General features: G+C 35.6%; 1 long non-coding RNA gene across 1 annotated transcript; it reads left to right on the top strand.

The window, feature by feature from the left end:
- The first annotated feature begins 23879 nt into the window (after positions 1-23879).
- LOC107877832 lies at positions 23880-41842 on the top strand. Its single transcript, XR_007042709.1, has 3 exons — positions 23880-24112; positions 27482-27571; positions 40893-41842. It is a non-coding gene; the product is annotated as an uncharacterized LOC107877832 (long non-coding RNA).
- Positions 41843-67358: the final 25516 nt, after the last annotated feature.

Below are 67358 nucleotides of genomic sequence, written 5' to 3'. Positions count from 1 at the left end.
ATTGATCGAGCGCATCCGATGCATGTTCACTACGAAAGTTCAAAGGGAAACCCACTTATCCAGATGCAATCAGTCTTTGCTTGATGATCACATACTTGTCCATAAAATTTTATGAAAAAAGTAGTCATTCCCCATTCATTTGGGAGATTTTTGGGTTCAATATGTATGAAAAATGTGAATGGAAATGGAGGAAAAATGGTGGAGAGAAAAAGAGACACTAAAATGAAAAGTATACTCTTTTAAGGGAAAGTTCACTAATTCTCCCACATTGGTGGGAGAAGGAAACTTTGAAGTGTTTATAATAAGAAGCACTTACTCCATACGGATAGTGAGGCAAGAACAAAGTGGTGCCTTGCATCGTCGTCATCGTCACTCGCTCGGCTTCGGCATCGGCTTTAGCTTCGAATTCGAAAAATGATCAATCGATGAGATCTATTTTTTTGGTCAAAGTTTTTGACAGAAATTTAATTCGAAAATGCCAAAGAAAAAAATGCAAAAAATTATTTCTGTGTTTTGATCCTCCATTTATATGCATACATGCAGTAGCGGAAACACTATTTCGAAATACAGTGCAGAAGCAAATTGATGCTTCAAAAGGGATGCAACCCTTCAACGAAATGACACACAGATTCATGAAATGGTATGCCTATTCGGAAAAGATGCATTCTTTAGACGAAGAGACATGATTTTACAGAAAAGTCACACCTTTTAAGTGAACCATTGCCACCTTTCAGAAGAAGCACTTGATGGCTATAAAAACCTGCTTTCATCCACAGGTTTTGCTACGAAATTTTTTTTTTGAACATACAAACTCTTCTTGTCTACAAAAATATTCCGTGTGATCAATCAAACCGTTGAGTGAGTTCGAAGAGATTCCAATTGTTTGAGGTACTGCTACAATTGGTTTGTTTGGCCATTTTATCCTGGGAGGAAGATTCCATAACCTCAAGTAAAGTGAGGGTAATTATTCCTTAAGGACACTCCGTGAAGTCGGGGACTTGGACTGAAAATTCTGTTTCATCTGATTTTTGAAAGTTAACATACTTTTTGGATAGATTATTTATAATCTTGTTTTGAAGGTGTTAAGAAACTTCATAAGTGTTCTAATCTTAGACTTGAACTTGTGTTGAAGTTATTGTTGCGTGTATATACAGATTCTTGTACCCGAAAACATCGATAAATAACATCTTTTAAACTTGTCTTTGCGCCTAGTTATGAGTTCTACGAGAGTTGAGTTGTTTGTTCTTCTTAAGAAGGGAAGGTTTTAAAACATGCAAACTACATGAATTATTGGTTGTCCGACATAAATTTTTGTTATTTCTTAAAAAATTTAGACATATCAGCAGTTATTTGGCTATATCTTTGGTTTGAGATGTAAAGTCAAGGCATATTTGTATAGTATCTATAATCCTAAATCAATTTGAAACAGAGCTCTAAGTGTCTCTTAATGTTCAAATATGTATAACTAAATGTTTTCTTTTGAGTTCATTGTGACAATGCTTCAAGTATTTTGAACTTGGTAATGGTTTCTTGACTTTCCTACGCTCTCCTCTGTTGTTACAAGACCTCAGCATCCATTAATAAGGCATGAAAACTATTTTCAAAAAAAATAGGAAAGCACAGCAAGTTGACATATTTTCAAGTAAATTTAGGTGTTAAAAGTATGGATGTAAACTTTTTCCTATGTGCGATGAACAAAATAATTTTGGTGTTCATGAACTTATAATTTTCTATGATTTTGAAATCTGTAAGATGATCCTGAAGTTACAACTATCTCATTTTTTAAAGGGGTCAAAGCTTTACAAACGCTTGAGTGTCTATTGTGGGATTTTGGCATTCTTTTGCATGTACACTTGAATATGATATCCCCACGGCACTGTTTACGATAGCTGTTTACTTGAACATGACTTTTAACCTACAACTTAGCATTAAAACATGTTCTACAAGCCTTAAACTTTTGAAAGTATTTCTCTGTAGATTGAGTTCTCTGTTTTTTGTTAACTAGGGTGCTAGAAATAATTAGAGAGGCTTGACAACTCAATGTGAAGTTAGTTTTTAACTTGTTTGAATAGCTTTTTCTATGGCTAAGCATGTACCATTTTGTTTTCTTTTAATATAGGTAATTAGATTAAATAATGACACTAGTTTAGGCTCTCAAACTAAGGTAGACAAGCTGGAGCTTTTAACTCTCGAACGGTAATATTAGTTGCTCAAAGTTATTTCATTTGGATAGTTACAAATACAAGCCTGAAGCAACAAAAGTTTTCTGGTAGTCTTTAATTATCTATACTTTATTGTGTGCTTGCTAACTGTTTCGCATTCCCGTGAAGCAGTGTGAAATACACTCTGTGATGTTCGACATTTGTGGGTGTGTGTAGTTGTCCATCTATTTAGTTTTAACATCTGGTTGGCTGGCTGAAGGGGAGCCTTGGAGTAACTGGTAAAGTTGTTGCCATGTGACCAGGAGGTCACAGGTTCAAGCCTTGGAAACAGCCTCTGGCTGAAATGCAAGGTAAGACTGCGTACGATACATCCTTGTGGTGGGGCCCTTCCCCGAACACCGCGCATAACGGTAGCTTTAGTGCACCGAGCTGCCCTTTTTTTTACGTTGGCTGGCTATTGTAAGATTATCGTAATGTCGATTGCGATGTTTGCACATGGCCTGGCTATTTGATATGTTTCTTCTATGCTTGTCTATGTGATTACAAGACCTCACTAACTCTAGGTTCATGGAAAACGCCAAGCATACTTTAACCTTCAAAATATGTTTGTATGATTTTAAGGCTTACTATTTTTATTTGATCTTATAACTGAAAAATGGGGTTAGTCACTTTAGTTTTAGATGTGATTAAGTTAGCATGAGGTTTCAATGTTAAATTAAATTTCTAATTGAATTTTCTTATCAGGTTAAGTGTTGCTCCAACTTAAATAACCTAGTGTAGGTAACTAGCTTAAATAATGACATTAATTTTAAGTTTCTAGTTGGAGTTAACATTCTATGGCTATCAATTTATGCAAAAGAGTACAGATACATGTTTAATTACATAAAGGTTAACCCATACAGATCAGCAAGATAATTCTCAATTAAGTTGGACGATGAATTTGGTATTTGTTTATAAATGTGGTTGTTACACTTTTTGTTTTAAGAATTGGATTCAGTATTTTAAAAAAAAAAAAAACTTTCATCCTTTCTTTATTGTTAGGCTTAATGGAGTCAGGAAACTTTTGGTTTTTTTTGTATCTGCTCATTTTAACATGCCCTTTAAATGAGAAGTGTGGTTCCTCGACAAAGATACTCTTTTAACAACTGTATTCAAATTAGTCTAGTCTATCACTATTAACCATCACAAAGACATAAGCCGCGAAGAACTCAAATGACTATCTAGAACTTGGGCTTTAAAATTGCGCCCCCCCCCCCCCCAATCTACCACGTGTTTTTTGTCCCACGTAATTAGTTACTAATTGTTTTCTTTTGTTTTCTTTTGATGTGAATTCGGAAGCGCGTTTAGGGTCTCATGGCTTGACTCCATCTCTGTCCAAATTAGAGATGCGACAATAGACTATCACATGTTTCGTCTAGTAGTCTAGTGCCTCTTTTTCCTCCTCTAAGCTAATATCTACCTTTGGATATACATATTGTTATCTCTTACTAAAAATATTGCACATTATCATTTGAAATTTATGTTTGTTTTTGTGTATTTGAAATATTTAATTCTTTAAATGAATAGCAAATTTAATCGTTCCCTTTTACCTCTTAGATATTAAATTTGGCATTGTTGCTAGCTTTAGATGTTAAATGACTAAAATTTGATAGGTAAACATATCTCTTAAATTTTTATGGTCATTCTCTTTAATATGAAATAGTAGTCTACCCTTATAATCAAGTTAGTTCTTCACTAATTAGTAACATTGGATTAATAAAATACAAGTTTTGTTTTTGCATTAAACTGAGAAAATCAGTTTTTTACTAATTTAGAATATGGTAAATCAAATTTCATTTTTCATTAATTTCAAATATGGCAATTCGCAAGTCCTTTTTTATGTTTCTAATGACAATAAAATATTTTATTTATTTATTTTTATCTGTATTGTAATAAATAATAAATTCTCAAGCCATTATATATTTAAACAACTATATATTTTATCTATTCATTTAGGGTAGGGTAATTAACTTTTTTTTTATTAAAATTGGATTAAAGAAAAACACAAAAGGGTGATATTTTAGAATGATAAACGAATCTAAGCCTAATTGTGACACCATAAGTTTAGAAAATGTATACTTATTTTATTGTAGTTACGTTGTAGGATGGATTTAGTTCCCCAAGTGCCCAAAATTAGAATGTTCGGGTTCTTCCCTACGCTCTTTGAGATTTCTCCCAATAAACATGTGGTTAGAGCGTTAATTCTATTTTGGAACCCAGACCAAGTTGTCTTTGCATTCAAAGGCTTTGAACTCTCCCCTACATTAGAGGAGATCAATTATTTCTTTACTACTTGGGGTTAAAGAACATTGATAAACTCCGGTGCTTTAAAAATAATTGGGTTTCTTTGGATTATTTGTATGAGAGATATGGTTGTCAAGATAGTTATAAGTTGCTTAAGAAAGAATTCACTTGCTTTTTTACCCATTGGCGGGTTAGATGTCCGATTGAATTTGTCATTGCCTTGTTAGGGACTTTGGTATTTCTGCGAGAATATGTAAACATCAATACCTGCAAATGTTCTATGGCTCGAGCACTTCGTAAAGGAGTTGATGGCGCAGAAATCACCTTGTTTCCAATGATCTTGGCAAAAATATTTCGTGCACTTGGAATGTGTAAAAGAGGGGAAACAAATTTCTTTAAAGGTTGCAATCTTTTTCTGGAAATATGGAAAACAGAGCATTTCTACAAATGTGACAACATGACCAGTATAATGTTTAGTGCTTCACATGTGATCGATACATATGATAACAGGATGAGAAAAGTCATGTCCCCGACCGGCACTGATGATTGGTTTGAGTTTTTAGGCTCTCGTACCAGTGACCAAATCTAGTGGAAATACCAATTACTCTCATATTCCACGACTTAAATATGATGTAGAGGACTCTATTATATTGGGCTTATTGGGTTGAGAGGTCTACAACAATATGCTCTGGTGTGGGTTATTTGACTCTTTGGACAGACGCAAATCATCCCCGTCGGAGCAAATGTGAGTTTCTAAAGTCCTCTTTGGACCAGACTTTAGAGTCTCTAGAGCCAGTCAAATTCTACATGAGTAGAGTAATATTTTCATAATAGATGTGAGACACAGACCATCAGAGTGTATTACATAATATCAAGTATGGATTCAAGAATATTGTTGCAATATAGACCCCAGTCCAAAAGGTGAATAAGGTTTTGAGGATATTGGGACAACTATATGAATAAGGTATTCTAGTCTTGGAACCACAATGGTCACGCCTGAAATATGGTCTAAAATGGATAACATAATGCAGTATTTGGAAAATGCGAGAGCGGAGCCTAGCAATGTTGGAGCATATCTTCACTTCCTCCATAGACATAATTAGAAGCAAGGTCTAGGCCAAGTCTTAGGATTGTCTTTGTACTTTTCATGTATTTTAAGTTTATTTCTTTTCATTGTACCCAATTAGTATTTCAATGAAACTTGGCCTTTCTATTTCCAAACTTAAACTTGTCTCAAACTAATGGCTTAGATCAATTTATCATAATCTCAATTATTTGATGCTTAGGCCTACCTCTTGGAACAAAAAGGTCCCGTGCATAATAGGATGTGTTTTGATTATTGAAATTTTCTTTTATTATGTGCTTTGTTTGCAACATGATACATGTTTTTCTTTCTTTTCCAAAATTGTTGCTTAATCATGAGTTATTTATGAAAATTATTATCTTATACTGATATGTTTCTTTCTTTTGAAGGTTTTCATTTATTTTAATTTATTCCCCAAAGGCTGATTTGTGTTGACTACGAACTAACTGATCACCCATACTTCATGTGATCAAAAGCACGAACAAATGCCAACATGACTGATTTTAGTATACCTGATGGCTTAGGACTTGTCACCGTCCCAAGAGGTGAATCTGAGACTTCGGTGGAGAAGGGTGAAACCCTTCATGATGAACGTATAGCCTATATGATGCAATAAATGGCTGACATGCAAAGTTAAATTGATTGACTTCTGAACCTCACCGAACTATCCATTACCATGAATACTCCACTTTTCGATAATGTAACAAAATCACTATTCCATCTTTTTTTCCACCTATTTATTCTCTCGCCTCCCAACACTTTTCACCAAATTCTTCACTTTACTAAAACAACATTATTTCTACCAAATCTCTATTAACCACAAGAAAAGAAACCTCAATAAGTCAACTCACAACAAACAAACCCATTACCCGTCACTACTCTGTATGTTCCTCAAGCTCCACTTACTCAAACTTTATTTACCCAAGATCCACATACCTAAAAAATCTCACTTGCCCAAACTACCCCAGTCATCCAAAACCAACAAGAGGCTCCACATATACCGGTGGCATATGTTGCAATTCCTAACACACAATATGTGCCATAAGTATATGTAACTTGAGCTCAACCTTTCATTATTCCAATGCCAACCACGCAAGAAGTTGATCCTTATGAGGAGATGGAGATGGAGGAAAGGTAAAACATCCTGATTTTTGGATCTTAGAAAATTTCCTGGATTTCTGGTTTCTAAGTATGATACAACTTAGGGGAATGAGTCGTACACTAGGGTACGGATGGTAGGTTCCAATCATATACTGACCAGTTTTGGTTGGTGGGGTGGATTTAGTTTCTGAAATAGATACAAATTGGGTTATACGAGTCGTATTGGTGGATTTGAGTTGTTTGATTACCTCACTTAATCTTAGACTTAGTAACTTAAGTTGTTTGTTATCCATTATTTTATACCGAGGGCCAACATTTGACCAATGAAATTATTTCTCCATCGGATATTTGAGGCCATCCCATTACAAAAGATGAATTTTTATTTTCCAATTTTATCTATTTTACATTAAAATAAATACTTGGCCGATGAAATTATCTCTCCGTCGGATACTTGAGGCCACTCCATTACAAATGACGGACTTTATTTTCAAAAGATTACTATTTTGTATCAAAATAAATACTTGGCCGATGAAGAAATTATCCTTTGATTTTTGAGGCCTTCACAAATAAAAGGACGGATTTTACGTATACAAATACGTAACAAAAATAAATGTTTTCGGGCGATGACGAAATCTTTATAGTATTTCAAAACTTTATCTGAGCCCACTGTTTAATAAATATTATATTTTAAAATACGTATATGCACACATACTTTTTCAATTTATTTTTATTATTGTTTATTTGTTACTAACATTTTTATTACGAGTGTTTATACAGGTTATCGAGAATACTTGTCGGGAATGACATTCAAAGAAGAATTTAAATTGTGTGTTTATATTTTTTATATTTTTATACTTGTATAAATGTTAATCATAGTGAAATTTTATTTTTGGGATGTTGGGCAGGATATTCTTCATTTACATAATCTCATCGTTTAGGCAAAACTTAGGCCTTTAATATTTAGATAAAAGAATTAAGTTAATCAAGTAATTCACATATAATGTAGTCTTTTCTTCTCAAATAAATCTTTACTTTTCTCCGTAAATTTAATCAAATAAAAATATTACTTGTAAATACTTTTCCTTTTCATGGCACATCAAAATACATTTCTTTTCATATGTCACAAAATACTTTCTTTTTCACATGTAATTTATACATTTTTATACATATCTTTTACATGTTTCTTTTCATACATCTAAAATACTTTCTTTTTTTCACATGTAATTTATACATTTTTATATATATCTTTTACATATTTTTATAACAATAGATTTTATTTGTATATTTAATATACATATACTTTTACATAGTTTTACATTTGTATTTTTTCAAAAGAATTATTTTATAGTTAATACACATACACTTTTATATTATTTTAAATATTTATACCTCCTCCCTCATTGATAAGTTTAGTCTAGCCGGGTACAACATTTGTGGATCTTGAAGGTTGCCTAACCCCTTTCCTTCGGGATAATTTGAACCCTTACCTAGAGTCTCAATAGGTTTTCGCAGACTAAAACATTAATCATACATATTGACAAATAAATAGGTTTTCTTATTTTCCTTTAAAAATTAGGTAGCGGTTCTGTAAAAATTTTCAATTCTTTAGAGTCCAATAAGACATATTTTGTTTGACCTTCACGAAAATAGGGCATGACATTGGTTATTGGGGATTTAGATTTAGTTGTTCATCAAGTACAAGGAAAATGGAGTGTTAAAAATATGAAGCTGCTTCCATATCTAGAGTGTGTTAAAGAATTACACAAGAAGTTCATCAAGGTTGAATTTATACATGTCCCAAGAACTCAAAATGAGTTAGCAGATGCATTAGCAACCTTGTCCTCTATGATTCAACATCCTAATAAGATTTTATAGATCCTATCAAGGTGAATGAACAAGACTAGCTGACCTACTATTTTCATGTAGATGAGGATCCAGATGGAAAACCGTGGTACTACTACATTAATAGGTATCTCAAGGAATGAGAATATCCGAAAGGCATAACCAGTATTCAGAGGAGAACACTTAGGAGATTGGCAAATCACTTTTTCTTAAATAGAGAAATTTTTTTGAAGAAGTTTTTTGACAGGTTGAGGTGGTACGAATTAACATTAAATCTCGCAAAATATACATTTGGTGTCCTCGATGGAAAACTATTGGGTTTTATCATGACTAGGAAAGGTATAGAATTGGATCCTTCAAAAATAAAGGCTATCCAAGACTTGCCTTCTCCAAAAAGTCGAAAGGACGTGATGAGTTTCCTAGGTTGACTCAATTACATTAGTCAATTTATTGCACAATCTGGGATGATTTATGAATCAATATTAAAGTTGTTGAGAAAGAATGTTGCTAAAAAGTGGACAGAAGATTGCCAACAAGCTTTTGACAGAATCAAAGAGTATTTGTCTATTCCACCCGTGCTGGTGCCCCCAGAATCTCAAAAGCCATTGCTGCTATATTTGTATGTATCAAGCAATGCATTTGATTGTGTTTTAGAACAACACGATGAAATCGATAAAAAGGAGCAAGATATATATTACTTGAACATGAAATTCATTTCTTATGAAGCCTAGTATATATTATTGGAAAGTACCTGTTGTTCCTTGACTTGGGTTGCACAAAAGTTAAGGCATTACATGTGCATGTACACCACTTTTCTCATCTGTAGGATGGATACACTCAAGTATATCTTTCAGAAGCCCATGGCAAACCGAAAGCTAGCATAATGGCAAATTTTTTTGAGTGAATTTGACATTGTTTATGTTTCTCAAAAGGCAACCAAGGGGCAAGCTTTAGCTGACCATCTGAAAACCCTGTAGCTGAAGATTACAAGCCTCTTAAAACCTATTTCTCAAATGAAGAAGTCCTGGTTATTGGAGAATATATCTCAGATGAATATCCAGGTTGGAGAATATCCTTTGATGGGGCTGCAAACTTTAAAGGAGTTGGTATTGGTTTAGTGCTAATTTCAATGTCAGGTCAGCATTATCTGATCTCAGCAAAGCTTAAGTTTCCATGCACTGACCATATGGCAGAGTACGAGGCTATAGGGCTACTGATATGACCATGCAAGAACTGTTGGTTGTTGACACCCAATTTTTGCTCTCCGTGCCTAAAATTAACGTCTTAGGGCTTCTTGATCATTAAAGGGCACAAAATATAATTTTCACATCTTTTTTATAATTGTTGACAAATTATTGATAATCATCCTTACTTCAGGATTTTTATCAATTTGTTATCGTATTTTTACTTTTCATAATTTATTAATAATCCTCCTTATATTAGAATTTTTATCAATTCATTATCGTCTTTAATATTCTTTTAACAATCATTTGTACACGTACACGACATGACATCACATTTTTTCTTATCATTTTTCAAATTAATTATATTTTTTAATATTTTATATTTTTAATTACAAATCAATTTATGCATTCTTTTTTACAGTCTGCAAACGCTAAGTCGAATCAATTAATTTTACACAGTATAATAATTCAATGTCTTGTCGCATTCGACAACGACCATACAATAATGTCTTATCACATCCGCAGTGACTACACATAATTCCTTGTCACATTCGACAATGACTACATAATGATGTCTTGTCACTTCCCACAATGACTACACATAATGTCTTGTCACATCTGACTTTTACATTTCAAAGCCCCGCAGTCGAGAGGCTTTTACATTTTCATAGCCCCACCAGTCGAGTGGCTATTACCTTTCAAAGCCTCGAAGTCGAGAGGCTTTTACATTTTTATAGCCACGCCAGTCGAAAGGCTATTACCTTTTAAAGCCCCGCCAGTCGAGAGGCTTTTACATTTTCATAGCCCCGCCAGTCGAGAGGTTATTACCTTTCAAAGCCCCTCCAATCGAGAGGCTTTTACATTTTCATAGCCCCGCCAGTCGAGAGGCTATTACCTTCAAAGCCACGCCAGTCAAGAGGCTTTTACATTTTCATAGCCCCGCCAGTCGAGAGGCTATTACCTTTTAAAGCCTCGCCAGTCGAAAGGCTTTTACATTCTCATAGCCCCGTCAGTCGAGAGGATTTTACATTTTCATAGCCCCACCAGTCGAGAAACTATTATCTTTTAAAGCCCCGCCAATCGAGAAACTTTTACATTTTCATAGCCCCACTAGTCGAAAGGTTATTACCTTTTAAAGCCCCTCCAGTCTAGAGGCTTTTACATTCTCATAGCCCTGCCAGTCAAGAGGCTTTTACATTTTCATAGCCCCGCCAGTCGAGAGGCTATTACCTTTCAAAGCCCCGCCAGTCGAGAGGCTTTTACATTTTCATAGCCCTGCCAATCGAGAGTCTCTTACATTCTCATAGCCCCAACAGTCGAGAGGTTTTTACATTTTCATATCCCTGCCAGTCGAGAGGCTATTACCTTTTAAAACCCCACCAGTCAAGAGGCTTTTTACATTCTCATAGCCCCGCCAGTCAAGAGGCTATTACCTTTCAGTTGTTCCACCAATCGAGAGGCCATTACCTCATTGGTTGATGACCTTAGTCTTCATAAATAATTGAGAATGACTATCACTAGTTTCCATAGACAATCGACATCAGTCTCTGTAGACAATTGGAGATGTCATCAAGTCTTTGTATACAATCGAAGACATCATTCATCACATAATCTCCATAGACAATCAGAGATGACAATCAACATCCATCTCCATAGACAATTGGAGATATAATACAGTCTTCGCAGACAATCTAAGACATTATCATTCATCACAGTTTTCATAGACAATCGAAGACAACAATAAACACCATCCTCCATAGACAATTGGAGGTGTCATGAATCAATTCTCCGTAAACAATCGGAGGCAACAATGAACATCAACCTCCATAGACAATTAGAGGTGTCATGCATCAATTCTTCGTAAACAATCAAAGACAACAATCAACACCAGCCTCCATAGACAATTAGAGGTATCATGCATCAATTCTTCATATACAATCGAAGACATCATCATTCAATATCAGTCTCCATAAACAATTGGAGATGTCTTGCTTTAAGTCTTCATAGATAATCGAAGACATCTTTTATTTATCAACATCAGTCTTCGCAGAAAATCGAAAACACCCATCATTCATCCTCAAGTCTCTGTAGATAATCGGAGACATCATACATCTTTTCAACAAAAGGTACAATTCAGAACAACAACATTTTTTTTTCAAATCCTATATATCACACATGGGGCAAATTTTGAGAACCATCTCAAATTTTCGCCATTTCCTCATTTCGAATTACATTGACCTGATTCTCGTGACACTCGAGATATGTATGAAGCTCTGTGCAGAGTTTGGTCACTACAACCCCACAATCATTCTTTCTCCCTAGTAAGTACACAACCTTGCATATCAAGCATCTCACAACTCGATACTGGGCAATTTCAAAAGGAGCATAAAAAATATGTGAATACTTCTGTTCCCACATAACCCTCCCATCAATGATCATTTCATATGATCGCCCCTAATAACAAGGCAAGAGACAATCTGTCAATTCTTTTGAACTACACCCGACCTGATCCTCATTAACTTGAGGTATGTAGGCAACTCTAAGTTAGAATTCGGTCAAATTTTTCTATAACAAAAAATAAAATTTTTGTCGAGCAAAATTGGCTACACGTCAACGTTTTCGTTTGAAGACTTCTACATCGTCCTCAAATGAAAAGGAGCAACTGTTGACACCCAATTATTGCTTTTTGTGCCTAAAATTAACGTCTTCAGGCTTCTTGATCGTTAAAGGGCACAAAATATAATTTTCACATATTTTTTATAATTGTTGAAAAATTATTGATAATCATCCTTACTTTAGGATTTTTATCAATTTGTTATCGTATTTTTACTTTTCATAATTTATTAATAATCCTCCTTATATTAGAATTTTTATCAATTCATTATCGTCTTTAATATTCTTTTAACAATTATTTGTACACGTACACGACATGACATCACATTTTTCTTATCATTTTTCAAATTAATTATATTTTTTAATATTTAATTTTTTTAATAACAAATTAATTTCTTCATTTTTTTACAGTCCGTAAATGCTAAGTCGGATCAATTAATTTTACATAGTATAATAATTTGATGTCTTGTCGCATTCGACAATGACCACACAATAATGTCTTGTCATATCCGACAGTGACTACACATAATCTCCTGTCACATCCGACGATGACGACACAATGATGTCTTGTCACATCCGACAATAACTACACATAATGTCTTGTCACATCTGACAATGACAACTCAATGATACTATCCTTTGGACAATAACTCTATCCATTGGTCAAAAGGATGAACATCCTTTGGTCAATATCCTAAGGACTAAAGGATGTGCTATTATAAAAAGAGGGGACACCCCTTTATCTATTGGATAATAGGGAGTGCCCTATTTTATTATAAATAAGCAAGGGTGGAAGATAATTATTCATATTTTCTCTCTACATACATATTTTCTTACACACACACATATTTTTTCCCTCTCTCAAATACATACATAAAAAACACAAGAAAAATCTTTCCTCATTTTTCATTTTCTCTCCCAAAAATATACAAATGTATATGTATATTTTTTGATCGCACACACATTACATTCTTCTTTCTCCCCTCTCTCAAAAATAAACAAATACACACAAATTTTTCCTCCTTTTTCTCTCTCTCAAACACACAAAAAATATGCATATACACATAAAAATAAATTAAATTTTTTCTCCCTATTTTGGTGAAATTCCACCCTTTTTACTAGAAATTATGTTGGTTACATTTATATGTGTGTATATATATATATATATATATATATATATATATATTTCTTAAGTGTTGTTGTTGCTATTCATATTTTCTTACTGTTCATGGCCGAAACTTTGTGTCCCAGTGACTTTCTTTCCTTTATTCATTTCCATCAATCTTCGTTATATTTTTTAAGGCTTTTGTTGGTTCATATTTTATGTGAATTTATGTTCGTATTTCTTTGTTTATAGATGCTTAATGATGGTTATTGTCACTTCTCAGTGAATGTTCACATTTTTCAATCATGTTTGAACTATTTCTATTTTATTCCATTACTTTGTTACACAATTAGGAATTTTACTCTATTTTTTGTTATTTTCAATTACTTCGTCATTGCTACATCATTTTTATTCATTAACTTTGACCTTTTTGTCATTTTATTATTTTAATCTTTGATAATCATTTGAATTACTATGCATGATTTTGATATGCGTTCAGTGACTTTGTTAATTTTTCGTCACTTTTTATTGTTATTAAATATCATTAATTAATTGGCCGATGACACTATCTCTCCGTCAGATACTCGAGGCCACCCCATTACAAAAGACGAACTTTATTTTGTCAAATTTATTATTTTATACCTAGGGCCAACATTTGATGAATGGAATTATTTCTCCGTCGGATATTTGAGGCCATCCCATTACAAAAGACGAATTTTTATTTTCCAATTTTATCTATTTTAAATTAAAATAAATACTTGGTCGATAAAATTATCTCTCCGTTGGATATTTGAGGCCACTCCATTACAAATGACGGACTTTATTTTCAAAAGATTACTAATTTGTTTCAAAATAAATACTTGGCCGATGAAGAAATTATCCGTCGATTTTCGAGGCCTTCACAAATAAAAGAACTGATTTTACGTATACAAATACGTAATAAAAATAAATATTTTCGGGCGATGACGAAATTTTATAATATTTCAAAACTTTATCTGAGCCCACTGTTTAATAAATATTATATTTTAAAATATGTATATGCACACGTACTTTTTAATTTATTTTTATTGTTATTTATTTGTTACTAACATTTTTATTACGAGTGTTTATACAGGTTATCAAGAATACGTGTCGGGAATGACATTCAAAGAAGAATTTAAATTGTGTGTTTATATTTTACATATTTTTATAATTTTATAAATGTTAATCATAGTGAAATTTTATTTTTGGGATGTTGGGCAGGATATTCTTCATTTACATAATTTCAACGTTTAGGAAAAACTTAGGCCTTTCATATTTAGATAAAAGAATTAAGTTAATTAAGTAATTCACATATTATGTAGTCTTTTCTTCTCAAATAAATCTTTACTTTTCTCCGTAACTTTAATCAAATAAAAATATTACTTGTAAATACTTTTCCTTTTATGGCACATCAAAATACATTTCTTTTCATATGTCACAAAATACTTTTTTTTTCACATGTAATTTATACATTTTTATACATATCTTTTACATGTTTCTTTTCATACATCCAAAATACTTTCTTTTTCATACGTAATTTATACATTTTTATACATATCTTTTAAATGTTTTTATAACAATAGATTTTATTTGTATATTTAATATACATATACTTTTACATAGTTTTACATTTGTATTTTTTCAAAAGAATTATTTTTTACTTAATACACATACACTTTTACATTTTTTTAAATATTTATACCTCCTCATTCATTGATAAGTTTAGTCTAGCCGGGTACAACATTTGTAGATCCTGAAGGGTGTCTAACCCCTTTCTTTCGGGATAATTTAAACCCTTACTTAGAGTCTCAATAGATTTTCGCAGACTAAAACATTAATCATACGTATTGACAAATAAATAGGTTTTCTTATTTTCCTTTAAAAATTAGGTAGCAACTCTGTAAAAAATTTCAATTCTTTAGAGTCCAATAAGTCATGTTTTGTTTGACCTTGGCGAAAATAGGGCATGACATTGGTTATTGGGGATTTAGATTTAGTTGTTCATCAAGTACAAGGAAAATGAAGTGTCAAAAATGTGAAGCTACTTCCATATCTAGAGTGTGTGAAAGAATTGCACAAGAAGTTCATCAAGGTTGAATTTATACAAGTCCCAAGAACTCAAAATGAGTTAGCAGATGAATTAGCAACCTTGTCCTCTATGATTCAACATCTTGATAAGATTTTATAGATCCTATCAAGGTGAATGAACAAGACTAGCTGACCTACTATTTTCATATAGATAAGGAGCCAGATGGAAAACCTTGATACTACTACATTAATAGGTATCTCAAGTAATGAGAATATCCAAAAGGCATAACCAGTATTCAGAAGAGAACACTTAGGAGATTGGCAAATCACTTTTTCTTAAATAGAGAATTCCTTTATAGGAGGACTCTAGATTTAGGATTGTTAAGGTGCGTTGATGCTCAGGAGGCAATCAAGTTAGCCGAAGAAATACATGGGGGCATGTGTGGGCCGCATATGAATGATTTTGTTTTGGTAAAGAAGATTCTTCGAGTTGGCTATCTCTTGATGATAATGAAAACAGACTGTATTCGCTTTGTGCAAAAGTCTCATCAATGACAGATTCATGTTCCACTAAATAAAATCAATGTGATGGGTTCATCTTGGCCATTTGCAGCTTGGAGCGTGGATAATACTAGTCCTATTAAGCCTGTTGCCTTAAATGGACATAGGTTCATCTGGGTAGCTATTGATTATTTCACCAAATAGGTAGAAGCCTCTTCGTATAAGTTTATGACAAAGAAAGTGGTGAAAGATTTTGTTCACAATAACACTATTTATCGATTTAGAGTTCCTGAGTTGATTATAACAGATAATGGAGCTAATCTTAACAGTGGCTTGATGCGTGAGATATTTGAGGATTTTAAGATTACTAATCGTAATTCTACCCCTTACCGTCCTCAAATAAATAGAGCAGTTGTGGCTGCCAACAATAATATCAAATGTATATTACGAAAGATGATTGATAAATACAAACATTGGCATGAGAATTTTCCATTTTCCCTCCTTGGGTATCGCACCACTATTAGGACTTTGACTGGAGCAACACCTTATCTTTTGGTTTATGGAACAACAATAGTGTTACCTATAGAAGTAGAGATACCATCTTGAGAATTATTCAGGAGGCTGAGTTGAGTAATGCCAAATGAATTAAAAATCGGTATGAACAATTGATGCTAATTGATGAAAAAAAGATGAATGCAGTTAGCCATGGGAAGCTTTTTAAAAATAGAATGGCCAAAGCTTTCAACAATAAGGTAAGACTGAGATAATTCAAACCGAGACAACTGGTGTTGAAGCACATATTTTCCCACTAGAAAGAAGGAAAAATTAGCACCTAACTAGCAAGGGACTTACATCGTTCATCGAGCACTGAAAGGTGGAGAACTGATCTAGAAGAAATGGATGGTGAAGTTTGGCCAAAAGTTACCAATGTAAACATTGTTAAGAGATACTCTGTCTAGAAACCTTTATCTATTTCTTATGCAATATTTTTCTTTCTATGTAATGAACCTACGAATGATCTAGTTCCCTCGGGGGAATACATAGAAAACCCGCATCGAATTTGGTCTCTTAAGTAGAAATTTTTCAAAACCCTCTTTGCTTGTAATGCAAACTACGGTTGACCTGACTTCCTTGGTGGATACGTAGGCAGCCACATCGGCTTCGGTCACATCAGAAGAAAAATCAAAATTCCTTCTTTTTTATTTCATATGTAATGAACTACGTTCGGCCTTATTCCCGCGGGATAAGTAGGCAACCCACGTAGAGTTTGGCCCTTTAATTTTTAATTTTTTAAAATATATTTCATGGACTACGTTTGGCCTGACTCCCTTGGAGAGATATTTAGGCAGTCTATACAAGGATCGGTCTCATCATCTTGGACCATCAACATCTCTCAAGTCAAACATGGGATAGCTTTTAAGGGGGCATCGTTTGGATAAATAGTTGAGAAGACGTCAAGAGATATTGATGAGTAGTTGAGAAAGGGGACATTCTCTTTGGATAAAGGACATTTGTTTTGTTTCACAATATGTCACTGTTCAAAAGTTTGGCAGGATTTCATTTTTACCACTATGCATATTTGCACATTTTTATTTATAAAGTTATATATTACTCTTATTTATATCTTATGTTAAATAGCTTTCAATCAAATATTTTCTTATTATTCACTGGACAAGATTTGAAAGAGCTGGGGATTATTGGTCTAAACAAAGCTGGAAGCACGAAGTATCAGACCTTCAAAGTCAACACAAATCAACCACCCCCAGACTTAATAATTTTCTTTGAATGCTGATTTTAAAGAATAGCAGAAGCCAAAAGTTAATAACATTTGCAGTCTTGAGAGGATTACACCTTGAAAGGTTTGAATTTCCCTTAAAATATTCAAGAGATATGCCTTTGTAGTAATATTGATTAAATGATTTTGAAGATTTTACAAAGATTTCAAATGCCTTGAACATAACTTTTGGCTAGTCTTCGTAGATGCCTTTTAATATGTACTGCACAAGTGTTTTCAAATGCTTAAAATTCACAATACATGCCTTTCAATTGCTTTGCACAAATACTATACAACGCACTGCACATGTATTGTACAAATGATTTAAAATATGTTAAAATGCATTACACATGACTTTAATGGCTCTACATAGACACAAAAGCATTGCACAACCGCTTTAAATACTTTAAAATGCACAATACATGGTACTTTGCATATATTCTCTAAAATGCACAACATATACACTGAATGCTTTAACTTATTTTAGAATGCATTGCACATGGCTTTAATGACTTTTGCATGGGAACAAATGCACTACACGATCGCTTTAAGCTATTTTGCACTATGCATGTCTTTCATTTCCTTATAAAGCACTGCACAATCGCTTTAAGTTATTTGGCACTATGCATGTCTTTCAATCTTTTCTATAGCACCACAATTGCTTTCAAATGCACTGCACAAAACTTATGGATGCACCAAACAAATGCTTTATAGAAATCCATTGCTTGCAAAAGTTGCTTTTCATAAATCATTGGCTTAGAGAAAAGCCTCTATCCATCAATCATTTAACTGAAAACGCCTCATCTTCATAATTTACTTGGTTTAAGGCCTCATTTTCATCGCCGAAAGGCCTCATTCTCATGAATTATCGACCTAAAACTTCATTCTTCATAAGTTTATTTCCAGCCTGCAAGACCGCATTTGCATAAACTAATGCTCGAAAGGTGTTATTTTCATGAATTCACTAAATGCATTTGTAAACACCTAATTTTAAACCAAACTGAACGTTTTTATTCAATTTATTTTTTTAGGTATAAATTAGATATTTTAAGTTTATATTATTTTTACTAAGTTTGTTTTAAAATTTTGAAAAGTACAAAAATGAAGTCACATTTCTAAGACTAGCTATTTAACTTATTTTATATTTTGTTAGTTTTAAATAGATTTTATCATTTTTATTTTATTTAAAAAAATAATTAAAAAATAAAAATAAAAATAAAAATAATAATAATAATTGAAAAAAAAAGGAAAAGAAAGGGAACTAAACTACCCAATATCCCCTCTCCCTACTTTCTCTCAACTCCCCCACATACCCACTCCCTCAAAAACACTTACTCCGTCACACCTCAACCTCCCACTTACACGTACTCCTTCACATCCCATGCCCCCACTTCCATATATAGGCATGACGCACACAACACGGCGGATGGACATACACCTGCACACACCAAAAAAAAACACATGCACTATAAATGCATACCGATGCATCAAAAAAAAAAAGGAGAGAAAAACAAACAAGAGACGTCCTTGAAGATTGTGGTTTGGAGTTCGACTGTTTAGTCCTCAGTTTGAGTTTTCATCGACGTCGTTTTTGTTTCTATATTTTGTCAATTTTTTCACACGGGTTCTTATTCAGTTCTTTTCTATTCAATTTTCGTAATATTATTGTGAAATAAAGAATGAATAAAATTTTGTTATTTTTTCTTTTATGTACTGATTAGTATGTAGAAATGATAATTTACATGACATTATCGTGAGTTGCATGTTTTAGTCATCCAAACACATATATATTTACTTTAAAATTTGGGAGTTGATTAAGATGATTATCGATAAAATTGAGCTGATAAAATGTTTTTTTTTTGTTCTTTTAATTACTTAGGTCATCCGTGAATGCCATTAATTTAGTTATATATATGTGTGTAGATGGCCTTGATCAAATAATCACCACAACTACAACATCATAATTCTAAAAGAATGATTTCACGTTGGGTTCAAAATCTCACAAGAAAATCGCATGCACTTTTTTTCTATCTTTCTTTCATTGTATCACAAATCCACAAAGGCATGCAACTCTGTTCCTACAATTGTTTTGCTTCTTCATCTTGGACTTTTCCAAATAAAATCTGTCCACATGTATATTCCAATAATATGTATATATATAATTTGTGAATCTATACCGCTGCTACCTTGTATTAATGCATTAGTAATGGTGATTGGCTATAGGGTGTTTAAAATGAAAAAAGAATACCTTACTATTTAAGAATTTAAGAATTTAATTCGGCTACTGTGTTTTAATCATAAATTAATTAAATAAAAAGAATTTGGCTAAAAAATCATTTTCAGTTAAATTTTCATTTTTCACTTTGGTTTTAATGGGAACTTTAATTTTTCCTTTTCTTTACAAATATTAGTATAAACTTAATTTGCTATCCTTGGCAGAAGCACTTCAACCAATTTCGACTAACCTGTGATTCAATAAAATATCCTTTAAAAAGTTTAATATAGAAGAAAAAGTTAACGATGAAGTTGGAAAGTCTTTCTACCAATCATTCGTTATAACAAAAATTAACATATCATTTTTAAAGCCGATCTAATTGGGATGGATAGATTTTTAAACATGCTAAAATCTTGCTTACACTTGGGAGAAATGGGAACGATCCATAAATGCCATAAAGGCGCGGAAAATATATCAAAACTCGTGGTAAGGCCGACAAGTACTACTATCGGTAAGCCATGCATCAATACAGTTTTAAATATATTAAAACAAATAGAAAAATAAAAGCGGGATGGAAGTTACTCTTAGGCTAACAAATCCTCTATATCCAAAAGATTAATTTAATCCAGACACAAGTCATTAAAGTAATCGTGCTAGAATCACGGGATTCGAGGGGTGTCTCACACCTTCCCTTCGGTCAATAGAATTCCTTATCCGGATTTCTAGTTCACAGACCAATAATGAAGAGTCATTTTCTTTTGAATGGGGATTCAATAAGGTGACTTGGAACACCCAAACTCAATTCTAAGTGGCGACTCTGTAAATAAAATAATCCCTATTCAAAATGTCACTTTAATTGGAAAACCCCATTTTCTCTAAAACCAACTCCCTTGCGGGGTTGGGGTGGTAAAAAATAGGGGTGTGATAGCATTTACTATTTATGTACTAATTGCTTTATCTAGTTTAAGTTTTTCAAGAACCTTAGCAAAAATGTGGAACTATTTCTGAGCAGCGAACTAGGGCAAAGCTAGCAGAATGTCAAGGATCACTAGTAGCATCGACGATTCAACGCTCGACTTGTCTCAATTTTCAAAAATTCTCATATAACTTTAAACCTTTTCACAAATCTATTCTTATATTCCAGTGCCATCTTAAATTTGAAACTGGGACAAATTTTGAGATTCTCTTAAAATTTTTGCACAATATAACTTCTGGACTACATCGACCTGATTCTCGTGAAACCTGGGATTTTTAGGCGACTCAGAAATTAGGGTTTGGTTGAATTCATAATCAAAATCGTGCCAATTCTAGCTTCAGTATTTCACCTTTTGGGTGTATCCTTCCTATAATTGGTCTAATTTACCTGTTGAGACAAAATTGGTTTATGTCAACTTCTTTGTCCAAAGACTCTTTCATCATCTTTGGTCTAAGAGGGACAAGTTGTTGACACCCAATTTTGACTCTCCTTTACATTTAATTAAATTTTTTATGCTTCTTAATCCAGAATACTTTATCAAGATAACGTTTTTTATCATTCATATTAATTTCAGTACTTTTGACAAAAACAGAATGATTTTCTTTTACTTTCTTTTTTTAATCTCATATAAACAAATATTATTGATATCGCAATAAATATTTAAATACTAGTGTTAACTTTTACTTTTAATTCTAAACAAATTTTGTTGTATCGTTATAATATTTTTCAAATATATTTGCTTTTGTTTATTCATATGCACATATATCATATATTTTAAAAAATTAATTAGGATGAAGAAAATGTCGTTAAATCAAGTAGGTGAAAATAATTGTGGAAGATTTGATTTATTACAAACATAATTCATTTATGTCAATTTTTAGGCCACTCTTTTCATCCATATAACAAGCCCAACAGAAAATGTTTTCAGTCAACTTTAAAGCACCTCAAATTCGGCCCAATACTCAAAAAACCTGACCCAAAATTCCCCCAACCTAACCAAAATCATCCGACCAACACATACCCTAAGGGGTCTTTTGGTGTGAGTTACTAAGGTAAATTATCCCGGGATAAAAAAATAGTCCTGGGATAAACTTTTTTATACATTATTTGGTTGGCAATACTCGGGATAACTTATCCCGGGATTAATAATAATCCCAGGATAAGTTATACCACACATTTGGTGGTATAAGTTATCCCAAGTTAATTTATCCTTGGATAAAATTATAAATGACAAAAATACCCCCAAACCCTTTTCTTTCCACTTTCTCATATATATATATATATATATATATAAAACCTAGTTTAGGTGTACGTGCCTCGCGCGTGTACCTCACTTTAATGAATTTAAACGCTACACTAAATACGATATTTATTCAAATAGTAAGAGAATTTATTTAATTAGATATATAGTAGTTGTAAATATCAAAGATACAAATGAGGTAGGTGTAAAATATATTGACAACCCCTTAAATTACGGTTGGTGTTTTAGAAAGAAAAAATAATCATAATATTTTATATGACTCAAAATTTTGATCATTAATTGTCTATATCATCATAATCATCATTCATCTTTAAGATACCTACAAAATTGAAAAAAAAAACTACGAAATCAATGCATCTAAGTAAATTAAATATTACAAAAATATATTTTTTTGACGTATCTTGGCGACCAAAAAAAAGAAGAAAATTCAAATCAAATAATAAAGAATCATTTAAGAACAAAAATAAATATATCTTGTTCCATATGTTCATATTAGATATTATTGTATTTTGTCTAAAAGAATTCTCAATTTATAGAAGTTCAAAACTTTTTTCTTCAATAAAGAAATTATATAAATATGATTGATTTTTACTTTTTTCATTAATTATTTATCAATAATAGAATATTTTAAATTCCAAATAAACTAAACTTACAAAAATAAGAGTGATTTTTTTTAACCCTTTCTAGTTTTTGATAGATTTTTACTTTCCTTTTATTTAATACAAAATAGTGTTCATTTAAAAAAGAAAAAAAAAACGATTTTATAGGACAATTTTTTAATGAAGGGCAAAAAGTTCAAATCACTTTTTTAAGGGTCTTCACACTTTAAATATATCTACTAAATTGATATACTGAATCATGGACTCAACAAACTGTAGTTACGGATAGGAAAAAAAAATATAAATACAGATAATATATTGATGGGAAAAGAGACATATGAATTTCTAACTATGTAAAAGAGACATATTCTAGCTATGTAAAAGAGACATATGAATTTCTAATTTGATGGAAAAAAAAACCATATAAATATAAATATAAAAATAATTAACTAAAGTGAGGGTTATTTTTGTAAACAAACAATATATTTTTACAAACAATGCACTATATATTATTTTTATTACCACAAATCAAACAACCACTAAAAAATAATATCAGCATAATTTATCCCAGCATAACTAATTCCAACATAACTTATCTCATCATAACTAATCTCGGTATAACTTGTTTTCAAACCAAGTGACCCCTAAATCTTCTATTCTTTTTCAAGTTTCTGTCACTTCAATCATGACGAGTCCGCTGGATTTTGTGACTTTTACAGACCTAATAGTTGTAATAGTCTTCTCCGTTACTTTCAAGATCTGAAGTATGAAGATTTTTTGCTCTTTTTCTCCCTCTTTTTTTATTTTTAAATTTTTACTCACTTCATTTTACAAGAAGTGAATTATTGGAGTAATTTTAGTATTTTAAAATAAATGAATGATTCATAGGTAAATATTAAAAATTATTTTTAAATTTATCCTTCATTAAATATATATTATGAGTGATTATCATGTGTATTTACTTTTTAAAAAGAGTAAAAATAAAAAAATATAATAAATTTATATCTTTACTTTTTTTTCTTTAATACATGTGTTAAAATTTAACAATTAACTTATTATAAAATTGATGTAATATTTTTTTTTTTTTTTAGCTTCATAAAGAAGCTGCTGCTGGAGCTACGTCTTTGCCTGTAGATAGAACCACCTATTCATTCATTGAGGATAGGCTTCATGTGTTATAAAAATAGAGGAATTCTTGAGTCCCATACTGCTTTACTCCCTTAAGTTTTCTTGCTCTATTTTTATAGTTTACGATTACTCTTCTCTCGACTCTTGTTGCTTTTCATCGCTTGCACTTGAAGTTGGTGGGAAATCATCGAGTTTAATCTCCGAAGAAAAGTCCTAGTTCGCTGCTTCAGAAAACGTACGAATCTCCCCCTTTCATTCTCTTGTCCTTCATTTATTTTGATTATATAGACATGAGATTCACCTTGTTGTTGTTGCTGATTACCTTCCTGTGGATAAAAGTGCATTTTTGATTCTGAATGTTGTTTTGTGTGTGAATATGTGGTTCTGCAGATATATGGGTATAGGTGTTGGTCATTCTTATTTTGAGTTTTCTTTTAAGTTTTGATGTGATTCGGAGGTGGTTGCATGAACACCTGGTTGAGTAAATTCTATTCCGTCCAATTATATTATGTTTGGTTTAGTGATTTGTTGATCATTTGAGTTTAGCGCTCTTGCTTGCCTTATTACGAACTTAAAGACGAAATAAAAAGAGTGTCGGGTTATTGGATTTTGGTTCACAATATGTGATGTCTGTATTAGATACTTTAGTTTGTGACTTGGCTCGGATGAAATCTGTAATGTTTGAAAATTTAAAAGGAGTTGGCCATTTTGTTTTATTGGTGGCGAATGCAAACTTGGGCTAATTTGTTTATGCTTAAAATATTGCCATTTAGTTTGTATAAACTCTATAACACCTGAGTTTTTTGTAGTACAGCTGGATTTAAGATGATTTTTGACGTTTTTTGTTGGCAGGGTAGCTTTTAAAGTGTTATCTTTTAAACATGTCTTTGTGTCTAGTTATGAGTTCTATGAGAGTGGAGCAGTTTGTTATTCTTAAGCAGGGAAAGATTTTAAAAGATGGAAACTACATGAATTATTGGTTGTCCAAAACAAATTTTTTGTTGTTGCTTAAAAAAAATTGCGGCAGTTATTTGGCTATATCTGTAGTTGGTATGCAAAGAAAGTCATATTTGTATAGTATCTATAAACTTGAATCAATTTTAAACAGAGCTCTAAGTGTCTCTAAATGTTCAAATATGTATAACTGAACATTTTCTTTTGAGTTCATTGTGACGATGATTCAAGTATTTTAAACATGGTAATGATTTCTTGACTTTCTTACACTTGTCTCAGCTAATACAAGACCTCGACTACCATTAATAAGGCGTGAAAACTATTTTCAGAAAATAAGGAAAGCACGGCATGTTGACATATTTTCAAATAAATTTAGGTGTTAAAAGTCTGGAACTTTTTCCTATGTGCTATGAACAGAAACATTTCGGTGTTCATGAACTTATCATTTTCTATGATTTTGAAATTTGTAAGAGGATGATGAAGTTACAATTAGTCTCATTTTTGTAAAAGGGTCAAATCTTTGCAAACACTTGAGCGTCTGTTGTTGGATTTTGGCATTCTTTTTCATGAACACTTAATATGATATCCCGTTGGCATTGTTTAGGATAGCTGTTTACTTGAACATGATTTTTAACCTTCAATTTAGCATAAAAACAAGTTCTACAAGCCTTACACTTTCGAAAAGTATTTCTCTGTAGATTGAGTTCTCTGTTTTTTGGTTAGACTCGGGTACTAGAAATGATTAGAGAGGCTTGACAACTCAATGTGAAGTTAGTTTATTTGTTTGAATAGCTTTTTCTATGGATAAGCATGTAGCATCTTGTTTTCATTTAATATAGGTAATTAGCTTAAATAATGACACTAGTTTGGGCTCTCAAACAAAGATAGACAAACTGGAGCTTTTAACTCTCAAACGATAATATTAGTTGCTCAAAGTTGTTCATTTGGCTAATTACAAACACAAGCCTGAATCAACAATAGTTTTCTGGTAGTCTGTAATTATCTATACTTTATTGTATGCTTTCTAACTGTTTCACATTCCTGTGAATCAGTATGAAATACACTCTGTGAAGTTCGACATTTTTGGGTCTGTGTAGCTGTCCATCTATTTTGCTTTAACATCTGTTGACCGGCTATTGTAAGATTATCGTAATGTTATTAGGAATGTTTGCACATGGCCTGGCTATTTGATTTGTTTCTTCTTTGCTTGTCTATGTGATTACAAGACCTCACCAACTCTTAGTTCAGCATGGAAAACGCCAAGAAAACTTTAACCGTCAAAATATGTTTAACTATACGATTTTAAGGTTTACTGTTTTTATTTGATCTTAAAACTGGAACATAGGATTAGTCACTTTAGTTTTAGATGTGATTTAGCATGTTGTTTCATTTATAAATTAAATTTTCTTATCTGGTTAAGTGTTGCTCCAACTTAAATGACCTAGTGTCGGTAACTAGCTTAAATAATGACACCAATTTTAAGTTTCTAGTTGGAGTTAACATTCTGTGGCTATCAATTTCTGCAAAAGGGTATAGATACATGTTTAATTACATAAAGGTTAACACATACTAATCACCAAGATAATTTTCAATCAAGTTGGATGATGAATTTGGTATTAGTTTATAAATGTGGTTTTTACTCTTCTTGTTTAAACAATTGGATTCTGTTTTTTTTTAAAGAAAAATCTTTTATCCTTTCTTTACTGTTAGGCTTAATGGAATCAGGAAACTTTTGATTTCTATTTGTATGTGTTCATTTTAACTTGCCCTTTAAATGAGAAGTGTGGTTCCTCGACAAATATACTCTTTTAACAATTGTATTCGAATTAATTTAGTCTAGAACTATTAACCATCACAGAAACATAAGCTGTGAATGACTCAAATGACTATCTGGAACTTGGGCTTTAAAATTGCTCCCCTCCCCTCTTACGTGTTTTTCGTCCCACGTAATTAGTCACTAATTCTTTTCTTTTATTTTCTTTTCATGTGACTCGAGAGCGCATTTGGGGTCTCATGGCTTGACTCCATCTCTGTCCAAATCAGAGAAGCTACAATAGACTATCACGTGTTTTGTCTAGTAGTCTAGTTCTTGTTTTCCCTCCTCTTAAGCTTTTATCTACCTTTGCATACGCATATTGCTATCTCTTACTAAAAAATATTGCACATTATCATATGAAATTTATGTTTGCTTTCATGTATTTGAAATTGTTTAATTCTTTAAATGAATATCAAATCTAATCGTTCCCTTTTGCCTCTTAGATATTAAATTTGGCATTGTTGTTAAATGACTAAAAATTGATAGGTAAACATATCTCTTAGATTTTCATTCCCATTAACCCCCTTTAACATGAAATGGTAGTCTATCCTTAGAATCAAGTTAGTTCTTCACTAATTAGTAATATTTGATTAGTAAAATACAAGTTTTTTTTGTGTTAAACTTGGAAAATCGGCTTTGTACTAATTTTGGATACGATAAATCAAATTTCATTTTTTCAATAATTTCAAATAAAAGATGGCACTTCATAAGTCTTGTTTTATGTTTCTAATGACAATAAAATATTTTATTTATTTATTTTTAGCGTATTGTAATAATGAATAAATTTTCAAGCCATTGTATATTTAAACAACTATATATTTTATCTATTTGAAGGGGAGCCTTGGAGTAACTGGTAAAGTTGCTGCCATGTGATCAGGAAGTCATGGTTCAAGCCTTAGAAACAGCCTTTGGCAAAAATGCAAGGTAAGACTGCATACGATACACTCTTGTGGTGGGGTCCTTCCCCGGACACTGTTTTGGAATTCCAAAGGAGCTTCAAACGAAGTCCGAAAAATCCAAAACTAGTCCGAAAACACCTGCGGATATTCCTGATCATGAATCAACCTAAATATCCACATTTAATGGACGTAAAGGCTATGAAATAAGATTGCCAACTTTCAAAGGCTAAAATGACACTAAGTCTGAATACTTAACTAGAATATTCTAAGTCTGGGACCCCTTAACAAGCTTGGAGGACTGAATTAAGCTAAGGATTTTTTTGTGGGGTCTTATATTATATCTCCCTTGGGAATATTCATCCTCGAATGAGACTGATGTGTCTGAGAATACTGATATACTAAACTTAGACATTGGGCATGCACAACTGAAACATGGTTTCATGACTGAGATCACTGATACACTAAATTATCGTGCTGAACATGCATATCTGATGCATGAGCACATAGCTGGACATGATTCATGAATGCATGACTGGGATTACTGGTAAGCTAAGTTTCTCATACTGGACATGCATATCTGATGCATAAATACATGATTGAATTGACTCATGAACATGTGACTGAACATGCAATGGTAACTGATGCCAAGTTTGTAACTAAAATCTGAACATGAATTTGAATAAGCTTAAGATAAACTATTACCTTGAACTGAATTTGGAATAGCGGAGAAGAGGTGAGGATACTTGGTCCGCATGTCTGCTTCTGTTTCCCAAGTAGCTCTCTCACTGGACTGATTCTGCCATAGAACTTTGACTAGAGGGACTTCTTTGTTCCTCAGTCTATGAATCTGTTAGTCAAGGATTTCGACTAGAATTTCTTCATAAGAGAGGTTGTTTTGAAAAGCTACATTGAGGTAAACTCGGGTACCAAGACCCTTTTGGAATGCTTTCCAGAAAAAAGAGTTGAACTGGGTACCTCTAACTGAGATAATGGACAATGAAACACCGTGCAATCTGACCAACTCCCTGATATAGAGTTTGGTGTGATCTTCGATTGAATAGGAGGTATGGACTGGTAGGAAATGAGCTGATTTGGTCATCCTATCTATAATGACCAAACTGAATCATGTTGATGATGATTACGAGGCAAACCCGTCATAAAGTCCATGTTCACTTCTTCCTACTTCTATTTGGGAATACTGAACTCCTGTATGGACCTACTAGGCTTCTGATGCTCAATCTTAACCTGCTGACATGTTGAGCACTTAGCCATAAACTCTGCAATATTTCTCTTCATCCCACTCCACCAATAGATCTTCCGCAAATCACGGTACATCTTAGTGGCCCCTGGATGAATAAAGTAGCACGCACCATACGCTTATGCAAGAATTTGCTTCCTTAAGTCATCTACGCCTGGCACACATAGTCGACCCTGACAATGCAAAACACCATCTCCCTCTTGGGAGAAAACCTTTACTTTCTGATCTTTGACTGATTCCGTCAACTTGACTAAACTGTGATCCCTATCCTGCTTTTCCTTTACCTTGATTCTGAACTACTCTGTACCCATACACTACCTTCTGTTGAATCGACTAAGCGGACACCTAGCCGGGCTAACTGATGGACTTCCTTAGCTAACTTCTTCTTACTATCCTCCACATGAGCAACACTACCCATAGACATTCTACTGAGGGCGTCGACCACTATATTGTCCTTGCCCGGATGATATAGGACACTCATGTCGTAGTCTTTCAACAACTCCAACCACCTTCTCTGATGAAGGTTTAAATCTTTCTGAGATAACACATACCGTAGGCTCTTATGATTAGTGAACACATCAATGTGCACCTCATACAAATAGTGCCTCCAAATCTTTAAGTCAAACACTACTGCTGCTAACTTAAGATCATGAGTAGGATAGTTCTTCTCATGGGGTTTAAGCTTCTTAGAGGCATAGGCTATGACCTTACCTCTCTGTATCAAAGCACACCCCAAGCCAACTCTGGAGGCATCAAATACACAAAAAAGCCGTCTGAACCATCTGGTAAGGTCAAAACTGGAGTTGTAGTGAGTCAGTCTTCAACTCCTGAAAACTCTTCTCACAAGAATTTGACCACTAGAATTTGACTTTCTTATGAGTCAATCTGGATATAGGGGATGCAATAGACAAAAATCCCTCAACAAACCATCGGTAATAGCTGGCCAAACCCAAGAAACTCTTGATATCTAATGGAGTGATGGGACTGGGCTAGTTTCTCACTGCTTCAGCTTTTTGGAGATCAACTCTAATGCCATCACTGAAAATTATATAGCCAAGGAAGGCTACTAACCTTAGCCAAAATTCACACTTACTAAATTTGGTGAATAGCTGATGGTTTTTGATAGTCTGTAATACTATTTTGAGATGGTCTTCATGATCATGTTCACTACGGGAGTAAACAAGAATGTCTTCTATGAAGACTATGACGAACATGGCCAAGTACTTCTTGAACACACAGTTCATCAAGTTCATAAAAACTGTTGGGGCATTGGTAAGACCAAAGGACATGACTAAGAATTAAAAGAGACCATACCCAGTTCTAAAGCTATTTTCGGGATGTCACATTCCCTGACTCTGAGCTGATGATAGCTTGATCTGAGGTCTATCTTAGAGAAATAGCTGGCACCCTAAAGTTGGTCAAATAAGTCATCGATTCTGGAAGTGGATATTTGTTCTTAAATGTAACTTTGTTTAACTGACTATAGTCAATAAACATTCTAAGAGAACCGTCTTTCTTATGCACGAATAAAACTGGTACACCCAACAAGGACACACTGTGTTGGATGAATCCCTTATCTAGGAGATCCTGTAACTGTTCCTTCAATTCTTTGAGTTCTGCTAGATCCATTTTGTATGGCGGGATAGATATAGGCTGAGTATCTGGGAGAATATCGATTTCGAAATAAATTTCCCTTTTGGGAGGAATCCAGGAAGGTCTTCGGGAAACACATCTGGGAATTCACATGCTACTGACACTGATTCAAGAGTAGGGATTTCTGAACTAATGTCCTGGACTCGAATGAGATGGTACACACATCCCCTAGCTATCATTTTCTAGCCTAAAGGTAAGAAACAAACTGATCCCTTAGTGCTGAAGTACTACCCCTCCACTCTAGGACAAGTTTATTTGGAAACTAAAACTGAACAATTTTGTTTCTGTAGTTGACTGAGGCATAGCAGGAATGAAGCCAATCCATGCTGAGAATGACATCAAAATCAGTCATCTCTAATTTGACTAAGCCTGCTAAAGTAACTTTCTAAGATACCATAACTGGACAGTTCTTGTATAACTGTTGGGCTATGATAGATTTACCCACTGGGTAGAGACTAAGAAAAGCTCTGCTAGGATTTCGGGACTGACTTCGAAGTCAACATCTATATAAGGAGTAACAAAGGACAAAGAGGCTCCTGGATCTAACAAAGCGTAAACATGCAAATGATAAACTTGTAACGTACCAGTGACCACATCAGGAGAACTCTCCTGATCCTGTTGGGACTAAAGAACATAGAGTCTGTTTGGGCATTTTCCATTGGTGGCACTAGAAGCGGCACCCTGCTGATTCGGGTGATTGAACTAAGCTGAGGGACGGTTATTCTGACCCTAAGAACCTAACTAGGGATAATCTCTGACTCTGTGGCCTGGCTTACCACACCCGAAACACACATCGCTGCCTGCTCTACAAATACCTTGGTGGTTTCTGCCACACTTCTGATAAAGGGGATTTGTTCGGGCAGTGCTAACACTGTCCTAGGGTTTAGGGCATGGTGCTATATCCCTATTATCGTCTCTAAATTTCGGCACAAGAGCACTAGCTGAGGACGGAACTGGAACTGAAGATTTTGGGTGGAACTGAGAATGATTCCCAGCTTCTAACTTAGGTTGTGTGAAGTTAAAACTATCTGTTCTCACTCTCTTCTTCTCTTTCTCCTTCTCCCTATTCTTAGCCTCCTCTATCTGTTGAGCATGGACCATGAGCCTAGATATGTCCATCTTCTTAATCAACATTGTGGTCCTACACTCCTTGACCACGCTGCTAGCAACCCCTAACACAAACTTACTTATTTAGGATTTGTTGTCTTTCACCACATGAGGAGCATATCTAGCTAATTGAGTAAACTTGAGAGAATACACTTACACTGTCATATTACCCTACTTCAGATTGATTAATTCTAGAACCTTTACTTCCCTCAACTCTAGTGGGAAAAACCTATCCAGAAAAGCAATGGCAAACTTCTCCCACTCTATGGTCCCTGCATCTACAGCCCTCTCTGCCTTCCATTATTTAAACCATGAGTGAACCACATCCTACAACTGATATACGGCCAACTCAGCACTCTCAACAGCAGTTACCCCTATAATACTGGTAACCTTCTACACCTAATCAAGAAATTCCTAAGGGTTCTCATCTAATGTAGACTGGGTAAACGATGGAAGGTTCATTCGGGTAAAGTCCCGAATTCTAGAAGCAATAGTATTGTCCACTGGGTTGGTCGAAATCGTAGCTGGACATTCATTCTTAGCTTCTATAGAATGAGCTAGGGTGGTAAAGGCTGCTCTGAACTCTGCATGGGTGACATGCTCACCCAAAGGATCTGGATGGATGGCCCGAGGGGCTGACTGGTCTCCCATTCCTCTTCCCTGAGTCCTCTTTAGAGGCATATTCTATAAATAGAAAAGAAGCTAAGATTAGAAAGAGTGTAACTGGAGCTCATGCTCACTCGCACGACATAAATACCGAAAGAAGGGAAATTTTTCTTCTGTCCATAAGTGTGGCGTACAACACACCCATGCACAAGACTCTACTAGATGCGACTTTCAGACTTCCTAGGTCACTGCTGAACCTTAGTCTTTGATACCAAGTTTGTAACACCTCGAGTCTGTACCCCGGATGCTATACAGTGCTCATAATCCCGCAGGACCATAAGTTAACCCATGACTGGTATCTGCTGCAATAATTGTGTAATAAATATTGTAATGATTGCGGAAATAGCCAAACATATGCCATAAGGTTCGAATATGTAAATAAATCTGAATGCGGTATCCAAATACCAAAACTGAATATAAGTACTGAAAAACTGAACAACTGTCTGAAAATACTCTAGTCTGAAAAGCCCCTAGCTGTCTGAATTGTGGAGTTGATGGGACAAGCCCCCAACTAACTCTATCTACTAAAATAAAACTGAAGTACTGTAAATAATAAACATGTCCTCAAACTATAAGGACTCACCACTACTCTGAAAGCTGAGAATCTGAACTGCTAAGGGTGCTCTGGAGCCCGTGCGTCTGAACCTATGATATAAGACATCATAGCATAAAGAAAAGCATGCGTCAGTACTTTAAATGTACTGGTGTGCTCAGTGAGGTAGGATAAAATACATGGGTTTATATGCATGCACAATAATAACTGAATAACGTGAGTATGACTGAGTAGGAGTACATGCATGAATACATAGACTGTAACGAGATCGTGCTAATACTGAGTACTGAATCTGAATACTGATAATAGATATCTAAGTTCACAAATACTGTATTACTGAATATCTAAATGACTATATCTGATAGTTTTGAATACTGTGGAACCATACTGAGTACCGTACTGAGCCGAGTGACTATGTCTGATAGTCCTGAATTTGTAAAACTGAATTGAGTTCTATCTTGAGACTGAGACTGGAACTGAGACTATGAGAAGAATCGTCTAACTGACATGCCCTTTCTCAAACTGATTAGGGGTCCAACCTGTAACCCCAGTTGGAAGGGTATCAATACTGTGCCACGGGTAAGGACAAGTGCTGCATCACCCTCATCTGGCAGGTACTCTGAATGAGAATGGTGGTACCCTCAACTGGCAGGTAGATTACCTTATCAACCCTCAACTGGCAGGTTAACGTCTCAACCTATGCTGGCTACGTAGTTCTGGAATGCGAGGACTGCTTCTAAGGATTACACCCTCTACTGGCAGAAGAGTCCCCATCCTTGGTTTACTCGGTGCTGAATCCTACTCCCAACTGAATAGATGTTGGACTGAATTCTAAACTGTACTAGGCTGAACTGAACTGAGCTAGACTGATTCTAAGTTCACTGAGTTTTCCTAAGTTCTGTAAATGACTGAATTCTACTAATCGAGACATGACTGATTCTACTCTATGATTGACCATGGCTCTACACAAGCAGCTAAATTGTCGGGTATTAAATACCCCCAGGACTCGATAGCACAAACTTAAAAGACATGGCATAATTCTTGAGACATGGTAACTAACTACTTAGTCATCATTCATTCATTTGGGCATTCAACCAAACACTTGCACACATGCTAAACATGACATAATTTTACCACTCAACTCACATGGATAATTCATCACACATTTATGGGGCATAATACATGCCCATAATACTAAAACAACATGTAGGCTACGTGATTCAATTCCAATTACATAATTTCAAGAGTTTTAACATGAAATCATATGATAAAGCATACATATCTATTAACTCTACATGAATCTTGCAATAAATCATGAATACACTTTAATTCAACTCATGGAAATCATGAAATCACTCCACATGAACTCTAAAAGAGTTTCTTGGACTCCAAGAGTGGAAGGAACCCTTTGATGAATACTTCACATACCTTAGTTAAGGAATTTCTGAAAGTTAATGGTGGAACCTTGAGTTCTTGATTTGAAATTGAAGCTTCTAGGGTTTTGTTCTTGAGCAATTTTGAGAAAAGATGAGTTTAATTGCTCTCTAAGGTGATAAATTTCATGTTTAGGGGGATGAAGGTTAAGGGAAAAAAATCCAAATACCCCCAAGGACGCGATCTTTTAATGACTGAAAATTGCACCATCGATGCGCAGACCGATGCGTTGCGTTATTGTCATCGACCTGATAGCCAACGCATTATGTCGAGTCTGCATTGACTCACTTGAGATTAACGCTGGAAGCAGGGGAAAACATTCATCAACACGATAGTCAACGCGGCATGCCAAGATCGCATTGATCCACTGTTTTGGGATTCCAAAAGTGTTTCAAATGAAGTCCAAAAAATTCGAAACTTGTTCGGAAACACCTACGGACATTACTGATCATGAATCAACCTAAATATCTATATTTAATAGGCGTAAAGGCCATGAAATAAGATCGCCAACTTTCGAAGGCTAAAATGGCACTAAGTCTGAATACTTAGCTAGAATATTCTAAGTTTGGACCCCTTAACAAGCTTAGAGGACTAAATTAAGCTAAGGATTTTTTTTTCGGTGTCTTACACAGGGCTTCCAGACTTTGAAGCAGAGGACTTGGTCTTTCCTTTAACATGAACTTCTTTTTTTTTCTCTTTTCTATTGCATCAAGAACATCAGGATTAACATCCTCTCCCACTCTAATATCTACAACTTATACATTTTCATCCTCCACTACAGAGGTTTTCTTCAGTTTTTTTCTCTTAGCAGTAGATGATTTGCTAGTCCTTATAACATCCCCTAACAACTTCTTCTCAGATCTTCTAGTTAAATATGTTCTAGCAACCTTTTCACCAACCACCTTCTTTTTACCCTTACTTTCTCTTTGTTTTTGTATTGACCACCTTAGTGGTGGTCCTTCATCATCTACCTTATCCGCCTTATTTGGAGGTTGTACAAACTCCCAAACTATAGGAATATCTCATTTAGAAGATAGATCACTTTCCTTTTCACTAACTACTGGATTTTCTCCGCTATGGGAGATTTCTCTTGGGTCATTAGCAAGCAGGATTAAATTCTCAGCCACCCAATCCACACTACTAGAATGATCAGATCTTTTCCCTAGAATTTCTTTGTTGCATAGTTGAGCAAAAATAGGATTTGACTCGGAGGGAGTATGGAAACCAGGTACATTAAATGTTTTAGAAACTTTAGGTATTTTTGGTTCTTCTAAGGAAAAAGGAACTTTGGGTTGAGAATCTTCATGTTTAATTGGTGAACCAAAGCCCTAATTTAGGTCTACCACCATGGCCAACATAGTAGGGGTTTCCATGGTAGCTAAAGTTTTGACAGGAATGAATACCTCTAGAGTCTCAGTAGTTACTAAAGGGGATGGAATAGGTGGTATGGAATCAGATTCTATTGAAGATTTGAGAAGGGATCTTCTACTGTTCTTGGTATTGAAGAATCTGAATGTTCAATTTGGGATTTTTTAGACTGAATTTATGGGGATTGACTCATTTTTAGGTCTTTAGTGGGATTTAATTTATTAGAATTATCAGCCATTTAGATCTTTTGTGAGAGAGAGAATAAGAACAATTTGTTTCTAAGAGAATGAATAATTTGAGAAAGAAGATTTGTGAATTAATTTCGAAGAGAAGAAAATAGAATAAGTTTGATTTTGTATTTAAGGGAGGTGACCATTGACATTTAGATGCCTTTTGAACAAAATAACATGTCTGGTCCTAATTAGTGTGACACTTCACCTTACTAGATAATTGATAGCTTTTACTCAGATAAGGAAAGACATGCGGCTTTTTCGATAGATTTTTATGATTTTTGAAATTTACAGTTTTGGTACTAACCCGAGAGATGGGACTAGGTCCCTCTCTTTCTTGAGTGTGTACATACTTTATCAAGGATACCTATCTTATGGGCAATTTTATGGAGAAAAACTAATTCATCTTAGTAGGTCAAGTTATTTTGATCAACCCCAGCCTCAACTAATACTTCATAAATTATTCTAATAATAGGTATGGAGACCAAGTGTCAGACTTTACTTCTTTCAAATTGATGAAGCTCCTCCTACATTGCATTAATCCAGTTAGTATCTATCAGATCTTCTTTCATATTTTTTGGCTCAATTTGGTATAAGAATGCTAAGAATGCCACAAAATTTCTGATTTGAGCTCTTGTTTGGACCCCAGATTTCAAAGATGAAGTCAAATTCTCAAGTGGGTGAGAAGATTTATACCTCCAGTTTGACCTTCTGAGATGAGTTCCACTGGGACTAGGTCCCTGGGATTTTGAATGGACCCTTCTTGATGTTCTTTATCTGGACCAAGAGTCTGTAACTGAGATCCTGAATCACCATCACCTTTATCATTCCCAACTACATCATTTAGTACTTGATTATTATCTTAAGCAATATCATCCCTTTGAACAGGAATGATTTCTTCAATATCAAAATCTTCATCATCACCTAGATTCACTAACTTTCCTGACTCATCAAAGACCACATGTATACTTTCTTCTGCTAATGTATCTAGCATTGTTCATTCTAACTCTAAGACAAATTTGTTAGTTTTCCTTCATGTGTCATCTCTTCAATAATGAGTACATAGAGATTTGTGGACTTTGTTTCTAACACCATGAACAACTTTTCCTTGAAACCTAAGTTATTGGGTTTTATACCGATATCCAAGGAATTTTCCACTATTGACACTCTGACCAGTTAAATTAGAAATGATTTGTGAGGATTTAGTCCATTTTAGTGATTTGTTAAGTTCTTCTCTTATACGGACTAGGTCCCTTCTAATTCTTTATCCTTATGGAATAGTCATGAGGCACTTTTGGGAATCCCTCGATTTTTTATCAAGCTTAACTTGAATCCTTGAGGCTTCTTTCTTCTCACTATCATCAGAATTATTTACTTTCTCTAGTTGACTCATTAAGCTCAGATTTTTAGATTTTAATTTTGTGAACAGCTCTTCTATTTCAGAGATCTAGAGAGTTAAGGCAATCAATTCAAGCTCTTGATTTTCTACTTTCTCTTCTAGAGCATTTTTCTCAGTAGTCAATTCAACATAGAATCAATCAACACATTTACAAGTTTCTTTATCTTTCTAGAAGAGTAGTTATCTAATTTTTCCTTAATGTCAGAAAGAGTTACCTTATTTTCTTCTTTATCTTCAGTGTTTTCCATAAGAGAAAACAAGGAATGATAGGTAACTTCACACTCCTCAATAGCCAGCACAAAAATATCTTCAATCTTTTCATCCTTCTCAGATTCACTGGAGAAATCTCCCAAGACAGCTAAAGTCTGTTTTACTGCATAATCAGTTGCAACCTTCCTTCTTGAATTCTCAGGGACCTGGTCATTCTTTTTTCCTTTGTTAGCTCCATACTTTTGATATTCCTAATAGTCCATTTTGTGTAGTGGATAATCCTTTATAAAATGCTTAGGACTTCAACATTTATGACAAACTTCAGTTGTACCTCCCTTTTTGTTTCTACTTCCTCTTCTTGGAAACTGACTACTTTTCTTCATTGCTCTAACAATCCTTATTGCCAAATAGGCAACTTCAGTGTCCTCCTCAATTGAATCAGACTTTGAAGTCTTTAATGCTAGAGATTTTTCCTTTTTTACTTCTTTCTTCTCTTCCCCTTATTGCTTATTGGGCTCATGAGTCTCTAGATTACCAATAAGTTTATCCATAGTAAGTGTCTTCAGATGTCATGCCTCTGTAATAGCATCAACTTTACTTTCCAATACTTAGGAAGAACACCTAGAATTTTCCTCACTTGCTTATAGAAGGGAATCACTTCTTCTAGATAGTGCAACTCATTTATGATTGAAGTGAATCTAGTATGCATTTCTTGTATTGTTTCTCCTTCCATCATGGAAAAAGATTCATACTGAATGGTCAGCATGTCAACTTTTGAATCCTTCAAATTTGTTGTTCCTTCATGAGCAGTCTTTAGACAGTCCCAGATTTCCTTAGCATTTTTAAAAGCAAAAATCCTGTTATACTCATCTGGTCCTATACCACGCATGAGGACCATCAAGGATTACATTCATTAGCTTACTGCCCTCAGCCATAAAAAAATCATACATCCTGGATTTCCACCACCCATAGTACTGTCCATTAAAGCGGGGTGGTGTAGTGGTAGATTTCCATTCTTCCAGATTAGGTGGAGTAGCCATGATCAATAACTCACTCGAGGTATAACCCTTTTAGAGTGTCCTTGCTCTAATACCAATTGATAAATCATGAAGGACTGTACCACCTTATAAGGGACCAAGTTCTTTACAGTCTGATATAGGAAATAAAGTAGTAAAGTGGTAAGGAAATAAAACATTGTAGAAAAGTAAAGAACACAATGGCTTAACGTGGAAAACTCCTTGCTCAAGGGATGAAAAACCATGGCTTGCCCTCACAAGCACTTAAAAATCTATTATAATCAAACTCATGATTACAGACTCCATTGGAGCTTAGCTCTAAGATCCACTAATTTATAATAAATCTATTATAAACTCTCCTTGACAACTTTGTCAAGATCTCCTCTCAGTATTGATTAACTCTAACAAAAATCAACTTAGGTAACTCTACCTAAGCACTCTACAGACACAAGAAAATCAGTACTCTTATAATATGAGTAATTCAATTACAGACCAAGACTTGACTCAAGAACAATTACTCCCTCAGCAAACAAAAAGTTAAAACTTGAGCAATATTGAGTTTTTGTTGTTTTCTTCTTTCTATAATAAGATTGCAAAAACATTAAATTAAGAAGTATTCTCTTCTATTTATAGCAGGATAGTGACTAGGGTAGAATTTTGAGTAGGCCAAGTGTCCTGATTGGTACACAGTTCACCTACGCATTTTGTTACACTAACAAACAAAACTGTGCAGACATATGAAAGTTGTACTGAATCCAAAAAGACCTAAGGACCTGGTCCCTTGTTGTCAACTGATCATCATCAAAATAAGATATTGCACTTCCACTCATTGAGTCCTAAAGATTTCTCAAATTCTCTGGTTTAACTCACCCTTTAAGTTTAGGGTTCCATAGAAAGTATGAGTTTTCTTGAAATTTTAGTTTATTCTTGTAATTAAACTATGAGTACATATTTCCCATAAGTTTAGTATCTTCCTGTAGTCAAAATCATGAATTCCCTTTATATTGATAAATTGCTGAGTTTTGGGCTTGAATTGTGAAATTTCTCAAGATGTTCAGTTTAATATTGTCATGTTTTGAGCTAGTGGATTATGACCACCTGATACCTAGGAATTCATGCATACACTAGCTTACATGTTCTTGAACACTTTGGATTATCCATTGTTGATATTTTTAGAATATAATTATATTGAAAATATATTAGTTATTAGTCTTATTCAGTTAGGAGTAGTACTTAGAATCGGGTGAATGTAGGGATAAAGGCTCACCCATTAGTTAGGCCTGAGACCTTTAGTAGAATTCCCTAATTTCCAAAACTAAGGCACCACCGTTGGTTATAAGGAGTCACCCGCCAGTTGAGGACTGACACCCTAGTCCTTCGGGACTAATTTAGTAGATCTACCCCAGCCAGTGTTCGTACCCTTGGCAAGGTACTAAACACCCATCCAACTAGGTTATAGGTTGGACCTTGATTAGCTTAGATTGGGGTATGTCGGTTAATGTTAGCTCCCATAATGCTAAGTTTATGTTTTAGTTTCATCTTTTACATGACCTTGTATTTAGTTATTCAGTTTTTATTCAGTATATGTTTATACATAGCCTTGCATTAGTTCACCATGTTTCATGCACTAGTGTTTATCTTATACTAGTTTGTTTCCCCATCTCACATACTCAGTACATTCAAAGTACTGATTGAATACTTTTATGAGCTATATGGTAAATGGTACGGGCACCGAGAGTCCTCGTACTGAGAGTCCCCAAGAGATTCTTTTGCTTAAAGGCTAATTGGTTATGCTTGTGGAGAACATGGTAGTCTCCCAAGAGGTTAATAGTAGTCTCCCAAGAGGTTAATATGGTAAATGGAACGAGCACCGAGAGTCCCCTTAATCTAAATGGTTTAGCTATGGATAATGCTTGCAAGTATGGTGGTATGACGATGCCGCTGATTTATTAAATATCCTTGATTAATAAATGGATAATTGGATTGGTTTTTAATGGTTTTAACTGGGCATTAATAGCGGAAAATGTAAGCTATGTCATGGAAAGTGATGGTCCCGGGGGGGATCAAAACCAGAAACTCATATTTATCAATATGAGGGGTCTCCGATGGCCATGTGTGAGTGTCACATTTATATTGGAGGCATGTACTATTCATCCCAGGGTTATTGCCTAGTCGTGCGGCTACACGCACCGTGACTCTTTCAACAAGGGAAATTGAACCCATATGGCTCGTGGGTGATTGGACGACTAAGATACATAGCCCAGGTTAAGGTTTTAAATGGCATGTTAAACCTGATCCTTTTTCCCAGCACTTATACATATGTATGGTTGTGCGCATTGGATGGTTTTCACTTGGTTTTGATAATTGGCATTACTTTATCCTTACCTCGAGTTTCATGCTAGTGTTCACCCACTAACCCGTCTACTGACGGATGTATACCTACTCTTTGCAGGAACCAGACGTTTGACTCCTCCTTCATAGTACTTGATTCGGGGAGAGCTTAATAGACTGAAGTGGTGAGCTTCCATCATTTCGAAAGGCATCATTTCATATTAGACATTCTTACATATTTTATTAGACATTCTTACATATTTTACTTTCTTTCTGGATATTGGTTTTGGCCATGGTTGGGGGCATATCCCAACTAAATATTTGTGTTCTCTTGGATAGAGGCTTTGTGGTACTTTTGGCGGTTGATATGGGCGGGATCGGTGTTGGTGTCATCGTTGGCATTGGAATAAGCTGGGAGGTTGGCATCATCGGACATAATTTCTCACCATTTCATCGTATTACATTTTGGGATTTATTATCATATTATGTTTTGATATTCTCTTTGGTTTGGTGTGGTATGGATGGTAGGTTTGGTATGGTCAGACTTGGTTGGGTCGGTCATGGTGGTGATCCTATCCTAGAGTCCTCATGAGAGCATTATGTAATCTTGTTATATGCTCGAAATTCAGCCAATCTAAGGTTGTATAAGGTGGTTAGGTGGGATTAAGGGGGTGGCCTCCGGTCCTAGGTGAACTTGGGATGCCCATTACGATAAGGCCCCGGTCTGGGCTGCGTCATTTTCATTGCCCCTGTACAGTATTAGGTGGTTGAGCATGTACGTTGAGTTGTTGTAAAGTGGTAGGCTCCATCCTTCGGAAGGCTTTATCATTTCATTATTCTTCCTTATTTACTCAGTACCTTTTAATTCTTTTGGTCATGGTCGGGAGCATGTCCTGACTTAGGTGTTATTTTGGTTTTACAGGCTTCCATGGATAGATGTGGATTGGTTGGTTGTTGTTGACTCTTGGTCTTCATTGAGTTATATATTCATCTTTTTATTCTATTTCATTGGCTTTTGTATTATTATTATTATTATCATTATTATTATTATTATTATCATCATTATCATTATTATTATCATTATCATTATCATTGTTATTATCATTATCATCATCGTCATCATCATCATCATTGTGTTCTTGAGGTTAGGTTAAGGGGTTGATCTCTGGTCCGTGGTGGACTTGAGATACCTGTCACGGCCAGGCCTGAGGTCGAGTCATGACATGGATCTTAGGATAACTACTATAAGGATAAATAATAGTATCTGTGTTCCTCAAGCTGCTCTGATTCATTATCTGAGAATCCTTGTACACTTTTTCCCTTAGTAGGGCTTTAGCATTGTATGTTTGTAGAGAAGGATGATGAAACAGCAAATAAACATACGAGAATTATATTGTTCTCTCAATCCTTTCAAGTGTGATGGAGTGAAACATCGAGAGAGGACCAATGATCTTTGAAACTTCCCCTAATAAGAAGGATAAACTAGATACAAGATAAAAATATATATCTTGATTTTACATGATTAAAATTGAATAAATTTGAAGTATAGTGGATAAATATGGTGTTTGGATTGACTTTTTTTAAGCAGCTTATCTATATTTGTATCTATAATCTATATCTATCTATAATCTATAATATATTAAAAGTGTGAATGGCCTTAGAAATATTGTTTTAACTTTGCCCTTCACTAAAAGTCTTTGCTTTAGAGAAAATCGTCTTTTCACTATTTTTTTCTAATATTTAAGAGTTAAAAATTAATTAAAATATATTTATTATAAAACCTTTCCTAATTAGAAGCCATCAGAATTAATGATAACTAATACTTTTTTCATTAGTTTATGAATTCTAAATCAACTAAATTTGATTTTAAGAAGATCTGGAAAATCTAAAAATAAATATAAAAACGTTAGAATAAGAAAAAAATTAAGATGTATCTAATTTTTAAAAAATTTAATTACATAATAAGAATTTAATTAATGATTTTGTACAGATTTAACTTTAAAAATACGAAAAGATTTTAAATATAAAAATAAAAGAAGAAAATAATCATACCATAGATATGGTTTAAATTGATGTGTCTCTCTTAGCCTTTGGCAGCGAGGGAAAGAGGTAGTGCATGGTAAATGCAAACGTGATGATCCATCAACCACTTGGAACTTCTGGTGGTATATATATATGTGTGTGTGTGTGTGCGCGCGCGCACGCTTATACTAAAATATATGTTTAGATTTACACTATTTTATTTAAGTGTGAAGGATCTTTGTAAAATAATTTGAACTTTTTACACTTCATTAAAATTTCAGTAATAGATAAAATTATTTAATTTTAAATAATTAAACGTTTTGCATGCGAGTCACTTGCGGTTAAACTAGTAAGCTATAAAAGCTAAAAGCCATAAGTTGTAATATCAATTTTTGTCTTATTTCTGTGCTTTCATTCTTATTCAGTTGTCATAGTTTTCTTTTTTAAAATCAAACAATATAAATTTTAACTATTATTTTAAGATGTATTTTTTAATCATATTTAAAAAAAAAATTATAACTTAAAAGTAATTTTCATAGAATTTTTGAATATCTAATTTACCTATGAGAATTAGTCAAATTGATTCTCGAAATATGAAAAATAACAACTAAAAAGAAATGAAGAAAATACCTTTGGCACAATACATAAACATGCCCTTTAACTTGTCCTCAGATCACATCTATAACCTCCAACTTTAGGTGTGCACAAGTAGATACTCAAATTTATATAAAGTTGAACAAGTAGACATATGTCCATATGGTGTCCTACGTGGTCAATTCTTATCCTTTGTGGCATCCTACATGTATTATGTACGTGTGTGTCTACTTGTTCAACTTTATATAATTTTAAGTTTCTACTTGTGCACACCCCAACTTGGAGGTCATATATGTGATTTGAGGACAAGTTAAAAGGCATGTTTATGTATTATGTCAACACCTTTTTAACCCATAAGTAGATACAAAAGTATACTCTGTCTTTTCCAAATAATCCCAAAAATTAACAAAAAAAAAGAATTTAAAAGTTGAAAATCATTTAAAATAACCGATCCAAACACAATCTCAAAAGGGAAGAAAGTTGTATTTTGTAGAAAAAAACTCGTAACGGCTTAAAACCCTACTCTCCTAGTGCCAACCTCTCAAAGCAAGAGTTTTTTTTTAAGAAAAAAGGTCATAATTACTCTTGTACTCTTAAAAATAATTACATTTTCCTTCGTATAAGTTTTTTACAAGTATAGTTATCCTTGTCATTCAACTAATGGCAGACTCAGGATTTTGTTCAAATAGAATCAAGTTACAATGAACCATTATGGGTATAACTGATAATAATAATTGTTGCTTTCTCTAGTTCCCATAATAGTCCTGGAAAAAATTATTGTAATTCCAAAGAAATGAAGAAAAGTGTGTGTATGTGTGTGTTTATATATGTATATATATAAACTTTTATTCCCCTAATATTGTTTTGGGACGTATTAAGTTTAAAAGAAAAATACTAATTAGATAAATAATATCATTCCCTAATAAAAAAAAATACTTCAAGTTTAACTACTCTTTGATTTAAAATGTTAAAGATTAATCTTATAAATAATAATAAAAATCTAGCAATTTTGAAAACCATGAATAAACAAAAAAATAATTTGGCACAACACACTAACCTAACACTTGTGTATACTTAGGAAGAAGGAAAAAAAAGAAGATATACAACATTGTATATTACAAAAGGAAGTTTGATGATGCCTTACGGGCATACAGAACAGCTTACAAGACACCAATCGGCATGTCGTCGTACCAATTAGTTTACTGTAAGGCATGTCATTTACCAATTAAATTGGAGCATAAGGTGTTGTGGGCACTTAGGAGGCTGAATTTGAATTGGAATGAGGAAGCACAGCTGAGATTAGGACAACTGAATGAGATGGATAAGTTCCATCTCGGTGCGTATGAAAGAGCTGATCTTTACAAGGAGAAGATGAAGAAGTACCATGATCGGAGGATTGCAAAAAGAGATTTTTGAAAAGGGTGATTGGGTGCTTCTCTTCAGCTCCAGACTGAAATTATTTCCAGGTAATCTTAAATAAAAATGGTCAGGTCCATTTCAAGTTAATCAAGTCTACTCTTCTAGAGTAGTCGAACTTGCAAATGAAGACGGAAATGTCTTCAACGTGAATTGGAAACGACTGAAGTTGTATATCGATCTAATGGACTCGACAAAGTGACTAGCTATTATGTATCTCATTGAAGTCTGAGTAATCGAGATAATTGCATCGTGCTGCGACATTAAATCAGGTGCTAGTGGGAGGCAACCCACCAAGTGTTGTTGTAAGCGTAGTCATAGCTTATTTGTTGTTTTTGTGCAATCTGATGTGTTTGTGAAGTGTGCAGGACTGAGATTGCTGAAAGACAAGAGTTTTACAGTTGATAGGTAGTTGACGGGATAACTGATGGACCGTCAAGGTCTCGACGGACCGCCACTTGCACCGTCACAGCCATGGCAAAAAGTTGAACATTCTGGATAAGGCTTGACGGTTGAGTCGGCGGACCATCAACAAATCGACCAACCGTCCGACAAACCATCAACCTGAAGCTAAAATTCTGAGTTTTTGGAATGGCTGATGGACCACTGGACGGACCGTCGCAGCATTGATGGACCATCATAGTAACCATCACAGAAAGACCTAGAACACATGTCTCTGGTAAGACATGACGGTAAACTAGGCTGACTGTCGCAAAGTTGATGGACCGTTGGGTTAACCGTCAATGTAACCCTAGTTACAGGTCGGGTCGGGTTAAATATAATGCCTATTTAAATAACCCGTACTTGACCCAAAGGCTTTTAAAGAGATAAAATAGGGCGGTTACATACATTGTAACCTCTTCAAATTCTATAACTATCTAACACCCTCTAGATTCAAAGTATCTGAAGGCAGTTACTCCCTCTAGGACTCTCCATCTTCTTTCTTCTCCCCTATTTAAACAAGTCCATTCCCCTCTTTTCTCCTCATCACAACAAAATAAGCAATCACTGACTAAAGTGTTAAGTAGTTTTACTTTCTGAAGTTCCAAGCAACTAGAGTGAAATTTTTGCATCATCAAGGTATGATTGTAACCCTTTTCTTTCTTCTTTAAATTGCAAAACATGATTGAATAAGTTGTGGTATATAAAATTTCATCTTTATTCCTTCTGTTGCTTAAATTGTTAATGTTATGAGTTCTGGCCTTTGGTATGCTTTGTGATTAGGTGAAGTCTGAGTAACCCACGTGTTTAAAATGGAAAAATTTATGCTTGAACGTGAAATTGTGTCATTGTTATGTTGAAAATCGAGTGCAGTATACTAGGTGTTTGAAAAAAGGCCAAAGTCAAGTTTTTAAACTGAAAAGGGTTAGCGACGGTCACCTGGTAACTACTCATTGCCTGAGTTATTATCACTGGCAGTTTGACATGCCCTTAGGAAATTTTTCATAACTTTTTGCCACGACATATATTAAGGCGAGACTATTGTCATTGGAAAGCTAATTTAATGGCCTATACTTTGATGGGTCTAGATCTTGAAACTTAGGGTATTACAGCTTAGTAACTTGGCCTTGTTCTTGAGAATAGGAGATCCACTTTTTAGAAGTCTTTGGAAGTATTTGTAATTTTAAGAGAGAGTAATTAAACATAATAAGGATTGCAATTAGTGTGGGAGAAACGGTTATTGAATGGACTTATGAGTTTTCAAAATTGGAAAAGGAACCATTTGGGATTTTAATTCCCTTTTATTCAATGTAAATTAGGTAGGGTCAACCCGTTGGGTCCACGATGCTGGATTTGACAACGACTACTAACAATGACATGTAGTAAGTGGATACGAGTCATTGGCTCCCTCTATTTATAGTTAATTCTTACCTGGGTCTCTAGTCATGATGACTCAAGGTGATGAGTCATCGTCACTGACAACAAACTCGTTCTGAGCATCAAGACTCTAGAGACCACTTACCTGGAAGCATTCTCCTAGCGTCCTCCTAACTGTTTTGGTGATGAGTCGTAGTGATACCCTACAATTCATAGGGCCCCTTATGGGGACCTAGGTACCAAATTTTTTTTTGATCTTTTCCTGCATCTTTTAGTTATGCACAATGAATACACAAGTTACCCTATAATGTAATAAGTGTGAAACATAGGTCGAATCCACACAACACTTGATTTAACATCGCGACACGATATGGATGTTTTGGGTACTAAGACTTCACCAACAGGCCCATTGGTTGCCTCCTATGCAGCGCCTGATTTAGCATCCCGACATGAATCAATTACCTTGGCTACTCAGACTTCATCAAGACTAACATCCTCACATACTTCCAATTCCACTGTGCTACCCATATAACACTTAACATGATGCCCGTTCACCTTGAATGGGCATCACCTTCTCATTTTAGCTTGATTATGCCATGAGGAAATACCCTAACCATAGTGAGTGGTCCAGACCAAACCACCTAGACTTTAACTTGCCAGGGAACAAGCGAAGTCTTGAATTATGTAACAACACCATATCACCGGGATGGGATACTCTTTTTTTAATCTTCTTATCATGATCCAACTTTATTTTCTAATTGTACAAGGTAGAACTCTCATAAGCACAAAGGAAAAATTCATCCAATTTATTCAAATTATTCACCTTAAATTTATGACATCACTCCACTCAAAATTTAGCTTTTTCAATGCCCATAGTGCCTTGTGTTCAAGTTGGACCTCCAAGTAGCATGCCTTGCCGAACATAAGATGGTATGAAGAGGCACCTATGGGGGTTTTAAAAGTTGTATGGTTGGCCCAAAGTGCATTATCTAGCTTTCTTAAACAATTAGTTTGGTTTGGCATTCACAATCTTTGCCAATATGGACTAGATCTTACGATTGAAGACTTTAACCTGCCTACTCATTTGTGGATGGTAATGTGTTGAAACCTTATGTTTCATACCATATTTGTCGCCTTAAATAGATGATTACAGAAATAGGACCCAACATCACTAATAATAGCACATGGAGTACCAAATCGAGAAAAGATATTCTTCCTTAAGAATGTAGTGACACTTTGACCCTTATTATTGGGAAGCGCAACCACCTCCACTTACTTAAAAACATAGTCGACTGGCACTAGTATATACTTCATGCCATAAGAGCTCACAAATGGACCCATGAAATCAACACCCCATACATCAAATAACTCCAACTCAAGAATAGGTGTCATGGGGAGATCATGCTTCCATGAGATATTTCCTTGCTGCTGACACTGGTTACAGGCCCGAGCATAGTCATATGAATCTTTATAAATGGTCAAAAAATAGTAACCACACTGTAAAATTTTGTGAGTTATACGGTTACCACCATGGTGACCCCCAACTTGAGATGAATGTCAGGCCTTAAAAATGTTATCATCTCAACTTCGGGAATACACCTCCAAATCACACCATCCATACACACCTAAAATAGGTAGGTCTAACCCAGAAGAACTTGCGTACCTCATGCATAAATCATTTCCACTGCTAAAATGACAAGTTTTTCGAGACAAGGTCACTTGCTAAATAGTTGGTAAAATCAGCAAAATAGGGGATTAAGTCTTATGATGCTGGAAAGACCTGCTCGTATGGAAAAGTATCATCAATTTCAAGATCATCTCCTAATTTAAGCATTTTCTCCTCATCAAGGCCGGATAGATGGTCTATAATCTGGTTCTCTATGCCCTTTCGGTCCTTCACCTTAAAGTCAAATTCTTGAAGCAATAGTACCCAACGGATTAATCTTAGCTTAGAATATTTCTTCAACATAAGATACCTTAAAGTTACATGGTTGGTATGCAGAATGACTTTAGTCCCAATAAAATAGGACCAAAATTTCTAAAAAGCAAACACCACTATAAGTAACTCCTACTTAGTGATTATATAATTTTTCTTTATGGGGTTGGTTGCTTTGCTAGTATAATAAATTAAGTGAAAAATATTCTCACGTCTTTTGCCTAGTATAGCTCCTAGGGCCACACCACTGGCATCACACATCACCTCAAACGAAAGGGTCCAATCTAGAGACATAATAATAGGAGTCGAGATCAACCACTCCTTAAGGCACTCAAAAGCCTTGAGACAAACATTATCAAACATAAACTTCACTTCCTTCTCAAAAAGCTTGCATAATGGATTAGCAATTTTGGAGAAGTCCTTGATGAACCACTTATAAAACCCTTTATGCCTCAAAAAGTTCTTAATACCTTTCACAAAAATCAAAGTAGGTAATTTTTCAATCACCTCAATCTTTGCTTTGTCAACATCAATACCCCTCTTTAAAATTTTGTGACCCAACACGATACACTCTTTTACCATGAAGTAATACTTTTCCTAATCAAGTCTCCAACCACCAAAAATTTATCCATAAAGACCTCTATAATATCCTCTACCATATTAGAAAATATCAATATCATAAAAAGTTCAAAGGTGGTGGGGTCATTACAAAGTCCAAAAAGCATCATCTTGAATACAAACGTACCATATGGGCAAGTGAAATGGTTTTTTATTGGTCTTCGAGGGCAATAAAAATCTGATTATACCTCAAGTAACCGTCAAGAAAATAATACCATCCTATCCTGAAAGACGGCCTAGCATTTGATCCATAAATGACATAGGAAACTAATCCTTTTGTGTCCAAGTGTTCAGCTTATGATAATCCATGCAAACTTTCCATCCTATAACCAGTCTCATGGGTACTAACTTATTATTCTCATTAGGGACCATAGTGATCCCACCTTTCTTTGGCATACAGTGAACCAAGATCGCCCACTTGCTGTCGGCAATAAGGTAATCCACACCTTTATCTAACTACTTAATTATCTCCTTCTTTACCACCTTTTGTATAGATGGATTTAAACGACGTTGATGCTCAATGATAGGAACATACTCCGGATCAAGATGAATCTTATGAGTACAAATCTCGGGTGGAATCCCAATAATATCTAAAATGGTTCAACCAATGGACCGTTGTATCTCTGTAGTACTGAAATCAAAGCCTCGACCTTTGTATCTAACAAATCTGCAACACTAATGACCAGCAAGGTTTTTGGCCCCTAAAAATACACAGTGCAAATGATAAGGGAGGCCTTTAATTCTAAGACCGGTGGCTCCTCTATAGAACGTCGAGCTAGTGGGCTCGCTCTATTCTTCAAGTCAAGACATAACTTCTTTGGCACATAATAATAAGACCCTCTTCTAATAAGAGCGCTCACCATCTCATCATACTCCTCGATACCATCACAGTCAAAATTCATAATAACTGTTGCCAATTACCTGGCCCTAAGTCTCTCCTTAATAGGTATAGTCATTGCATCATCATCAATAGTGTCTATCATATACGCCACCCTCATATTCCTCGGCTGCCACATCAACTGACAAGCATTAAGAGTAACGTATTTGTCATTGAGTCAAAATTTTATTTTCCTATCTCCATGTCATCCAATGCCTACTCGTGACTAGGGAGGGTTTTCCCAAGATAATAGGAACTTTAAAATCCACCCCATAGTTCAGGGTCACAAAATCTACTGGGAAGATAAAAGAAGCTACCTTCACCAACACATCACATAATAAACTGGCTGGCTTCTTTATAGTGTAATCATCCATCAATAACCTCATAGACATCGGCTTGGGTTCCCCAAACCCCAACTGCTTGTACACCACCAATGGTATCAGATTTATGCAAGCTCCCAAATCAAATAATGCTCGAGCAAAGTTTAAGGACCCAATAGTACATGGAATAGTGAAGGCTCTGAGATCCTCCTTCTTCTCAACCAAAGATTGGAAAGTGATAGCACTACAATGGTGCATATTATCAGCGGGCTCAAAACTTACCGTCTCCTTTTTATTAACCAAATATTTCATGAACTTTACTTAGCCAGGCATCTGCTTCAAAGCTTTCATAAGAAGGATATTTATTGATAACTCCTTCAGCATTGACATAAATTTCTGATATTTACCCTCTTCTTGCTTATTCTTCAATCTCTAAGAAAAAGGTAGGGGAGGTCATGGAGAAGTTTTCAAAACAAGCTTGACTTCTTTAACCTTACCTTTATTCTTCTCAATTTATTTTTCTATACCTTTGATTTCAGTAAGGACTTACCATTAGTCACCACCTTCTCAAATTTTGATTAGGGTGCATCATCAATATCAACCACATCATTCCTTGCTTTATTAACTACAAGCATAGAGGGATCAATAGTGTCCTTACCACTTTAAGTGGTGATGTCTAAGCAATGACTATTGCTCTTTGAATTTTGTATTGTGCTGCTTAGAAGCATGCCTTACTGATGTTGATATAAAGTAGCTGGTACGTGACCAAACTATTGCTCAAATATATTTAATCACTGTAGGATATAATTCAACCTTCTAGCTCAAGTCTCGATATATCTGCCTTAATCTCCTTAAGGCAACTCTTTTGATTTTCTAAACCCTTCACCATCTTAAAAAGCAATGCTTTCATCCTTGAATCTGTATCTCAGTTCCTTGGTGGAACATGTGCACCACTCTTCTCCTTGTAGTCATTCTTTTTCTTCCAGTCACCATCCCTCACTCTACTTCGATCCCTATATCTTTCCCCATAATAATTTTGACCTTGACTCTCTTGCCTTAAGTATTAAGTGTCTTGATTAGACCCTTGGCCTTGGGCTCTAAAACCTGCCAACTCTCTATCCAAATATTTGTTTTCTCATTAGAGTTTGGATCATATTTCCTAGATGACTTACCTTGTGAACCCATAACATTCATCTTTTTTGCTTCAAAATCTGCAAACTTCTTAGTAAGTACCCCAATTTCAATTCTCAGTTGGGCTACCTCTTGAGTCGTTGTCTTATCTAGGGCTCTCTATTCATTGGAGGCTTTAATAGTATAAGTACTAGCCCAGCTTTCTGCATCTCGAGTATTACACCCTTGGTTGGTTTTAGAAATTTGGTCTAAAATTTCCTTAGCTACCTCACAGAAAAAACTTGTGAAGGTCCTTCCAATATTAGTTTCTATAACAACCTTGTTATTAGCATTCAGGGATCTATAGAATATCTTAAGTAAGTTCCTCCCTAGGATTTTATGATTCAACACATTCATCAACTTGTTTTTCGAACTGCAACCAAGTCTTGTATAACGCCTTTGAATGCAACTGCCTAAAATTATAGATCTCATCTTTTAACTATAACTTTCTCGAAGATGAGAAAAATTGGTCCAAAAATTATATTTGCAACTCATTCTCTCCTGTAAGAGAGAATGGGAACAACCTGAGTCCCAATGCTTCGCAAATCACCCCCAATAGATTATATGAAGTGTGAATTCTCATAAAATTCATAATGCTCTAAAATCCCTAGGTTTTTTCCTTGGAAATTTCCTGATCTTTGATCTCACTGTCCTAGTAACGACTCCCTATACGAGTCGTATAGAGTGGGTATGGGTTAGGTGACCCTAGTTATTAGGGGTCTAGTGAATGGTGGTTGGGGTTCTGTTATGGTTATGACTTGGTGGTATGGATCATTAGGGGTGGTGACGGGTCATTTGGTCGATCTTTCATCAAATCAAAAACTCATTGACTTGACTTGTCTCTAAATATGAGTGGCTTAATAAGAGCCGTGAGGATAGGTTACAAATGGTAAGGTTGAGTCATATGTTGTCTAGTGTCCAATCCTGTGGGTTCTGTCTTGGATACGACTAGACCATATAAGTCGTATGGTCAGGTCACAAATGGGGTCATGGAGTCATATGGTGGACAGTGTGTCGGTGTCCAACTTACTGTCTTGGTGATGACTCAAGGGAATGAGTCACATATTGTGGTCACGAGTCAAGGGGTCGACTCGTAACCACCAGCGCTCTTTTCATAGTTTTAAGTTGGGGTAACTTTAGACATTTCTCACTAAAAACCCTTAATACCATCCCTATAACATTTTTTGGTCATTCATTCTGTACTTTACAAGATAAAACATCCTCTTTACTCTCTCAAAATCCTCTCAAGAAACATTGGCTAGGGTTTCTCCAAAGTGGTCATCTAAGGGATTAAGATCAATTTCTCTCAGTGAGTCTTTATAATTCAGGCATGTGACTCTTCCCCCGTTGTTATTTTACTAAAGGCATCTGTTTTAATGTATGATTTTCATGGTGTTATTAGGGTTTTGAAATAAAGGTTGAGGGTTTTGGTTGTTCATGAATGAATATTTTTACGCATGGTTTAATTATGGTTTTGCATATGTGTGTGTATGGGGATGGGGAATTAATTTGGGGGTCATGGTTGATCCCTAAATAGGATGGTTTTTGTTTTGATAGTGGCATGCCCTCAACCTATTTGTGAAATTGACAATGAGAATGATTTAGTCACATACTTTAACTATTCTTGGAACTTTGGCATTGCATGAATGGTAAATAGCACATGAATTGTCCTTGGTTGGTTTCATATGGTTTTGGAAAGGCTTTGGTTGCCATGGTTTGATTATAAATGGTTTTAGTTTAATTAAAAATGGCAGAGTCTAATTTTGTTTAATGGTTTATATGGTATAAGGTAATAGACTTGCAAGATCTAATTTTGGTATGACGATATCAATGGTTAATGCCTAACTTAAAAACTCTGTGGTAAATAGTTATAAATGTGTAAATGATTTAATATGGGCTTAAATTGGGGTTGAATAGCAAAGTCGTGAAAGGTGAGGGTCTTGGGGGGAATGACACGGGAAGCTCACATTTGCCGATGTGAGGGTGGTCTTCATGACTGTGTGCTTGATGTCAACTTTATATTTTGGGAGATGTACTAGTCATCTCAGGTTCTTTTCTCCGATCGTGCAGTTAACACGCACTGGGGCCCTTTCAGAAGAGGAAGCTGAACTCTATAGCCCGTGGGTGCTTTTAGGACGGCCAAACTACACAACCCAGGTTAAGATTTTAAATGCATGCTAAACCTTGTTCCCTATTCGGGTACGATATATATATATGTGTATTACATGTGATTGCATATGGTTATTTGATTTGGTTTTGAATGATGATATTATTTTACCTTTATCCCTGAGTTACATTCTAGCATTTACTCTGCTAATCGTCTTTTGGCGTTGTATCCCCACGTGATACAGGAATCATCCATACTAACATTCCTCTTACTCAGTGATTTGGATTCTAGGACAACTTAACTCATATTGAAGTGGTGAGCTTCCATACTTAAGAAGACTTCATTTCATGCAATGTATTTCTTTTTATTTTTGTTATTTCTTTGGTTTTGGTTTTGGCTATGATTGGTGGAAAGTACTAATTGAATGTTCTTTGATTCTTGTTAGAGGCTTTACAGGACTACTATGGGCATGGGCGGTGTCAGTATTAGTATTAGCTTTAGTATTTAGATTAGCATTGGGATTGGTATTGGTTGGACACTTGGTTGTGATTGTTTTGTTATGGTTATAGACTTTATCTTATGTCCTTAAATTATTATAGTTTTATCTTGTTATATTCTTAGAATTTTTTCTACATAGGGAGTATGGCAGTTACGATCGGGGTAATAGCGGTTGGTTCCAGGCCTGGTTGGACTTGAGATACCCGACACGACTAAACTCTGGTTTGGATCGTGTCAAATTAGTATCAGAGCCCTAGGTTCATGGTCCATTGGATTCCACAAAGTCATGTCAAGTAGAGTCTCTTTTAAGGGTGTGTAGCATGCCACACTCACAAGGGAGAGGCTATGAGACATTTATGAATATTTTTCTTTCTTGTATTGTATTTTTGAGTTGTAGAGTCTAAGGTCTTGAAATCTTCTTTAATACCCATTTGTTCACTTTTTAGATCATGCCTCCCAGATGATTTGAAGTTCATGGAAACTCTTTTGTCCCATTCGAGGACAATGTTGATGGGACCAATCCTACTTATGGGGTCTAGACTTGGTCTAGGGGTCCAGTTCCTTATTGCCCCCTGGAGATCCACCGATCCCCTCCAGTCCTTCTCGAGCTCCTAAGGCTGATGTGATAAATGTTGAGTTTCGTCAGTCTATTCATATGTTGGCTCAGTTGGTAGCTTCTCAGGTCGAGCGTGGTACTTCTATTACTCTATCTTCTGAGGCCATAAGGGTTAGCCAGTTTATGAGGTTGAGTCCTCCTGTGTTCATTAGTGTTAAGGTTGAGGAGGATCCTCACGGTTTTATAGATAAGATGGAGAATATCTTCTGCATTATGCAGGCAACTAGCATGGAGGGTGTGGAATTTTCTATCTACCAACTGAAAGATGTAGCCTACTAATAGAATAGGGAATGGGAACAGTCTAAGGGTGACGATGTTGATTCAACCCTGTGGGATGATTTCTCTAATTCTTTTCTAGACCGGTTCTTTCCTCAGGAGTCAAGAGAGGCAAAGGCTGAAGAGTTTGTTAACCTAAACAAGGCAAGATGTCAGTCAAGGAGTATGCCTTGAAGTTTCACCAGCTGTCCTGGTACGTTCTGGAGTTGGTTTTAAGCATGAGGGCTAGAATGAGGAAGTTTTGTCCTGAGACTTTATTTGAAAGACTAAGGCTGCCTTGTCGAACAAGGAAATAGATATCTCCGAGTTGGTTGTGTACATGCAGCAGGTACCGAAAGAGAAGAAAAAGTAGATAGAGATTTGGAAAAGAATAAGTAAGAAGTTTAGATTTTTTGAGCAGGGTGGTGGCCAACAACAGAGTAGTGGGGTAGTTTTGGGTCTTATTCAATGGCTAGTGCTCCCTACCTAAAGCCATCGAGTGACAGGAATTTTTATGGTGGCGACAGTTTTAGGGCATAAGGTACCCAATCTCAGTACAGCAGGGCCCATCAGCTCCATCCTATCCTTCCTGTAGAGTTTGTGGTCAATTGTATCAAGGTTACTGTGATGAAGGAAAGGACAAGTGCTTCAACTGTGGTCAGCCAGGGCACATAATTAAAAACTGTCCAGTGGCCAAGGTTGCTTCTGGGGAAGTAAAGTTCATGTTGCCTCTTCATTAGCTCCGACACCAAAGGGTGCACCATCTGGCTCCGGCACTGATCGAAACAAACTCTATGCTCTCACTAACTGTCAGGAGTCTGAGGCATGCCTGTTGTGTTACTGGTATGTTGAAATACTTTTCCTGTGATGCGTATTGTTTACTTTATCTAGGGTCCACTCTTTCTTATATGATCCCATTTGTGTCTTTGCATTTTGGCTTCGATCCCGAGTGTATTTCGAACCCTTTGTTTCTACCCCAATGGATGAAAGTGGTTTCCAGGAGAGTCTATAGGGGTTGTGTGGTATCTGTGGGTGGTCGCGAGACTTTGGTGGATCTATTTGAATTAGACATGGTTGATTATGATGTCATATTAGGAATGGATTGGTTGCACTCATGCTATGCTTCTCTCGACTGTCGAACTTGTAAGGTCATTTTTAAATTCCCTAATGGGCTAGTTATCGAGTAGGAGGGTGGTTCCTTAGATCCTAAAGGGAGGTTCATATCATATCTTAGAGCTCGGAGACTAATTTCCAAGGGGCCTCTCTATCATCTGGTTTGGATTAAAGCTAATTGCCAAGGGGTCTCTCTATCATCTGGTTTGGGTTAAAGTTAAATATTCTAAATTAGAGAGTCCTTCTTTACATTTCATCCCGGTGGTAAATGAATTTTCTGAGGTCTTCCCTGATGACCTTCCTAGTGTTCCCCCCAACAGGGAGATTGATTTTGGGATAGATCTTGTTCCGGAAACTCATCCTATTTCTATTTCCCAGTATAGAATGGCCCTAGCTGAGTTGAAGGAGCTTTAGGAGCAACTGAAGGATCTTTTACACAAGGGTCTCATTCATCCTAGTATGTCTTCATGGGGTGCATCAGTTTTATTTGTATGTAATAAGGATGGTTCCCTTCGGATGTGTATTGATTACTTGCAACTGAATAAGGTGATGGTAAAGAATAAATACCCTTTTCCAAGGATAAATGATTTGTTTGATCAGCTTCAGGGTGCTAAGTTTTTCTCCAAGATTGGTATTCGGTCTGGGTATCATCAGCTCATGATTAGGGAGGTAGATATTTCCAAGACTGTCTTCCGTACCCGGTATGGGCATTTTGAGTTTCTGGTTATGTCCTTTGGGTTGACTAATGCCCCGGCGACATTCATGGACTTGATGAATAGAGTCTTTCATCAGTTTCAAGATTTGTTCATCATTGTATTCATAAACGATATTCTAGTATATTTAATAAGTTAGTGGATCATACCGATCACCTCCGCAGTGTGTTGCAGTCCTTAAAAGAGCAGCAGTTGTCTGTCAAATTTTTGAAATGTGAATTTTGCCTGAATGTTGTCACTTTTTTGGGTGATGTCATTTCTAGTGAAGAGATCATGGTGGATACGCAGAAAGTTGCAGTGGTTAAGAAGTGGCCTAGAACCACGACTCTAACTGATATTCGGAGCTTCTTGGGTTTAGCTAGTTACTACACGAGGTTTATGGAAAGTATTTCAACTATAGCTGCCTCGTTGACTAAGTTAACTCAGAAGAAGGTAAAGTTCTCATGGTCTAATACTTTTGAGGGTAGATTTGAGAAGCTGAAGGATAAGTTGACTTCAAGTCCGATCTTGACTTTGCCCGAAGGCACGGATGGGTTTGTGGTCTATTGTGACGCATCCTGTGTGGTGATTGAATGAGTGTTGATGTAGCATGGCAAAGTGATAGCTTATGCCTCTATAAAGTTGAAGGTGTATGAGAAGAATTATCCGACTCATGACTTGGAATTGTTGGTTGTGGTGTTTGCGTTGAAAATCTAGTATCACTATCAATATGGAGTGCCTATGGATATACTTTTAGATCATAAAAGCCTACAATATGTGTTTAATCAGAAAGAGTTGAACCTCAGGCAAAGGAGATGGCTTGAGCTGCTCAAGGATTACGATATGAGTCTTCACTGCCATCCAGCTAAAGCTAACGTGGTTACTGATGCACTTAGCAGGTTATCCATGGGAATTCTAGCTCATGTGGATGAAATAAAGCTGGATTTGGTGAAAGATATCCACCGTTTTGCTAACCTTAGAGTTTGCCTCTGTCATGACCCGAGCCAGGCCCTGGCCGTAAGGAGCATCCCAAATCGTAGAGGCCCGGGCGCCCTTCTACATCTGGTAATCATGCAAAATATTCATAAAACAAATAAAGGATGAAAAAATAAAAGTCATTACGGAATCATGGTCTTGTTCTAAGTTAAGAATATCAATGCGAAAGAAAATCCATCAACATCTTGACAACATTTGTTTCTGCCTACGAAATCTCTATTACATATGAAATTATCAAACTGTCTAAAACTGGGACAAGGCCCCCAGTGGACCTAAACCAAAATAAATAACAAGTATCTGAAAAGAAATAGACTTTCTGGAATAGAGAAGGCTAACCAACTGCACGCTTCACTTCTTTCTGAAAAACTCTACAGCTTAGCAGGACCTCTAGACTGAGCCTTAGACCCTGAAATATAGAGAGTCAATACAATTGTACTGGTACGCAGAGCAATCTAAAATAATGAATTTATACATAAATAACATAGGTGAGAGCAAGTCATAAAACATTATGCATGGGATAGTTCAAAATACATGGGCTATCTCGAATGCTCTTAAAACAATTTTGTAAATGCAACTCTATGCTTTGTATTACTTCTGAGCTAGATGGTAAACCCTACATATATGAAAGTTTCCCACGGGCAATATGGGATCCACCATTAACTCGACGGCCAAACCCCCAACCCAAGTTTGCTGCAAGGGTTGAAGTATCTGAATCTAATACAGCAAGGGTACTAGGCCAGTATAATCCCTCCTGGGGAAATAATATACCCGTATCAGCAAAACATGATTTTGGGCAATGAATCATATGACTCATGCCTAACTCGGGTAACCACCTAACCCTCTTAGTGCCCACTTTTAACCTGTTCTAAACCTGTATATGTCTGAATTCAAAATCTAAAATCTAAAATGAAATCTGTATTCTGTTCTGAGTTTACCATGGCCTTATCTGATTTGGTATCGTCATACCAAGACTTGAGAGTCATATTTCTGAGCAATAAAATATCATATTACAGTTTCTTCTTTCAAAACATAATGTTTGGACCACCATACTTCAAACATTTCAAGAAGATTCATACTTCAAAACATTTGCCAAATTATGCAAAGAATCTCTCTTTTCAACATTTCAACAAACATGTAGTGGTCATGAATTTTTGGACAAATCATGCAATTCTTTCATTATATATATTTCAACATTTATCAATATGTAAAACCCTCTCTCGTCAATTCAAAACTATAATCAAGTCATAAACAATAATCGAGACATTTGTATCATGCTTCTCAAAATGCATTTGAAATAATCCATATCAAATGAAAGAATGGGAAATCATAGTAAGAGAGGGATTCTACATGTTCATGCTCTCAATAAAATATTCAAACCCAATTTCATACATACATATATACAAGTAAAAATAAATTTAGGGGAAAGGCCTCAAGACCAAAATGATAATATCATTGAAGAATTCATAATGCAAGATTGTACACATAATTCCAAAATCATTCATAAATTCATGATCTCACAATGTTTAAATAGTAATGAAACAATTTCCTTATGCCCATGTAGTTTTAGGAAAACCCCACGTACCTTATATTACTTAGGAGAAAGAGTGGAACATGAATCTCTCTTAAGTTCTTGAAATTCTTGACCTCAAAGATGAACTCTTGATATTAGGGAAAGAGACTAGGGTTTTTTATTTGAGATATTGTAAGAGGTTCCTGATGTATTTTTCCCCAAAAATGATTAAATTTCGTGTTAATACAGAGTTTAGATGAGGGGAATTGACTAATATACTCCTATTGACCCAAAATTAAAAAAGAAATCATGAACTGGGCACCGACGCATTAGACGATACGATGAATCAATATTGCGTTGGTTCACTGCTTCATCGATGCGGTCATCAATGCGGTGTGTCGACTTTTCGTCGAGCCACTATTTCCAACATCCAAACACCTCCCTAACATTGCCTGAAAAATCCAAACCTTTACCGAGACATCCCTCTTACTCCCCCGAAATGAATCAACTTAAAATTTCATATCTCAAGTTCAAAAAAATTGATTTAGAGATCACACAAGTTTAGGAGCTTAAAATATGACTAAGTCCTTTTGTCACTTGGGAAATTTTCAGATGATCAACCCCTTAAATATGATATGGAGTGAGGTATTAAATTGAGGATATCACGGGGTGTTACATTATCCCCCACTTGGGATCATTTATCCCCGAATGATGGCTCAGAGCACAAACAAGCACGATTTCAAGTATACTAGTGAAAGATAAAAAGAGTAGGATATGACTCGTACCATTTAGATCGTCATCAATAGTCTCAAAGAAAGTTAGGTATCTGATCCCCATATCTTCTTCTGATTCTCCAGTAGCTTCCTCAGCTTTTTGAGTCCTCCAAAGCACCTTAACCGAAGCTATTTTCCTATTCCTTAGCTTCCAAACTTGGCTGTCCAAGATAGCAATAGGTTCTTCTTCGTATGATAAGAAGTCGGTCACTTTGATCTCCTCAACAGGCAACACTAAGGAATGATCTCCAATGCACTTTTTCAACATAGACACATGGAATACTAGGTGAACAGAAGCCAGACTTGCGGGTAATTCTAACTCATAAGTAATCCCACTTATCCTTCTCACAATCTGATATGGTCCTACATAGCGAGGACTCATCTTCCCTTTCTTCCTGAATCGTATGACTCCTTTTATAGGGGAGACTTTGATAAATACCCAATCACCAACCTTAAATTCTAACTCTCTTCTTCTAACATTGGCATAGGACTTCTGATGACTCTGAGCTATCTTAAGTCGTTCTCTACTGATTTTCACCTTTTCCATTGCCTGATGAACAAGATCAGGCCCAATCAACCGTATTTCACCTACTTCATACCATCTAATTGGTAATCTATACCTTCTCCCATAAAGTGCGTCAAAAGGAGCCATCTTAATGCTGGTATGGTAACTATTACTGCAGGCGTACTCTATCAATGGCAAATAATCTATCCAACTACCCTTGAAATCAATCACACAGGCCCTCAACATATCACCTAGGGTATGAATGGTGTGTTCATCTTTCCCATCAGTCTGAGGGTGGAATGCGGTACTCAGGTTCACTTGGGTACCTAAACCCCTCTGAAAAGATTGCCAAAACTGCGAAGAGAATTGTGTACCTCGATGAGAAATAATGGATACTGGTTCCCATGCAAATGAACTATTTCCTATATGTACAGCTTGGCATATTCATCTCCCAAGTAGTTAGTCCTTACAGGCAGGAAGTGGGATGACTTGGTCATTCGGTCCACGATTACCCAAATGGAATCATATTAGTTTCGGGACTTCGGAAGTCCCATGATGAAATCCATGTTGATCATCTCCCATTTCCACATAGGCAAGGTTATCTCTTGGAAAGTACCACCTAGTCTCAAATGTGCCACTTTAAGTTATTGGCAATTCAAACGCTTGGAAACAAAATCAGCAACATCACGTTTCATATTATTCCACCAATATATAGCTTTAAGATTATGGTACATTTTAGTATAGCCTGGGTGAACAACATACCTCGAAGTGTGAGCCTTGTTGAGGATCTTCTCTCGCAAACCATCCACATTCGGTACACACAACCTGCCTTGGTACCTCAAAATTTCATCACCGCCAATTTCAAAATTCATCACCTTATATTGACCCACATTTTTCTTAATCTGCATCAAGATGGGATCCTTGGCCTATTTCTCCTTAACTTCCACTCATAAGGAAGACTTAGCTATTTTATGCACAACTACTCCACCATCTTCTGAATCTAAAAGTCGTACTCCTAGATTTGTAAGCCGGTGAATATCTTTCACCATTTCCCTTTTTCCTTCCTCAATATGAGAAAGATACCCATAGATAATCTACTGAGGGTGTCGGCCACCACATTCTCCTTGCTCGGATGATAGTGCAGGCTCATGTCATAATCCTTTAATAGTTCCAGCCAACGCCTCTATTTGAGATTCAGTTTCTTTTACGAGAAAACATACTACAAACTTTTGTGATCAGTAAATACATCAACATGTACCCCATAAAGATAATGCCACCATATTTTAAAGTGCAAATACCACAGCCGCTAACTCCAAGTCGTGAGTGGGGTAATTTCGCCCATGCACCTTTAAATGCCTAGTTGCATAAGATACCACCTTGCCATGCTGCATAAGTACACACCCAAGTCCCACTCGAGATGCATCACAGTATACAACAATACCCTCTGTACCCTCCAAAAGAGTCAAAATAGGTGCGGTAGTCAATTTGTTTTTCAACTTCTCAAAACTATTTCACAAGAGTCAAACCACACAAATTTCATCTTTTTCTGTGTCAGCCTGGTAAGTGGAGCAGCTATGGAAAAAAATTCTCTACGAATCTTATGTAATACCCCCACCAAACCCAAGAAGCTCCGAATGTCAGTTGGAATCGTGGGTTTAGGCCATTTTCTCACTGCCTCAATCTTTTGGGGATCAACCTTAATTCCCTCACTAGACACAATATGCCCCCAAGAAAGCAATTGCATTAAGCCAGAATTCACACTTTGAAAATTTTGCATATAATCTATGATCTTTGAGGGTCTGAAGGATGATTCAGAGGTGACGGGAATGATCCTCCTTACTCTTAGAGTAAATCAAAATGTCATCAATGAAGACTATGACAAATAGATCTAGAAACTGGCGGAACACCCTATTTATTAGGTCCATGAAGGATGCATGGGCGTTACTCTATCCGAAGGACATGACTAAGAATTCATAATGGACATATCGGGTTCGGAAAGCTGTTTTGGGAATATCAGCCTTCCTAACCTTCAGCTGATGATACCCCAAACGAAGGTCTATCTTTGAAAAACACCTAGTACCCTGAAGTTGGTCAAAGAGATCATCAATTCTAGGAAGGGGGTATTTGTTTTTTACGGTGATCTTATTTAACTAACGATAGTCTACACACATGCAGAGGGAACTATCTTTCTTACGTACAAAGAGTATGGGTGCACCTCAGGGAGAAACAGTAGGACGGATAAAGCCTTTGTCAAGAAGATCTGTTATCTGTTCTTTCATCTCCTTCAATTCTGCAGGAGACATTCTATAGGGAAGAATAGAAATAGGATGGGTGCCAGGCAATAAATCAATACCAAAATCTATCTCCCTATTAGGTGGTATTCCTGGGAGATCATCGGAAAGACTTTTGGAAATTCATTAACCACAGAGACAGACTGAAAAGGACTTTCGGTATCTGAATCTTTAACCCGAATAAGATGATACAAACAACCTTTAGAAAAAAAACTTATGGACTCTGAGGTAAGATATGAATTTCCCTCTAGCTGCTAAAGAATGCCCCTCCCATTCTATCACTGATTCATTCAAAAAAGAGAAGGTAACCTTTTAGGTTCTATAGTCTAGCATGGCATAACACGAATGGAGCCATTCCATACCTAAAATGGCATCAAAATTAACCATATCAAGCTCTACGAGATCTACCGCAGTTTCACGGCTACAAATGGACCCAACACAATTTTTATATATCCTCCTAGCCACAACAGAATCACCTAGAGGAGTGGAAACAGAGAAGGGTTCTACAATAACTTTGGGCTCAAACCCAAAATCGACTGCCACATATGGGGTCACATAAGACAAATTAGACCTGGGATCAAGTAACACACACATATAACGGAGGAGCATTTGTCATGTACCAGTGACTATATTTGGTGAGGCCTCTGCCTCTTGGAAATTTGATAAATCATACAACCAATTGCGATCGCTCTCGGTAGCTGAAGTGCGGAGTTTGCTTGGGACTTAGCACCTCCAACAACTCCTCTAACAGATGGACAGTCCCTCTGTATATGACCTGGCTGGCGACACGCATAAAATACTAACCTGCCAAACTGGCACTCTCCTGGATAGTACTTACCACACATATCACATCGGGGGTATGAGCTAGAAGTTTGCGCCACACTCCCTTATGACTAAGTGCCCTGTACTCTTAGCCCATGACTAGGTTGGAAATTCTGAAAACGCTGATCAACTAGAGGTCTGAGTTCAGGCGTGCTGGATGCAGGCTGAGCATTACTCCAAAACTTTTTCTTCAGACCCTTGTTACCCCAATTACCATCTTAGTGCTGAATATAGCTCTGATCTGCCGGTCTGGCCCTCTTGGCCTGTCTGTCCTTCTCTTATTGTTTAGCAACCTTCTTTTTCTATTCCTCAACCTGATGCATGTGAACGGACAATCTAGAGAAGTCCATATCTCTAGTAAACATTGCCCCCTTGCACTCCAACACTAAATCTTCTGAAAGAGCGGATGCAAATTTCCTCATAAGGGCCCTTATGTTTTCCGCTAATTTCAGAGCATAACGGGATAGTTGATTGAATTTCAGGGTGTACTCCTTGATGCTCATCTTCCCCTATATCAAATTCATAAACTCTTCAGCCTTGGACTCCCTCAACTCCTTGGAAAGAATCGGTCCAGGAAAGCTTCCACAAATTTGCCCCACACAGAAGGCTCAGCATTTTTACCTCTCGAATCTTCCCACTTATTGTACCATTGATTTTCTACCTCCTTAAGTTGATAAGTCGCTAGTTCAACCCCTTCCACTTCATCTATATGCATAACTCAAAAAATTTACTCCATCTCATCTACAAACTCTTATGGATCCTCCTATACTTTTGTACCAATAAATATAGGCAAGTTCAACCTCATAAACTGACCCACCCGTGCAGTCTCAAATGCACGAGACGCAGACCCAACGTCCTCCGACTATCAGGTCTGTAAAGCCACCAACTGTGCAATCATATACATCGACTGTCTGAACTCAGCATTTGATATCTCTCTCTGGGAGGTTGGGTGTAATTAGTCCTAGATCGGGGAGCCCTAAGCGGACTGGTCTGAATGGGAGGGACTCTTGGAGAAGCAACAAATTCAGGAGTGTGAGCCCTTTTATGTGTCCTCATCCCATGGGTAGGACGGACATCTTCAGTTTGGGAATTCTGATCATTAGAGCGACGTGGAGGCATAATAGCTTTTCTGAAATACAAAAGACCATTGATCAAGGGACATTTCAGACTCTGCAGTACTAACTAAATCACAAAGAAGGGAGATATTCCTAAACGCCTAGAAGCCTACTGTTCATAAGTGCGGTGCGCTACACACACATAAATAGGACTCTACTCAATGTGATTTCACAGACACCTTGGGAACATGAATCGTGATTTGATACCATGTTTGTCACGACCCGAGCCAGGCCCTGCCATAATGAGCATCCCAAACTATGGAGGCCAGGTTGGCCTTCTACTTCTGGTAATCATGCACAATACTCATACAACAAAGAAAGGATGCGGAAATAAAAGTCATTACAGAATCATGGTCTTGTTCTAAGTTAAGAATGTCAATGCGAAAAAAATCCATCAACATCTAGATAATATTTGTTTCTGTCTGCGAAATCTCTATTACATATGAAATTATCAAACTGTCTGAAATTGGGACAAGGCCTCCACTGGACCTAAACCAAAGTAAATAACAAGTATATGAAAAGAAATAGGTTTTCTAGAATAGAGAGGGCTCACCAACTGCACACTTCACTTCTTTCTAAAAAACTCTATGGTTTAGCAGGCCTTTAGACTGAGCCTTAGACCCTAAAATATAGGAGGTCAATACAATTGTACTAGTACGTAGAGCAATCCAAAATAATGAATTTATACATATATAACATAGGTGAGAGCAAGTCATAAAACATTATGCATGGGATAGTTCAAAATACATGGTCCATCTCGAATGCTCTTAAAACAATCTTGTAAATGCAACTCTTTGCTTTGTATTACTTTTGAACTAGGTGGTACACCCTACATATTTGAAAGTTTCCCACGAGCAATATGGGATCCGCCATTAACTCGGCGGCCAAGCCCCCAACCCAAGTTTGCCGCAAGGGTTGAAGTATCTGAATCTGATACGCACAACGCACTAGGCCAGTGTATAATCCCTCTTGGGAAAATAATAAGCCCGTATCAACAAAATAGGGTTTTGGGCAGTGAATCATATGACTCATGCCTACTTCGAGTAACCACCTAACCCTCTTAGTGCCCACTTTTAACCTATTCTAAAAATGTATCTGTCTGAATTTAAAATCTAAAATATAAAATAAAATTGTATTATGTTCTGAGTTTACCATGGCCTTATCTGATTTGGTATCGTCATACGAAGACTTGCAAATCATATTTCTGAGCCATAAAATATCATGTTACAGTCTCTTCTTTCAAAACATAAAGTTTGGACCATTATACTTCAAACATTTCAAGAAGATTCATACTTCAAAACATTTGTCAGATTATGCAAAGAATCTCTCTTTTCAACATTTCAACAAACATGTGGTGGTCATGAATTTTTAGACAAATCATGCAATTCTTTCATTCTATATATTTCAACATTTATCAATATGTAAAAAAAATCCTCTCTTTAATTCGAAACCATAATCAAGTCATAAACAATAATTGAGACATTTGTATCATGCTTCTCAAAATGCATTTGAAATAATCCATATCGAATGAAAAGAATGGGAAATCATAGCAACAGAGGGATTCTATATGTTCATGCTCTCAATTAAATATTCAAATCCAATTTCATACATACATATATATAATTACAAATAAATTTGGGGAAAAAGCCTCAAGACCAAAACGATAATATCATTGAAGAACTCATAATGCAAGATTATATACATAATTCCAAAACCCTTCATAAATTCATGATCTCACAATGTTTTAATAGTATTGAAACAATTTTCTTATGCCCATGTAGTTTTAGGAAAACCGTACGTACCTTATATTACTTAGGAGAAAGAGTGGAACCCGAATCTCACTTAAGTTCTTGAATTTATTGACCTCAAAGATAAACTCTTGATCTTAGGAAAAGAGATGAGTTTTTGATTTGACAGATTGTAAAGAGGTTCCTGACGTATTTTTCCCTAAAAATAATTTAATTTTATGTTAAGACAGAGTTTAGATGAGGGAGATTGACTAATGTACCCCTCCTGACCTAAAATTAAAAAAATTGTGAACTGGGCACTGACGCGTTAGACAACACAATGCGTCGATATAGCAACGCGTTGACTTCGCGTTGAGCCACTATTTCCAACATCCAAACACCTCCCTAACGTTGCCTAAAAAATCCAAAACTATACCGAGACATCCCCTTACTCCCCCAAACATAAATCAACTTAAAAATCCATATCTCAAGGTTGAAAAAATCAATTTAGATATCACACAAGTTTAGGAGCTTAAAATATGACTAAGTCCTTTTGTCATTTGGGAAATTTTTAGATGATCAACTTCTTAAACATGCTACGGAGTGAGGTATTAAATTAGGGATATCATGGGGTGTTACAGCTTCTTGGACTCTGAGATTATGGGTGTATTTGTGCAGAAGGTGGTGCAGTCATCCCTAGGTGCTGAGGTAAAGGAAAAGCAAGTATTAGATCCTATCCTGATGAGGTTCAAGAGTGATGTAGGTGGGAAAAAAGTAATGGTTTTTGAGGTTAGTG

This window comes from Capsicum annuum, chromosome 7, assembly GCF_002878395.1.
Source record: "Capsicum annuum cultivar UCD-10X-F1 chromosome 7, UCD10Xv1.1, whole genome shotgun sequence".
Taxonomy (NCBI): domain Eukaryota; kingdom Viridiplantae; phylum Streptophyta; class Magnoliopsida; order Solanales; family Solanaceae; genus Capsicum; species Capsicum annuum.
This window is presented reverse-complemented; position numbering and strand designations above follow the sequence as displayed.